Raw genomic sequence first — 72089 nt, forward strand, 5'->3', positions numbered from 1 at the left:
GTTGCAAAACTCGCACTCAGTCTCGCCAAATACAGCGCACCTTCGAATTTCTGATGCGTCTTCGTCCTGATTTTGAAGCTGTTCGCAGCCAACTGCTCAATCGAGATCCTCTTCCATCCTTTGACGATGTCATTCGCAGTGTTATTGCTGAAGAAACTCGTCTCAGCACATTATCTCCACGGCTTTTTTCCTCCGAGACACGCTCTTGCTTTGTGACCTCTCCATCGCTCCACTCGAGCACACTCCGCTCCTTCCGGGTCACCGACTTCGCTTCATCGAACTCTTCTCGGTCTTCGCTATCCGTCATTATTGCAGCGTCCCCGGTCATATGAAGAATCAATGTTTGAAGCTTTCGAAAGAACGACAACAACAACGATCATCACAACCTCGTCCGTGCCTCGATCTCCCGCTTCCTCCCTCTTTCGCTGCCATCTCGGGCTCTCGGATTCTCCCGCTCTGTTGATCTTCTTTCTCGGGTTGCTCACTTTCATCGAAACGAGTTCATGCCATGCGGCAGCCTCTGCCTCCAGTGTTTCCTCTGCTATGTCTCATTGCCTCGGTATGTTTTTCCTCTTCCCGGATTTTTAGATTCGCGTGCCACTCATCATATGATCTGCCGATACTCTACCCTAGTCTCAATTACTAAACCTCCTACCTTTTTCCGATTGTTCGTGACTGGCGATGGGAGTCTTCATCCTGTCACTCAGTGTGGTCGTCTTCAGTCCACTTCCTTTAACATTCCTAACGTTCATTATGTCCACGGCCTAGCTCTTAACCTTCTTTTACATTAGTCGACTCACCGATCATGGTCTCCACAGATTACCTTTTTCTTCCTCTACTTGTACCAGTGCAGGGACCATCTTACGAGCCGGAGGATTGGGATCGAGCGTAGAGTTGGCGGCCTCTATCACTTAGATTCTCTTCATCTTCCCACTCCTCCATCTTCGGATATTGTCGCCTCTGTATGTTCTCTTGATCGTTGGCATAGTCGCCTTGGTCATTTGTCTAGTTCTCGCCTGAAACTCCTGGCCAGTTCAGGTAATCTTGGTTCTGTTTCCTTTCTTCCCTCACATCCATGTCTGGGTTGTAAACTTGCTAAACCTACTGCTCTTCCTTTCTCTTTACGAGAATCTATCTCTGAATCTACCTTTGATTTAGTTCATTCTGATGTTTGGGGTCCTGCACCATTCTCCTCTCTTGGTGGTTTCTTCTATTACATATCTTTTATTGATGATTTCTCGCGTTATACTTGGCTTTATTTAATGCGTTCCCGATCTGAGGTTTTTGCCATTTACTCTCAATTTACGCAAATGGTATATACTCAATTTGGTAAACGCATTAAGATTTTTCGCTCTGATGGGGCACGCGAGTATCTCTCTACAGCCTTTCGCACATTACTTTCCACTCATGGCACTCTTCCGCAGCAATCCTGTCCTTATACACCTGCTCAAAATGGTGTCGCTGAGCGCAAACATCGTCATATCTTAGACACTACACGTGCACTTCTTTTTGCCTCTTCTGTCCCTCAATCTTTCTGGGCTGAAGCCATTCTTACATCCGTCTATCTAATCAATCGCACTCCCACTTCCGCTCTATCTGGTATCACACCTTATGAGCGTTTGTACTCCATTCCTCCTTCCTATGGTCATCTTCGCACGTTCGGTTGCACTTGTTTTGTTCTTTTACCCGCTGTCGAGAGACACAAACTCTCTCCCCGTTCTACCATGTGCATTTTTCTTGGATATAGCTCTGAACATAAGGGCTATCGTTGTTATGATCCCCATTCTCACCGTCTTCGTATTTCCCGTAATGTCACTTTTCTTGAAGATACTCCTTACTTCTCTTCATCCTTTCCAAATCTTTCCTTTCTTGATCTTCTCCCTCACTGACCCTCTCTTCTCCCCTCCATAGTTTTTCCCGAGTTCCACCACCTACGCTAATTCATGCCTTTTTCCAGACGTCTCCATAGATACTTCCTATGTTCCTCTTTCTTCTTCTTCTGGGTGCATTGATCATTCTAGTGATTTGTCTCCTCTCTCCGCCGACCCATCCTCTCCTGAAGATGCTCCTGTTGTCCTTCGTCGTTATCCAGACCGTCCTCGCCGCCCTCCTGCTCGGTACGCCCTTTCTCTCTCATCTACCTACTCCCCTGATTTCCAAGCCTTTCTTGCTACTATTCACTCGCATTCCGAGCCACAGTCTTATCGTGAAGCGGTAAAACATCCCAAGTGGCAACAGGCTATGTCAGAGGAACTTGATTCTCTTCAGCGCATGCATACATGGGATCTTGTTCCTCTTCCATCTGGTGTTACTCCTATCAGTTGTCGGTGGGTCTATCGGGTCAAGACCAGGGCCAATGGTAGTATTGAGCGCCATAAAAGCACGCCTTGTTGCTCGTGGTTTTACTCGGGAGTATGGCGTTGATTATGAGGAGACCTTTTGCTCCTCGTGGCCAAGTTGACTCACTCGTTCGTCTTCTTTTCGCTATTTCGCTTGCTGCCACTCGGCCACTTCATCGCTTAGATGTGACCAATGCCTTCTTACATGGAAATCTTTCTGAGGATGTTTATATGACTCCTCCTGCTGGTTTCTCTCATCCTTCTCAGCATGTCTGTCATCTTCGCCGAGCTATCTATGGGCTCAAACAGGCTCCTCGTGCCTGGTTTGAGCGATTTCGCAATGTGGTTCTCACTCTTGGTTTCACAGAGAGCTCTCATGATTATGCCCTCTTCACTCGGCAGACTACTCGTGGCATCACTATTCTTCTTCTTTATGTTGACGATATGGTTATCACTGGTGATGATGTTGATACTGTTCTTTCATTGAAACAACAGTTACACACCGAGTTTCAGATGAAAGATCTTGGCCCTCTTCGTTATTTTTTAGGTCTTGAGGTTGCTTATTCTCGTCGAGGTTACTTGGTGTCTCAACAGAAGTACATATCCGATATTATTCGACGAGCTGATATCACGGATTTCCGAACAGCCTCTACTCCTATTGAAAGTGCGATCACCGACTTTCTTCTTCGGATGGTGAGCCTGCACCGATCCTACTCGCCATCGTGCACTTGTTGGTGCTCTTGTCTATCCGACCATTACTCGGCCCTCGATATTGCATATCGTCATTCGTGTTCTTAGTCGGGCTTTGTAAGTGCTCCTCGCCTCCACTCATTCACCGCCCTCTTCACGAGTTCTTCGTTATCTTCGTGGTACTATATCTCGCTCCTTACTTTTCTCCCGCCACATCTTCTCTTGAGTTGCGCGCCTATTGTGATCTCGATAGGGCGTGTGATGCCTCCGATCGACGTTCTACTCACGGTTTTCGCATTTTTCTTGGAGATTCCCTTATCTCTTGGAAAAGCAAGAAACAATCTACTGTTGCTCTTGCTATTGCTGAGGCTGAGTATGGTGCTATGTCCTCTCATCGCCAAGGAGGTTCTTTGGTTGCGACAGATTTTGATGGACTTTGGTGTTTCTATTTCTGCTCCTACTCCTATACACTGTGATAACCAGAGTGCTATTAAAATCGCTGCCAACCCTGTATTTCATGAACGTACAAAGCATCTTGAGGTCGCTCTTCACTTTGTTCGTCATCATTATCTTGCTGGCAGTATTCTTCTTCCTTATGTTGCCTCTACGCGAGCACTGGCGATCTTTTTACTAAGGCACATCATCTGCTCTCGGTTTCGGTTTTCTAGTTGACAAACTCTCGGTTTATGACCCACCGTGAGTTTGAGGGGTGTGTTAGAGTAATAGTATTACTTTATATTTATACTCTGTATACTTATACGTACATACTATTAAGTATACATGCTCCTGTATACATCATTCTTGTATTTATATGGGTTAGTTTCAGTCTAATGAACACACAATTCATTCCTTCTCTTATATTTTGTCTATCAAACATAAATGTGTTAGTTTAGTTTTGAATTAGATATGCCATTGAGTCATTGACATTGTAATGAGCTTGGTTCATTGAATCCCTTCGAAGGTTGGTCATTGATATTGTTAGTTTAGTTCATTGAATTCAATCAATTAATTAGGCTTAAATTGAATAATGCACAACCCTTGTTTGGAGGGAGAAGTATATAAAAAAACTATATATATATAAACAATTTAAAACATGATGATAAAAAGCATAATGGGATAAATTGTTTTTTTTTATAAGAATTAAAAAATATATATATGTTCAACTACTAGCCAGAGTTCTTGCAAAATATAATGAATGCACGTTGGTTTAGAATTCATAGTACAGTAAGATAGATGGTGAGGAGTTAGTGAAAGATTTTGGTGAGAAAGACACCGGAGAGAGTGATGGAGATCTTGTACTTGTGATTCATATTAAATTAAGTTTCTATAGTACAAAGAAAAAGAGAGTTGGCTTGTGAACTGTTTGTGGTTGCACTTCCACTCTGCATGTATGGAGAGAAATGGTATCAGAAAACATGCTTAAGTGGGGGTTGGTGGTCCACTGCTCTTACAACTCATAAAGTCCTCTGCATTATTTTTATTTTTATTTTTTTGTTGTTGTCAAAGTCCTCACTGATATATATACATATATATGTATTTTGTGATATGGTGATATGGTGATAAATAAGGATGAGAGTCAAAGGTTCCTTTCATTACTCACTGAGATATTGTTATAGGATATGCAGGGCTGTGAAGTGTACACATCCATGCTCTCATGACTCAATTAATATTTTCTTATTGGATGTGTTACGGCATGGAATGTGCATATTCTTATAAACAAGTGCTTTACCAATTCATATGTGCTTCATGTTCAATGTTTCTTTGTACATTGAGAAGTTCACTAGTTGATATATATATATATATATATTATAATACAACAAAAGCAGTTAAAGAAGAATTAATTCAACATCATTTTGAGTTTTTTTTAAACTCTTTCAATTACTTAGTCAAATTGCATCGTACTTGCTTGCTATATATAGAATGGATTAGTGCGATTGTCTCCTCAAAGTTTTGATTATTGAAGAATTTCAAATTTTGTGATTTAGTAGTACTCAAAAAGATATCCACTAAGTTGATATATTAGCAATTTAATTTCTATGATGCATGAATTCGAATATTTAAAACTTATAAAAATAAAATAACTTGATGAAAAAAAGTTTTGTTTTCATTGAAAAACAAATAAATATCCAAATCGGAACCAAAAACCTTCTTTTATCATTGTCTTTTGTAATTTTCTACTTTACCATTATCTATGACCTTTTTGTGACCAAATGAACAAACTATATTTAGAGCATACATATGCGTGGAGTTAATGTCTTATACATCTGTATCATCATTTTATGTAAACTAAAAAAAATTCAAGTCTATCTCCTTGGCAAGAGAGGAACATTTTATACAGGGACCAATACCAATAAACAACAAGGCCATTGGCCCATTATCTCCTATCACTTCCATCTAACTAATACAATAAATTAACTGTTATATGTACATATAAATAAATATAGAAAAAAAAAACTTTAGTAGCTAGGGTTTAGGGGACTTCTTAGAGACAAAAAGGAGAAACCCCAGAAAAGAGAAGAAGGCAAAATGGGGGCCACTAATGTGTGGACTAGACAATGGCCACATCATACTGACCCACCAGGATTCCTCACTTGGGTGGTCACTACTTGGTTATGTCTCCTATACAAGACAAGCCTTAAAGACCCCTCTCACAACTCACAACTCACAACTCACCAAAGTGATGCTTTGAAACCCAAATTTATTACAAGACATCAAAGCGGCCTTGTTCTTAGGGTTTAGGTCACCCACTCGTGTGCACGATCTATCTTCACTCCATTCCCACTTCTTTTTGTGTGTGTTTTTGTGACCATGTGGCTCTTCACACGTGTTGTTAGACTTTTGAGCATGGGGAATGGTCTTAAAGATATCAACTAATGGTTTCAACTTTAGATAATATTAAGTCTAGAAAGTTTCAGAGATTCTTTGGTTTGGAGGCAGAGTCATGGACATTAAGTAAAACAAAGGTATGTGAAAATCAGTGCCCTGAAAGTCTGAATGGATGCTGGCTTTCTATGGTGTGCAAAAGGCCTTCTTTAAAGCTCATTGCAACAAAGAACCACATGTAATGCATTTCAATATGTCTGGCTTATTAGATTACTCAAGTTTGGAAACTCTTAAGACTCACTTTCATTGTGATCCCATCTATGATTTGTTATGGGTAATTCCTAGAGAGAAATTGGTTCAAAATTTCATCTACACAAACACTAAAAGTTGGATAATTCAGTCAATCCATAAAAAAAATGGTGTAAAAGAACAGAGAAAATGGTTGTGATGAAATGAAAGAATAAGGCACCTTTTTGGCTTGTTCTCAATTGCATGTACTTGTGTACTCATCTCTCATTATCTTCATTGAGGATTTCCGGAGAAAAGCCAAGGCAATGAAATCTTGAGAGCTGGGAGCAACCATGATTTTCAAATTTTACATCATCATCCTCATCATCCTGCAAAGTGTTCAGTTTAGATGTCAACCTCTTTCCACTCTCAATTGTTTGTGAGACATGGCTATCTTTTGATGGAATATTGTTGCTCATGCTCTCTTTGGTCAATTTCTAGTACATTCCAACAGTAACTGTGCTCTATTCCTTTGTTCATTCAGAATGTGAAACCTCATTAATGGATCTTGTGTTTCAATTGAAGGAAAAATGAAGGATAAGTTAAATAAATAAATCAATCAAATCACACCTTGATTTAATCACAAATGACTTCCATGTTTTGTAAAGTAATAACAACAATCAAATGAAGTGAGATTGAAGAGGTTTCACCTTTTGTAAAGCATGCTTGGAAGCAGGCTTAAAAAGGTTAAAGTTGAGGAGGAGAAGGGGATGTTCAGGTGGCGTAATCCAGACTCTGGCATTGCACACAAATGGAGTTTGGGTGGTGGACCAGAAGGAGTCACGGAAACATCAACTGAAAACATCTAATGAAGTTCCTTTAACAAGTGGGAAGGGCAGAGTCAATATCTTTCATGATAGGCACCATCATTTGAAACATTCAGAGCACCACACCATACATTAAAATCATTAGTGCTCATCTATTTCAACATTTAATGTTTGTAGCATCCTGTCACTGCTAGGAATGATGCCATAGTCCTCAAAAGTGGTGTTCATGTGAGAAAAGTAATTTCTATTTCTAGTCCCTGTGGAATAATATTGGTATTTGGTGTTTCTAATTGAAAACTAGACCATAGTAACTGAGCCCTTTCAACTAGAATTGCTTGACAGTGGGCTTATTGCTATGAAAAAATAATAAGTCTAAACAAACAATAAACAGAGCTTTTCAATAGTAACAAACCAAGCAGATAAAAGGACCAAAAAAAAGTCATGCTCAAAGGTAGTAAACAAGCTAGAGCAAACAGAGTGGTGATAAGACTGTAAAATTTGATCCATTAATAGTAAAAATTATGGCAAGAAATAATTCAATGCATAATTTTCTCCATAAAATCAACAAAGATCACAAGGCTGAAAGCATGTGATTACAAAAATTTCTTATCTAGACCTGAAGAAATGCCACAAAATTTTACCCCTATAATACGGCTAATATGATTCTTTCTTGGATTACTGCAGACTCTGACTCCCACATTTTGAATGACTCGGAGGGTACTCGAAGATCGCTTCCCTAAAACTTCCCCGAGTCCCAGATCCTCTGCCTCTGCACGGTGATCCGGCGCCCGATCGAGTCGGGGAGTAGTCAGCTATCCTTCTCCTCTCGAAAGTGACATCGTGTCTCCATATAGTTGACTTCACGGCTTTCATATTGCTCCTCTTTTATCTTCCTTTTGCTTTCCTGTTCTCTGTTATTCTCATCTCGGTGAGGATAGCGAGTCTCACTTTCTTCAGGTGTTTGTTGTATTTTTCATTTGTACTTTGTTGCTTCCGATTCTTTCATTTTTAATAAATTTATGATTTATCCATTTTATTCACTTCACGCAATCTGGAGCACAAATTAAGTTGCATGTTCATAAGAACCATAGGGATCTCCAACCTTAGTAGCAAGAGAGAACAAATTTTAACACAGAACAACTCATTTTCAATAGCATGTACTTTTCTTTCTTCCTTTTCGTTTGTTTTTAATAAAGTGGATAAAACACTACTTTGTTAAGGAAAGAAAGAGACTCCATAGCATGTACTTACAAATAGAATAGAGAACTTCGTTAGTGGATTGTGAGATGTCAATGCAATTTAAAACAGTTATGACATCAAAACATCAAAATCTATACAAGTAAATTCCAGTCGTCTACATCCTGCCATTAGCATCTAGATTTCCAGGAGCAACAGATCATCTGAGCCATCATCTAAGAGCAAGTAACAAATCAAAAACATCACCAGGAAATGCATAAATAAATATTCCTGACATTAGCTCACCAAACATACTTCACGATTCACAAATTGCTAATTTGCCATATTAATCAACCAATGATATTTATTTCAATTGATACCAAAGAGTGTCATATATATGGATGTACATGTAGAACCAACGCATTTATTGTCATAAAAAGAAATGTGAATCGGTGTAACAGCAGTGCAGTCAAATGTAACAGTGAAATCAGTCAATAGTTCTGCTTTCAAATGCATCATCAGCTGCCATTATTAGTTCAAAGCTTTTATATTCTAATTGCATAGCTAGAAACTGAAGATGAACATTTGGTACCAATACTAATCGGCTAAAGTATAATGAATTTTCATTGAATAAATATATATATATATATTTATTGAGAGAATTGGCAAACGGTATATCAGTTGTATCAAAATATAAATTTTGTCCACAAATTTCAGTCATTATTAATGCACATTTTATATGCAAACATAGGATTATCACACAACCCTGTCACTCCAGAAACTCAAAAATCCTAAATTCCCTTCTGCCATTTTTTTTTTGGGATAATTTTATACATGATACATACCAATATAGATAAAATCCTTCAAACTTTATGCACTCATGCCAAGATTCACAAAGAATTAGAAAAACTCCACATTTGCTTTCATTTTCAATCCATTTTATCTACATCACTCAATCAAATACAAAAAAGAGAAAAAAAATTCCTTGGCTCCATACAGTATCTCCGCAAAAATTCTTCTACAAAATTTAATTATGAGAGAGCATTGAACCAAAATGATCCGGAATGGATCATGAGCAATTCATGAGGGAAAAATTCCAAAAAAAAAAAGGGGGATTTATCAGCCACAAACAATGAAAAATCCAAAAAGAAACTCAAATAAGAGAGGAACAAGCATTGAATCATCCTTCAAATTGAAATGAAGAAGCTAGGGTTTACCTGGAATCATCGACACAAATGGTGGAAGGATCGCTTTTGTCCTGTTGCAATGGTGGTTCAACTGGTTCGCTCGCGGTTTCTCTATTGAAGAAAGTTGATCATCCCAAGACAACACACTGATGATCAAACGGTTAACAATTTAAATTTTTTTTTTTGGTACACAGGTACACTTTGAAAATATTCCCATGTGCCACTAAACTCAACCAATATGTTCTTGTACTCTTCATCAAATAACGTGATTATCTTAAAATAAAGCTATTAAAATTAACAGATATTCCACCTACAAAGGCCGTGCGGAAAATAAAGTTATAAATAATTAATTTTCTTTTTAAATTATCAAATGTAATAAGTATATTAATTTTAAATTAGTTAAACATTATTAGTACATGTGTCTCTTTTAGTTAATGCTTGAAATCTGATTGTTGATGCCATAATACTCTTATATTTAAAGAGTCTTGTTAGTTGTCTGTATTTAAAATTTGTCTTTACATTCAATAAAGAATCTCATTCTTGTAATTCTTTAAAAATAAGTTTTTTTTTTTTTGGGAGATTTTGTAAATATACATACAATTATAATCTTTCGGAAGTCAAATAAAAATAAAAACACTAACTTAGGGGCTGTTTGGTTGTCTGTAAATAAAATTACATGTAAGTGAAATTACAGTGTAAGTGAAAATGCTGCATTTCTATTTACATCACTGCTGTTTGGTTTGCTGTAACCGAAAATGCTGCATTACTTTTAATTTGCTTGGTTTGATGTAAATTAGAAGATATGGTCACCATGTATGTAGAGGGGGTGAGATTACCCCAATATACTGTATTATTATTAATTATTTAATGTATTTTAAAAAAATAATTTAAACTAAAATAATTAATTTAATTTAATTTAATTTTTAAATTAATTAAATGATTTAATAAAGTATTTATTACATTTAAAAATAATAATCAGAAACTCAAATAACTAAGCCAAATAATAATAAGAAACTTAAATAATTAAACACTAACTCTAAATAATTAATTTAACTCTCCCCCATCTACTCTTAACACTAATGTAAATTAATTAATTAATTAACTTAATAATAATTTTTATTAAATTAAAAAAATATAAAATTCTTTTAATTTTTATATAAAAATATTGTTTTTAATTAAAAATTAAATACAAATTGGTTTATTTTAAATAAAAATAAATAAATTTAATAAAATATAAATAAGTATAAGTTTGATTATATTAACAATCGATTCATACGTAAGTTTTTCATTTTCTTTTTAATACATAATTTTGGAGAGTGAAGAATGGTGATTTTTAAATTAATGTTTGTCTTGCGATTTCAACTTACGATGAAAAATTTCATCTGTAAGTTTGAAATCGCAAAGCAAAAGATGTAAAACTCGAAAACTGCTTATACGTAAAAACCGATTTAATCAAAGAAAACCAAATGACTTTTACATGTAAAACCAGTTACATTACAGCTACTTACAGCTAGTTGCAGGTAACCAAACATCCCCTTAATGTCTCACCCCATGCTTTGCATTCTAGAGTAGTTTACGTATATGCTTTGCCAGGCATAATTGTATGGCAATGTTTATACACTGTTCACCTGAGATTTCTATACTATTATCATACTGTACATACATTGTACATCCGGGTTTCAAAGATCTGTTTAAGTCATTATATTCATATAAAAAGGCACTGTATGCCTATTATTCAAAAACCTTCCACAGATTTAATTTGGTCAAGTTGGACTTAAGAGTAACAATGAATAAGAAATTTATTTGCACTCAAAGGTCTACAAAGTTTTGGAAAATACGAGAAATTAGAGACTTGTATATTTGTAATAATAAAAAGAAGACCATTTAGTTTGAAAACTAACTTCTTTTGAAAAATAAAAAAGATAAATTATAGATACAAGCTTCCACAAATCCAAACCAAATCATGATTGTCAGTCTCACTCCAAATTTCCAAAATAAGGCCATAACGGAGAAAGAAAGGGCAAGAAAGCAGTATAAATACAAATCCAGGTCTGTACATCACCAAGAGCAAATGGCACCAACAGGTTCATTATGCTTGATCAATGTAAATTAATCCTGCAATACAAAGAAAGGATAAAATATTTAAAATAGAATAATAGGATAATCTTTATCAAAAATAAGAAAAACATGATGTAGACATCATAGGAGAAGCGTATCATACAAAAAAGCTGGTGTAATGTCCAAATCATACTTTTTAAATCTTTTAACCAAAAATTTATATATATAAAAAAAAGTTCAAATCATACAACAAATGTATCAATTATCTTCAGGCACAAAACATAGTATAAAGGTGAGGCCCTTGAAAGATTGCAAGTCTGCCTCAGTGTAGAGCCTACCAAATAAATACCAACAGCTGACCAAACTGAAATAATAATATATTGATATGGTGTACAATTTTAATGTGGACTACAGAGAATGAAACGTCCGGCAAAGCTTAAACTAAAACTTTTTAAATCTTCATTGTAACACCTATTGGATTAGGATAAGCACCATTTCAGAAGCAATTGGTCATCATAATAAAAGAACTTTATGTTAGTAATACTTGAGTTTGATAACCATTTCCAAATCATGTTGCAAAGCTATGTTCATTTGACAATTTAAATTTTGTTGGGGCCATAATGAGTTAAAGATTAAGAGCAATTCAGGTTGAACACAAGGCATCTATGATGACAAATCTTCTTTCTCATTGGTATGCTTACTATTAGGATTCCGGTGCTGGGCATTAGCTATTAAAATATTGGTGAATCTTGATAGCATGTCCTCATAAGTCCTTGACAAATAAGTATTGCATTAAAGCAAGTCAAATATAAATATATAATCATCAGAGGAAGAGGGAAATGAAAAATAAATACACAATCAGCCAAAGTAATAATCATACAAGGGAAAATGATGCTCATGGCTGCCAACAAAAAGCTCTAGTTTGATATTCTTAACAAATTGTCAAGTTTATGGTACCCACATAAATAAACTTAGAATCATCAATTTAAAGTTGTCCTATCATCGGATTTACTGATCTTGCAATCTAAACAAAATAAATATTTTCAGATTGCTAATCTTATTCCTTTTAAGTGCGACATTGACATATCCCAAGACCACTGACAAGCTTAGACAGCAACTGCTCAACATTTTTCACTACTCTTTGCCATCTGTGGTCTTAAAAAAATTTCAATCTAAATATGCCATGAACAACTCATTTTATAGGTTCTCAGAAGTTTGTCATCTGTGATTATTGAGTTTATATAATTGTCACTGTTTCAAACATAAGACAATTTCCCTCATCATAATTCTTGACAGTGTGCTCCAGACATCAACCAAGTATTCATGAGATTGTATATCATACCAAACTTCATCTCTTCTCTACATTAGTATTCACAAACTGGCCCAAATAAAAAATTCTGATTCAATATAACCCCAAAATAAAGAAGAATGAAGGTTCTTACTCATCAATTTTGATTACCATCACCATTTCATTTCTGTTCTGCCTATTAAGATTAAAATACCAGCCAACTTCATACAACCAAAAAGGACTTGGTTTATCACATTATTCTACTAGTCTATTCTCAAGAAAATCTGTCAATTCTATAGCTTTCATTTGGTTGCACAATGGAATTTGGGTCATCAATTAACACTTATTTTCTTCTGGAAGACTCTTAAATTTAAAACTAAACACAATTTTGAAATACTCTGTACCAGTTATAAGAGGCTAAGCTAAATACATGTTTGGCTATTATTGGACAAAAAATGAAAAGAATCAAACTAATAGACTAATATTGACGGTTCTAATTCAATCAAAAATCAATTTCAACACTCATATTCCCTTATAATATTTTAAAAACTCTAATAAAATTGGTTCACAAAGAAATGCCAGCAACCACCACAGTGCAGACAGACATAGAAAGTCACACTGATAATAACCAAATAAAAAAATTTACTTCAACCACCGAAATGGAAAGCAATATCACAGTGCCTGTCATATCTTCATCGAGAGAAGCATAATTTATAATTTTAAATAAAAAAATAAAACGAAAAAATAAAAAAATAAAAATAAAAAAGCAAGCTTTTTACCATCTGAGCAAATTAATGTGACAATGAGGCAGCACGGAATCGGTTGCACTTCCCCGCGCCGCCTGCTTCAAACTCACCGCTCCGCACTCGACCCGGATCGGCACACGCCCGGTGCTCTTACCGCCAACACTAACCCCTACCTTCGTCTTCAGCTCCACTCCAAATCTCAGCTCCTTGCTCGCATACATCGCAGCCATCCTCTTCCCCACCGCCTCATCCACCCCAAGCCTCTTGGCCACCACCGCGAACTTCACCGCCGTGGAGTTCTTCTTCCCCTGCGCAAATCCCAACGCCACCGCTGTCCCCATATCAACATCACCGTCGTCGTCGTCGGCGGCGATCGAAACATCCGCCTCGAGATCGGAATACGTGAGCCCCATCTTGCCATTAGGGTTCGCCGCCTGGATCGTCATCGCCATGGAGGCGTCCAAGAAGAAAGGACCACCATCGGATCCGGAGACATTGAATCTCGAGACCCGGAGGGATTGGATCCGGAACAAGGGAAGCCGGGGTTGGAACCAGAGATAGGCGAGAGCACCAGTAACGGCGACAAGGAAAGCGATGGCGATGAGGATGAGGGAGAGCCAACAGCAGAGTCGGCAGCAGCACGCGCGAGCACGGCGTCGCCGAGCGGGGGGTTTGCCTGGGTACCGGAGAGTTCGGGGAAGCTGCGGTGGCTTGCGCGGTGGTCCTGGTGGACGTGGTGCAGCGGAGGACGGGCGGCGCCGATGGTTCTCGAAACCCCGGCGGTTTCTGAAGCATCGGCATCCCCGGCGCTGAGTTCTCCGGCATTTCTCAAGCTGTCTAAGGTGTGGCTTCTCTCCTTTGCTTTTTTTCTCTTTTTTTTTTTCGGATTAAATAATCCCAAAATTTATTGAAAAATTTTGCAAAAATGGCAATAATTCAAGAGAAAAGTTCTCAATTATAGTGGAAATTCTGGCGTATAAATTAAGAAGATTGGATTAAAAATTACACCAAAATTATCTAGAAATCAATAGGAAGGTTGAGAATTGATAGAATACGAGCAAGGATCCATAGCGGGAGGAAGACGAAGAAGAAGACTAGTGTCTGGTGTCTCGCGGGATTAGGATAATAATAGTGATAGATCTGGTAATCACGGAGAGGTTTTAAAGATCGGACGGACGAGGGCGAGGGAGTGGATCAGGAGATAGGCCGTGAAGTTGCTCCGGCGGAGCAGAGGACTTTTAGTAATATATAGAGTGGCAGATGAGTGATGGGGTTGGCGAAGGTGAAGGAGGGGGTTGCTTAAATGGCGCGGTTCACGCGCGCGGATGTTGGGATGGGACACGTGGTGATTACTCATTCGGTGGAGAGAAACAGGGGATGGCCTGGTATTTTTGTCGGTGTTGTTGGATCAAAGTATATGGGGATATTATGCCATTTATACGGTCTTTTTAATTACTTGAATTTTTGGTTTTTATTAAAAAAAATTAAAAATACAAACGTCACTGAGTCTCATAAAAAATTAAAATTAAAAAAAATTTTTTAAAAAATAAGATTTATCTTCAGCCGTTGATGTATCTTTCGAGATGTATGTATGTATGTACATATGTATGTATATACATAGATTGAAGAGGAGGACTATGTGGTGATGCAACATGCAAGTGGACATCTTTAGTGAAACTAGTGAATCCATCTAATGGCGTTGAAATTTTATACTCCAATTAAATCCAAGATGTGAAACGTTTAATTAATCAGAAAGTTTGTATGCTTTTTTGACTTCCTAGTATGCTGCCGACTAGTTTGATGAATGTGGGATCAGTGATTATATAATAAATAATAAAATTTTAATAGAAGTTGAAAAAAAAACTATTTTGCGGTAATTGTTTTCATATTCATATGTTATATAATATGTTGTTTTATAAATAGTTGTATTAAATTGATTTTAACATGAATAAGATTTTAATATGGGATGAAAAATGTCAAAGTGTGACCCGTGAGGGTTACTTGGTTGAAAGTAACTTTGGTTTTATGTTTGAATTGTTATTTTTTATTTAAAAAAAAATTTAGTGAGGACGGCTGTATTTATATGTGCAAATATATATTATATTGTTATTGGCTTATTACCAAAATTTTTGAAAATGAAGCCAAAAGAGATTTTTATTTGATAATTTTTTTATTTCATATATATAAGCAAATACAACAAAACGTTTTTTCTTTTGTATTTGTCTAATTTCCTAAATCCAAAAAAAATTATATTTGGAGTTAGGGAAAAGAGAAGAAAAATAAAAATAATAGGAAAAATGATAGAAAGAAAATTTATCAATATTTACTTTCATTTTCCTAACCCTTATTACTGTCCTCCTCCATCCAACCAAATATAAGAAAGCAATTCTCATTTTCATTTGTTAACCAGAATCTTTAGTTGAAGACAAACGCATCCATTGTAATTTTCTTTTTAATTTTAGTAAATCTATTGTAATTTATCCTTAGTGACAAAACACAATGCTGCTTTAGGCCATCTCCAACCCAAAACTCTATATTTGGCGTTTCAGTACACAAAAATACATCTGCTACAGTAAAAATTTCTCCAACCATCATCTCTATTTTTAACTCTAAAATAGAATATTCTAAGAATATTCTTCTCACTTCACACTTTTATATTCATACTAGTAATAAATTTAATCATCTTTAATTTTTTCACTTTTAACCATTGAATTTAAATATTATATTATTTTAAAATATAAATTTTATTTTTATATTTTTTTATAAATATTTATTAAATATAAAATTTGATTGATAAACTACAAATATAAATACAAACATTACATTACATTAATTATTTAATAAAAACATAACATACAAAACCAGAGACCATCGATTGAAAAACAACACATTTTGATCGCGAGACTTGAATTTATAGTCGATCCAAATATTCGTGCTTGTATACAAGCACAACAACAAGAAATTTTACAGAAAAAATGATATTTTCAACCACCACCCCTTCCCGGATCTAACATGTTTAGTGATATCTTTGTCAATATCGGTGGAAGTGGCGATAACATACCTGGGATTATTAGATCCATCTACTTCGAACTTTTCATTAATTAGTATTTTGTGTGTTGTGATTTTTTTCTTATCACATCGATGATAATCTCATGTTATGACTATTTTCTATGCTTTTTATTTTATTGTTCGTGTAATTTTCGTTAATTTTAATGAAGTTATATTTCCTGTATTATTTTCGTTAATTTTTTATTTTTTATTAATTGAAAAATACAATCTTAAATTATAAATTATTTAATTTAATTAAAATATAAATTATAAATATAAATTTTATAAGAAAGAAAAAAAATAAATAAAAGATAAAAAAATAAGCTGAAAATTAAAACTAAAAAACCAAAAAAATATAAATTATAAACTGAAAAAATAACAAAAATAAACTGAAAATTAAAACTAAAAAATCAAAAAGGATAAAAAAAGATAAATAATAATCTAAAAAAATAAAAAATAATTAACGAAAAATTAAAACTGAAAACCCGAAAAAGATAAAAATAAATAAATAATAAACTGAAAAAATAAAAAAAATAAACTGAAAAATAAAACTGAAAAAATAAAAAAAAACAAAAAATAAAACTGTTAAAAAGAAAAAATCAAAAATGAAAACCGAAAAATAAAAAAAGAAATAGCTGGCTATACTCTGGTGCGCTACATGTCTACGCACCACCCGTAGAGATCGCACAAACTCGCATGCAGGATTTGGCACTGGATTAGACCAAATCCCGCCCTGCTATTGCAGAAAACTCTACATTTAAATCGTTGGAGAAAGTTCTTAGAAGTTCAATGTTTTTCTCATGGTTTTTGCGCCAATCATGTCTATTTATTCATTCAAGGCCAACTTTTTCGGTTCAACAAACATTCCATACAAGTAGATTTAGGATCAGTATGATTAATTACTTAATTTTAAGTATATATATATATATTAGTATTATTTACTAAGAACAATCTTAATAAAATTCAATTATCTCATCACGCAGAGAGATGGTTGAATTGTATGTAAATATCTTGTCCATATGGACAAGTGCATCCAGCTAACATGATGTGGATTCGAATTAGCCAGGTTGGGAGGTCCATGTCTTATTGGCCTGTTCGGCAGGTTCTATTCATTATTTTTTTCCTCCCTCTGAAACAAATTTAAAATTATTTATTATCCTAGGAACAGTGAAATGAAATTTAAATTATTTCAGGTATCTATAAAGAAATTTCCCTCGGGAAACACAGCACGTTGTGCCCACGTGAGTGGTTGTTTGTTTCTATTCCCAGCCTATCATGTGAAATCCTAGCCGTCAGATTAGTGGGTCCCTCCTCCACTGGACGGATGGGATCTCGCTGTTAACTGATGGCAGGTTCCTTTTCTTCAAACGGGATGTGTTACCTTTTCCGCCGCTTTGGCCCCATTTTGATTCTTTTTTCTTTTTCTTTTTCTTTTTTTTTTTATTACTGTTTTTCTATATATACATATATATATTTATTTATTTCTATTTATGCTTCCTGTTAATTAAATTCATGAATTGGTTGTCATGTTATGGAAGCACGAGGCTTTGTTAATGAATGGTAGGAATGATTGTTGTGTTTTCTTCTGCATGGAAATGCAAACATTCACTGGACTTGTCTTGGTCTGCATTCTGGATGCACTTATCTAGATTTGGTTTCTTTCTTAAAGTGTGCTTTTTTTAAAAAAAATATATGTTAATGGTACCAATGATTAAACAAAAGATAGATTCAACATATTTGATTCCAAAGTCTATATTGGTTCATCTCTCACCAACTTTGCGTTGAGAGATTGATTAGAAATGTTAAATGTTGCAAAATTAAGCAAATGTTATGATGCGGATTCACTACTTGTAGAAATTGATTACTTTATAGACCTTTATGATTCTTAACTATTTATATATATATATTTAGAATTTGCAGTTTGGTGTTGTGTGTGCTTGAGGAGTAAGTGATCTTAAGTTGCTTGAGGAATCTGACAAGTGAGAGGTAACCAGTCTTTTCCAATCCATTCAAAATTCAGTATTTGAGATTACTAGTTCTTTTTTTTTTAATGCTGATAATGCATGCATCCAAATGGACTGAACTGACCGAAAGTAGAGTTCTGATAAATGTTTATAATTAGTATACTGTTTTCATTTCACAAAAGTACAGGTCTGGTTGCTTTGCTTTGCTTTGTTGCTGCAGCCTGCAGTCAAGTGAAGAAAATGAAAATTCAGTTGGTGCATTGCAAAGTTGAGGAAAAGCATTCAATTTCCTACATAGCATTTATGTATGTAGGTACTGTCCTTGACAGGCAAATGAAGAAGATATAAGAGTGGTGGTTGAATGTCGTCTTAATCAATGACATGCTGGCTTCCAAATCCATTGATGAATTGATTTCCCCCGTTTTTTTTATCTGAACCTCATTGCACAGAAAGGAAGAAGATGGGCCACCATTGATTGGTATGACTATTCTCTGATTTGGTTGGGGAGGTATCATTTTGATGAATGAGTGAATAACATTATTGAAAGAGAACACAGCTTGAATGACAAATGGATCAATCATTGTATATAAAACAAGATTTATGACATTTGATTCTGGCCGAAATAAAGTTTTTGGCAAAAATTGCTTACATAACCACCAGCAAGAGGCTTTTAGATGATTAATGGAATTTTTATAGAATGACATGTGGTGTTATGCTTCATTTGATTCCCTTGCTTTCCAACCTGAAGTAATAACCCAACAGGCTAACTTCTATTCAACATTTAGTTGCTACACAAAAACGGAAACAAATCACAAGCACTAAACTTCTTAAGTTGATGATTCAGACGGCATAAAAATGTGCGTCAAGCACATGATATGAGTTCCCTAAATCAAACAGACTCTTTAAGACAAGAACAATGAATAGGGCAATAGAAGTCGGACTACTGGTTCTTAAGGATTAAGTTAATCCTACAGAAAGGGACCATCTTTGAGGAGATCAAAGAATGTGAGCCAAAAAGGATAGAAGAAAATTGATGCACAAAAAATAAAATAAAAATAAAAAAACCCTGCACATCCATCCCTCCACTTGACAATTTAACAAGTAACAGGGCGATAAATGAAGAATAACCCTTAGTTTTGTGGTGATGGGCCTCCTGTGCTGGGTATTTGTGACGGTGTTGCAACATCTGATTTTATCTCCAATGAAGGTCGGTTTGCAGTATCTGCCCTTCTTACATCTTCGAGCATTCTCACAACATCGGCCATCCTGGGCCTCTGCTCTGGCATCCTCGCAACACAAGCCATTCCAATCTGAAGCATCTCTACCATCTCTTCCTCTATGTTTGGATATCTCATTAGCTCCAGATCAAAAACCTCAGCAGTCCATTCTTCTCTAACCACAGATTGCACCCACCGCACTAAGTGCACCATTTCCTCACCAGCGCCGGCCACATGGATGGGTGATTTCCCGGTAAGGAGTTCAAGTAAAAGCACACCAAAACTGTAGACATCCGATGCTTGGGTTGTTCGTCTTGTGTCAATCACTTCGGGTGCACGGTATCCAGCATTTCGAGACACAGGAGGCACAGTAGTGGCCATAAGCGATGTGAGACCAAAGTCAGAAACACAGCCATATTGCTGATTATTTAGGAAGACATTGGAAGACTTTATGTTCCCATGGATGAATTTCCCATTATTCTCCATGTGAATGCGGGCAATTCCTCTTGCTGCTCCAAGTGCTATTCTCAGCCTGGTTTCCCAGTCAAGTGGTGTCCTGTCCTCACCTCTCTTTGCTGAAATAAACAAATAAATAAATCAAATAGAACAGCACTGAGCAGCAAACCATGAGATTATTATAATAGATTTTTTTTTTTAATGTGCTATTACCTTCTTGTTGCAAAACTCAAAGAAATACACCTCTAGATAAGCCAGCTAAGAAAATGATGGATAGTGAGGTTGTGGCCAATAGAAATTATATAAATTGCCGGTAGAGTACAAATTATAAATATCAACAAACAAAAACAAATGATATGTAAAGTAACATGACACATAAGGTGCTTCAGATCTTAGAAGATACTTATTCAATTGAGATTGTAGAAGTTTGCTGGTGTTGATAAAATATCTGGCAGGTTGTATGGAAACACAACAGATTAAAAGGAAATTGGTATACAAATTTGTAACCATTCTATTGTTTTTCATCCATAACAAGTTTTGCTAATGGGTTCTGGATATTACCTATATGCTACAGTTTGTAGTGCATCAGACATAATATGTAAAATGACAAAAGAAATATATTCACAAGAGGCATAACCTCCTAAGAAAAATTGAACCTAATCTGAAGAAATTGATTTAAAGAAAAAAGAAAAAAAAAAAAAAATCATGCCTCCACATTACTAACATAAAATTGTGTAGCGGTTATTTTGGTGTCAAATGATGCAATTCACAATACATGAATAAGCTAGGAGACAATTTAGTAAACTTGTTAATCACAATAAATGACATACATACATTTACATGTATGACAGTTATTTTTATGCAGCTTGGTGACTCACCCACCCATGGACTTTTTATAGGGGAGGTGGGTGTTATATGGTTGGAATAGTACCATGTGTATGCACTGGAAATAAGCTCATCTAAAGAGGGCATAAGCTAAGTCTTTAGAAAGTTTAAAAAAACTGAGAAAAGTCTTACGCAATTTAGCCTACTATTGCCTATAAATTATTGTACTTGCTCCAGTTGGAGAGTTTTGAGTCCCTGCCCCTCAGCAACTTGCCTCATGAGACTTCAATCATTTATCTTTTTTAATATCACTATCTCAAAAGTCAACGAAGTTCCCAACCACATTTCAGTAGCACTTGCTATGTTGCTTCCATGACCAGATAAGCTTTTCTATTGAATGTCATTTCATTACCCTTTCAAAATATGACCACTGGGTCAAAATTTGAGACAATAGTCACATAGCCCATCACAACCCGAGAGAGGAAGACTTTTACATCTCCATGCATGGCTATGAATTATGTAGGAGAATTCCAACATAGCTGCAAGTGTCTGCAAGTGCCATAATCACAATTGCCTTTGCACTAGCCTAACCTGTCTGTGACAATCTTTTACTTTGAATAACCATTGTAGGAGGGAAGTCTTGATGTGGCCAAACTAAGATTGCGGACACAATGCCACACATGCATATTGAAAAGGATTGTAATAAATACCAAATTTCTTGCTAATCTGTGTAGAGATTATCTCACATATAATCATACATAGTAATCATTAAAAAACCATATGCATGATTACTTAACAATTGAAATGAGTCCTTCGTATGCATCATATATCTAGATCAACAGCATTTAAATCTCCCTATGTAAGCATTTAAATGTTAGAACTTGATCAACTAAATCCTCCATCTATGCATTCAACTATGTTAATAACAGAGAACTTGGACTGAAATTTCAAGAAAAATAACAAAAAAAAATTGATAGAAAGAAACACAAACAAGCATGAAAGTTTATGAGAACAATATTTTTCCAGTACTAATATATTCCCCCACCACCACTCCCCCACCGCCACTCCCACAACCACAAAAATAGGAGATTTCTATTCTATAACCCCACAAATCACTATTATTTTGTTTGTATAACCCCACAAATAATTAGTTTTTGCTTCTATGCCCCAAGCAGTCAACTGAAGGAAAAAAACAAGAGAGAAAAAGAAATACTCCTCGCTCTCTTCTCATCATCGATCTTATAAAGGTCAAGGATAAATATGTCTACTCATAGGATTTTTACATTTTAACACAAGAGTGTATACATAAATAAATAATAATGCTTTGTGAGGGTACGTAACTGAATGTGATTTTTTTTTTTGAAGAAGAAGAAGAAGAATGTGAATTTCAGAAGAGCATAGCCCGCAATTGGTAAGAGTTCATCAAGATTACACAGTGAATCCACAAAATTCCTATCTGATGTTGAATGAAAAAGTACAGTACCTTACACCTAATGCCACGGAATTTGACCATATGCCAATCTTGGTTCCTTGGCGTCCTACCCCACCAATTATGTCCTACAAATACGTTGCCCTTGTTGCAACCCTTTATTTATAACCATCTCTTATATATCCCAATTGTAGCTGATTCCGATCCAAAGAAAACAAGCTAATTTCACATTATTTTGAATTTTACAAGTGGACTAGATATGCTAGGAAGGAAAACAACTCAAAATCAACAAATTTAGTAAATTTCCACATTTCTATGTCAGTTATGTTCCACACCCCAAACCTTATAAAATGACATTCTTCCCAAATACATAAACTAGCTAAGACAGATAAGCATGAAAAATGAAAAACTTTTTTATCATTTGGAACCAAAATTTCAGTCCTATGTTTGCCCAGATAAACAAACTTGCAAACTTCACACCAAGAATCAAATCTGGAAAGCATGGCACAAGTCACAACAACAATCTAAACATTCAATAGAATTATCTAAAGCAAGTAGAAGGGAAGCATAGCAGCATACCATGAAGCAAGGAAGAGACGTTCCCCTGGTTATAGAAATCATATACAATGAGCTTCTCATCCTTGGAATAGTAATAGGCCCTGAGCTCGACCACGTTCTCATGGCGTATCCTCCCAATCATCTCCATCTGCTGCTCGAAATCCCTCTTCCCAACTCCCACATCCTTCACCCTCTTCACCACCACTGTCGTCGCGTCCTCCAGTATGGCTTTGTACGTCGTCCCGCACATCCCCTTCCCCAATATCTCCGCCGATGCCGTCAATAGATCCTCAAGATCAAACTCGAAAGTACACCCCGGGAAAAACACCATCCTGTTCCTCTCCTCCTGCCTCCCACTCACCACCTTCTCCGGCGACCTCTCGCCTTTCGACCCCTTCCCGATCACCACATTATCCCCGCCTTTCCCGCAACAGAGCACAAGGACCACCGCCAGCACCGCGAACACCAAGACACAGCCACCAACCGCAATCCCGAGAATCACCCCTTCGCTAAGCTTATGGTGGTGTTTCCGGCTCGGCGGTGGAAACGGCGCCGGGGTTGGCACCGGATTGACAGGGACCACCGGCACAAGATCGTTGCCGGAGAAGGACGAAGCCGGGAATCCCCGGAGAGACGCCGGGATACTGCCATTGAGATGATTATAGGAAAGGTTAAGGGATTTGAGACTCGGGAACTCAAGATCGGGGAGCTCGCCGGAGAAGGAGTTGTTGGAGAGGTTAAGAGAGACAAGCTCGGCGAGGTTGGAAATGGCGAAAGGTATAGAACCATTAAACAAGTTGTGCGAGAGATCGAGAAGCGTTAGATTAGAGAGGAGACCAATATCGGACGGCAGAGAACCAACGAAGGAGTTGAACTGGAGATGAAGACCAGTGAGGGCGGTGAGGTTGAAGAAGTCAGCAGGGAAAGGACCAGAGAGGCCGTTGGATCGGAGGCTGAGGATCTCGAGGGCGGATAAACGGCTGAGAGTGTTGGGAGGGATCTGGCCATTGAGGCCGAACCCAGGTAATCGGACGGCTGTGACACGAGACCGGTTCGAGTCGCAGGTGATTCCGGTCCAGTCGGAGCAGACCGAGGTGTCTGACCGCCAGTTGAGGTTTCGACTGGGAGGAACGCGAGAGATGAAGTCCAGCAACGCGAGTTTATCGTCGGCGAGATGGTTCGCGAGACATCGGGAAAAACTCGCCGAGATGAAGATGAGAAGAATCGCCACGGCGGCGATTCTGGTTGCTGCCATTCTCGCCGATTTCCTTTGACTTTTTTTTTAAAAATTTTTTGACGGAGCTTAATAAATAGAGAAAATTCTGGGAGTTTAATGAGAACGAGAAACGGAAAACTGGAAAACGGAAAACGGGAAAACGTCACGGAAACGCATCCAGAATCCAGGAGAAGTAGAGGAGAAGTATGATTGAAAAGAGAGAGAGGGAATGGGAAGTGGGAGAGGAGAAGAGAGAAGGTTGGTATTAAAGAAGCAATGGTTGTTGGAGTGCTGCAAAGACTTCGGAGATGATGAGATAAGCCATGTGCGTGAGAATTAGATAAGAGAGAAAGAGAGAAGAAATATAGTGGAAAAGAAATGGGTTTTTTTTTATTTTTAATCTTGAAACATATGGATATTTTTTTTTATCTGTATATTTTAAAATGGTAAAAAATCAAGATAAAAAGAGTGTTCGGATAAAAAATAAATATTAAAGTGGGAGAGGTGTAGGTGTAGCTCAGAGTTTACTTTTTCGCACGCTGGTTGGCGTTTTGGATTTGAAACTATGGTTTTGAAAATAACCGCGCTGCGTGTTTGACTGGGAAAAGTGTGTTCATTCCATTGGAAGTCTAAAACTTTGTCACGTAAATTTAAGTGTTTGTTAATCACCATAATATATATATATATATATAATATAAAGATCATTGGCACTTTTTTTAATGAAAAGTTTATTGTTTGGCTGGCTATTGAATGGGAGTCATCTTACTTCTAATCATGATTTTATAATGAGTTTATTTTTTTTATTTATGTGGGTTTGGTAAACGAGTTTATTTAATATTATCAGTGTGATTGTCAAACAAAAAAAATAAATAAACTCAAGAGCAATCAATAGCTACAATCTTTAACTTTTAATATGCTCTCCTACTTCTTTTCATATCAAAAATTCCTCTTTACCCATATTTCAAACAAATAAATTAACAGCAAAACAAAACTAACAAAAGAAACTTTATAAAACAACAAAATAGTGAAGACAAAGAGATGATGACAGCACTGAAAAAGGACACTTTTGCATCTAAAATTGCAAAAGAGAAAGAGAGAAAGAGTAGCCTCTTAAGTTGGCAGCATTGTTTTGTCAGAGCTCTGGTTTCAGGGGAACATCTCAATACTCTCTCCATGTGAGATTAGTTACACCTTCACCACCTTTTTCCTCTTCTTCTTCACTTCTCTCTATGTCTTTCTCTATAATGGAAAACATAAAAAGTAAGAGTGGCCATGTCTCCTCATCTCATTAGAAAACACAGCTTGGTTCTTATCTCCATTGAGAGTTGAAGTGCAGATAGGGCCCAGAGTTCAACAACCAATGGGAAAGGAAAGCATGCAAAGAAAGCAAAGTGAAATCATGGTTGTGTATTGCTTGTCTTGTTTTAGCTTTTCATTTTCCAACTAGGAATAGCAAGGGCTTCAAAGGGAGCACTGTTTTCATTTTCATCATGAGGGATTAGACCAAACACTATGAATAAAGTGTGGGACCTTCTTCAATTCCCCTGTTCTTGTTCTTGCTGTGTGTTTGATTGTGTATAATGTTTTACTATGTATATATATATATATATATATGTAGGGTTGTGACTTTTGTTTGACTGATTGATGTGACTTTTCTTTTGTGTTTATTTCCACACATTTTGTTTTGATTTGTTTGTATCTGTTTCTTTTTAGGTTTTTAAATTAATAAATAATGTTAGTATTATTTAATTAAAAGATGAAAAGTTTAAATTTTTTTATATCCTGTAATATATATATATATATGGGAAAATATCATCTAGGGACGTCCTAGATTTCAAAATCTAGGGATGTTTTTAAATCTAGCAGTTCGGATCATCATCCGACTGGTTGATTAATTATATAAACATCGATATTTTTTTATCGTTTCAGCGATCATCTGACTATACTGTAGAACGCGGTTTCTACTTGTTCATAATGATAAGATGCGTCGATTTTCATCGATAATTTACTTATGGGACATCCCTAGATTTGAAATCTAGAGACGTCCCTAGATGATGGGTTATATATATATCTATAAAACACTGTTTGCTACTTAGGTATGTTCAGTTGGTTGTTCAACCACGTCAAAAACATCTAATGATACCACTTCTGTTTCAGTTGACTTGAAAACTTGAAATAAGTTGAATTTTGCCGCTTTTTTTTGCAATTTAAATTTATTTTACCATTTTTACATTAATTAAAAGAACTATCAAAGTCACTTGATTAACGCATAAAAAAATAAAAATTAAAAATCAAAAGAAAATTTTAAAATTTAATTGTGTCTTTTATTATAATTATTTATTAATTAAAAATAAATATTTTAATTGATAAATTAATTAAGCTTTTCCATAATAATAATAACAATTAAAATTTTATTTTAAGCTATTTCTGAATTGACTGTGAGTGGAATGCTCATGACTGTACAGTAAAAAAAGAAATTGGCTTTTGGTTTTGATTCTTTTGAACATTATACAGAACTTGTGAAGATGTTGACAATAATCAATTTGTTTGTTTGTTACATATTCACAAGGACTAAATCGACACTATTGACTCTAAATTTTCATTATTACTTTAATTATTTTAAATAACAATATATCTATTTTATTCTTTAAATAACACTATATTAATTTATATATCTCAACTGTTATATTAATATTTATTGTGATTGAATATGTAGCACTATTATGTATATTTACATTGAATCGAGCAGTGGAGATATATGTATATATATTTTAAGTTAAAACAAACATTTTTTTTCCCCCAAAATTTTAATTTTTTAAGCATGGTAAGTAATAAATAATTGAAAGAGGAAGACAATCATTCCTGTAAATGTAGTTAGTATTTTATTTTCTTTCCAACTCAAAAATTAAAGGTTCAAATATTACTCATAATTTATTTATTTTTTAAATTATTTTTATACAATCATTAAAAAACGGTGAGGAAGAGAGCCTAATTAATTAGTAACGGAATATGTTGGTATTATGTCACGGCTAATTAATTAATAACGGAATATGTTTGTATTTTGTGTTTTCTAATCTTAGTTATCATTGTGAGTAATGAGAGAGTGATGTTTAATATTTTATGCTGAGACTTTTGGAGGTCCTACGACTTTAACAAATTAATGACAACACCAATGACTTTTCTTTAGATGACCAAACTTGGAATGATGAGATGAATTATAAACCCAATCATCATCAACTTGATGCTGATAATTAAGGAGCTTTCAACTTTCATTCCTAAATTTAATAAACATCACATCTCTAATATAAATTTCTTAATATAAAAATCTAAAATGACCATGTTGTTAAATTATGATACAATCACAATGGAGGAAGCCAGTGCCACAAATATAAATAAATAAATAAATAATTGCAAATCCTCATGATATTAATTTAATTTAATTTAAATGAAAGCTAATTCTGCTAAGGAACATTATATTTATATCACAAACAAACATATCAATTGCCATCAAAGCATTCTATACAAATCCAATGTCATTGGTTTCATGGGAGAAAAAGATGCCACACTCTTGGCAGCTGGAAATCTCAGATAGCTTGCGGACAAAGTACAAGCACAATTAGGTGACTGTTTGTCAACGATAATCGGTAAACACTCTAAGACACACATAATAATACTCAAAAACTTATTTCAGGAATACATTAGTTCTCACTTTCTCAGATAAAATACCATGGGTTCTAAAATTTTGGAATTCCACCAAGCAGGAAGTTAAACAATAAGGTAAATCATTATTTATTTCGAGTCTCTGCGCTGAGCTCTCGAGGCTTTTGCGCCATTGCGAAGGTAATATTGTTGAGTTATAATTAGCCTGTTCTGATGCTTGGTTAAATCAATGACTGCTGCAAGGTTAGCGTCAAGGTAGTTCTGGACATAAATATGTGCCAAAACTACATGCCGATGAGTGCCGATTTTGACAGGATCAGCCTGCGGCCACGGCGTCTGTTGTTCTGGGGCTTGAGTCCAAGAGCTGGTAGAGCTTGCCACTAGAGTTTTCATGACCTTCGTTCTCCCACTGATCACTGTTAGTATTTGAGCCTGAGTTATTCATTCTTGACAACAAGTTCTCGGTGCCAATAGACTTGGTTCCATGAGAATCCCCAGTTTCGCAAGCCACCTCTTCTGTCAGATTTATATTTGCCTTCTTCAACTTGTCCTGCAAATGAAATAAAATAGGTGAGGAGAGATAGTTGCTTTGTGAGGTAAATATGAAGATAAATTTTGCACGGACCCTGAAATAAATTATCCGAAACAGAAAGCATTTCACCAGCATATAGGAGCTTGATTAATGATTTATAAGCATGCTCTTGCATGAAAGTGGACCTTTCAAAATACTAGTTGTATAAATATAATACAGCATGCAAACACATCGCAGAGGGAAGGGTACAAGAAATACCATCAAAGCAGTATTTTCTAGTCTCAGATTCTCTGACTTCTCCCTCAGTCGATTAATTTCAGATCTCAGACTTAAATTCTCATTCGTCAAGGCATCAACTTTCATTGCAAGTTCCTCAGTTTCAGCCTGGAAAATCATTTTTTAAAAAAAAAAAATCATGCATACATAAAGAGGTCCAAAAAACCAGAAAGATGATGTGATTGCAAGTATACTGCTAAAAGATTTGCATCCTGCAAAGTGAAAACATAAACTCCAATTATCAATACCTGCTTCCGCAACCTTGATCTTCTAGCAGATTCTCGGTTTGATTGCTTCCTCCTCTCCCGTTTCAGGGCCCTATCATCCTACACAGAAGAAGTTGCAAAAGTTGAGAAAAGCATGACTTTTTATCAAAAAGGAAACATCTTGATGCTAAGTAAAATTTAAGCAATATTCCATTAACATATAGACAAACTGATCTATTCCTCTGATGACACTTATTATCTAAAACTACAGTAAAGATAAGGAACTGTTTAGAGTGAAACATAGATTTTAGGCAACAGACAAGCAGAATCCAACCAGAACTTGCAAAGCAAGTATAGAGTGTAGGCATGAAAAAAGGGTATGATATTCAGAGATAAGAAAACAAGTAATGAGTTGGAGAAAAATCAAAGTGATAAACTGCTGATTGAATCAGAAAATGCAATTGGATCCGTGAAGAGACAATAAGGCCATTTCATCAAAGCTACTAAGTTGTACATGCCTGAATCCAATGTTCATTTAGCGCTCCATCACTGCCTGTCAACATGGCACTGGTTACTGGTGAAACAGGATTTGCTTTTACAATAGTAGAAACCTTGAGCCCCAACCCTGCTGTTGCATTAGAGGGAGCAATGGTGCTTGCAGTCTTTTCTACAATGTCTGCAGGTACTGGGATAAGTGCTAAAGAAGGATGAGCTGATCCATTAGTCGCTACAGTAGGAACAGGGCTGACCAGTGTCTTCACTTTCCCATCATTACCTGAAAAGGATTGTAGTAATTTCATGTAACACCTCATCCAGATCCATAGATTCATTCAAACAGACTTTGGGACAAAATAATTTGGCTGCTAAAGGCCCATCCTGCATAAAACAAAAGTGTTTACAATACCAGAGTTATATGTATCTTCAGAGCTTCTCTTCCTGCGTATTTTCTTCCCCTAAAACAGCAACACAGGAAAAAGTTAACTTCAAGGAAGACATCATCACTCAAGGCTATGATAAAATTATGATATAACCAATAAGATATGGTAGCCAACGATTATTACTCTAGATTCCATGCATCCATCACTTCCCTCGGTTGAAACTTCTGTATCATTTTCCCGACTGAAATATTATATTGAATGCAGGACCATCACCAAACGGAAAATATTTTAATTCAGGCTGGGATGCAAGGAAAAAGGAAGCATGAGATTTATATAAGGAGAATAAACAAACCTCTGTGTCAGCTTTTGTGCATGATCTCCGGCTGAATTCTTAGCACTGCCATTGGCAATTGAAACAAGCCCATCAATTCCTTTGAATTTTTTTACAGGGCTCTTTTCCTTGTCACTTGATGACTTTGTAGGTGCTTCAATTGCCAGAGGAGCTAACATCTGTAACAAGAAAGGAACAAAAAAATCAACAAAGAAAAGGGACAAATAAATAACAGCAAATCATCCTATACTTGCATATCACCAATCATTTTCTAACAATGTGGCATACCACGATAGCTTCATTTCCAGAGGACGATGGTGCAATGGTTGGTGCATGTGATCCCTGCACATATTATCAATTTGGATGAATTATTTAGTGACTATCCATTGCATTTAAAATGTTTCACATTTCCTAAAGAACCTCAATGCCCAGTAACCAGTCTAGGTGATAAGACCCATGTAACTAGAGCACCTTTTTTTTTAGATGATAGTAGATAAAAAAAAGGATAAAAAAGCTATAACAAAGTATTATCCTTGACCACTTACACGAGGCATTGAGGGATGAGGGTATAATCCAGGTGGATAGATTGCAGTATACGGAGCCCCAAAAGGTGTCATCAAAGGCTGTGAAACAAAAGATGTAAAAAGATTAACATTGGCAAACAAAAATAACAGCTTCAATCAGATCCCACAATGTGAAGCAAATCTGTCGATTGAAAGAAGTGTTTTACTTTAAAATAAGTCCTTAGTCTACATTCTAGGTTTGTAATCATTAGTAATCTTATCGAGCGGTCATGGTCATACATCACATTTTACAGATAAGAAAGTTAAATAATTCACAATAAACAAGAAATCTATCCAAATTATTTCTTCCTTTGAACAACTCAACACTGTCAATTTCATGGTGTTCATATATGGAGGTGGTACATGGACAGTGTTAATTTTTTTGCCAAAAACTTTACAAGGATTAAAAACATGTTTTGAATTTCTACAGATTGAGGATATCAATAATTCATTCTTAAATTGAGGTTTCCTCAGAGCAATTTAGCTCCAATATTGGCCTATAACTAATTTGTGGGTGAGATGGAGGTGAGAAATAGTTAAAAGATAGATATGGAAGAAGTGGGAAATCATTGAGTTGTTATGTGATGCATGTGGAAAGAATGTCACCTGGGATTTCTTTAAGGTTGTGTACAGGTTGGGAATAGTTGGGATAAACCCAATTTATCCCAAACACTCCAACCAACCAATGCCTCCAGAATAATTTTTAAGAGGAATCACACTTTTGACAAAACAATATTCAATAAATAAATCAACAATTGATAAAAAAAAAGTTAATATAAATGTTAATAATTAATTAGAAGGCTATAATTTTATTTACAAAGAAACCATGTTAATAAATATCAATCAAGTCAAATATAAATCAATTTAAGGATAAACACTAACCTCAAAATCACATTCAAACTTCAAAACCACTGACCCAACTTATTTCAAGTAATTCCAATTCCAATTAAACACACTCAAAGGTTAAAAGTTAGCGACTGACAGATATGAGTTTTATAAGAGATCAAGCTTATGTTAATATCTAAGACAGATATGGGGCGCCCAGCTCCAAATAGCAATTTGACAGGCCAGCAGCAGTATACCATGAGAACTTACTAGACTGATTTTCAAAGAGATCAAGCTACATCATGATTATGTTCATCAATAATCCATTGGTAAGTGAGATCACATAATCAGAACCTATATGCAAAATCAAAATGCCCTCAATTCTCAAAAACCACTTTTGTCACAAACCTTTATCCTCTTGTAATATGAATTGATTAAAGTAGTAAAAATTTTTCTAAACAATTCAGTAACCTGCGGGCTCCATACAAATGGATGAGGGGGATGGCCAGGCACAACTGTGGTGCTGAAATAAGGTGGCATCGCGACTCCAGGGCCATAATATGCCTGATCATGGAGAAAATGCAGTTTGGTAATTTACGATCTAGTTTAAAAAAAAATAACCATTACATTGTAGCTTGTAAATGAAAAAACAAAAAACCTGAAAACAACTAACCTGCATAGCTGCCCAATCTGGATAACCTTGTGGGGTTGGATGCTCCTGCACACGGACAAATTGTTTAACACCAAATATTTTAGAATTGAGGAACAACAATTAATAAGCCAGCCCTTATACATATTTGGGCATAAATTTCAAGACTTGATATTGTACAAAACCAAAGTGAAGATAGGTATCTGTTGGCTTGTCATAGTGGTTCCTGTCATTCATTTAAAAAATTGTTTACATTGCCTGGTAGCTGAAATTTTGATTTCCTATTTAAAAAGAAATCATTCTCAAACCAAGTGGCTAAAATCACATAGCATGCATTGAGTGAAAGTTAAGCAATTTTTCACTGGAAGAGACAGAACATCCATCGGATGAAATTTAATCAACCAAAGGTTCAAACATCATACTTAGATGTATTCATAGGCTAAATTTCTAACCTGCGCAGAAGAAGGGGCCTTATCGGATTTGGAAGATGTTGCAGCTTCACTACTTTTTCCCATTTGACAAGGCTAAAGGGCATTTAACTACTGTGCATCATAGTAGCCTTCAACCTGTAGCACTTACCATTAAGTTATGTAAAAAAGAAAAGAAAAATGACCATGAAATAACAAGAATAAAAATGAGCATCACACATACAAGAAATTAAAGCTCAGAATATATACATTCCTAATCCCCATGCATAGACTAATATGCTAGAACTAAATTTGGAAGCCTCATAGATATCTTCAGTGATATAAGCCTAGAAAACAAATGCCACATCTAAAATCATGAGAACAAAACCTTAATCATTAATCACAGAAGAAAACAAGTCACTAATCGTTCTAATCTACAATGGGCTACCTCAACATTGTTCTCTCAACAGCCAAGGACTGAACTGAACAAATGTCTGCTAATATGGGTTCTCCCAGACCTACTTGGGGCAAGACTTTCAATTATCTTGATGTACGAAATATAAGATAGAATGCAAATTTGGTGATCAAAATATAGATAAATTATTACACCAGTATTACTGATGCAACTCATCAGTTCCAATGGCCGGGATGATGCCTTTTATGATTGATTTTCATTTTTTACTTGTTAGCTGGGGTTACATAAATTGTTTATTGCATTGGTGCCACAAGTATAGATAATTTTCATGTAAAAGAAGCTGATAGAGTAAACAAAACTCTAAAAGAAAGGATCGTATAAGATTTCTTCTTCTTCTTTCCTTTTTTTTTGGTTTTTTTTATCTTTTTTCTTTCTTTTTTTTGATGACTAGATTAAACAAGACTTGTCTAAGAAAGTAATTGCTAGTTTGCTACCTGTACCACAAATTGTACTCAAATATCATAATTAGAAAACAAAAGAACAGCTTAGATTAGGAACTAGGTATGCTAAGCACTACCCAAATACTAATTTCGACCCCCCTGTATAAGTTGTTGTGGTGAAGCTCCAATCCCAAGATCAGCTCGTACACCTCACAATTACGCATGATGATAGGAGAAGTCAACTTGGTGCTCTTTCAATGCCTAAAGTGGAGAAGAACAAAGAAGAAAAAGAAGCGATAAAGGTAAAGTTACAATAGCATGAGTCTTATGCATCTGATATAAGATCAACAGTAATAATTATTTGGGCATCGTGAAAGGCTAGTTGAACTGGCCAAATTAACAACCAATCACTACCCGTTGCAGTTTGGACACAACCCGAATATAATCAGACCAATGGGCTAAGATAAAAGATCTAATTAATAAAAGAAGGATAGAGCACTGGTACACACAAAACTAAATAAATAATAAAATAAAAGAGCCAAATGCACCTATCAGTTAAGCACAATTATAGCATCAGTTAAAAGCAGTCATATAATTGTACTTCAGATAACAGGGAAATCCTGCTCAATATATAATAAAAGCAGTTATATTTATCCCATGCAGGTGAATTATCAAATCAATAGCTTTCTACAGTAATCGTTGGCAGTATTCCATGTGACTTCTCTGACCTCTAGATGTGTATATCTATATAATTATCTATCATCCATAAGTTTGAACACGCAAGCTATGCTTAAATGCTTACATTTGAATTATGAACTTTGTACTAGCTGGGTTAATTGTACAGGGCAAATCCTACTCCTCACTATCTTTTTCTAGATAGTGTTTGAAAGCAGTGAACATAGCAGTTCGCTGTTGACGCACGAAAGTCCAAAAAGATGGCGGCGTTACATAGATCACTTCTGCTTCAGCATTGTCTTCTTTCAAAAATAAGAGCCTTGTCGTGGACCACTTACTCCATATCTTTTTTCATTTATTATACAGCTTACAAATTAGCAATATAAGTGAACAATCAGCATGCAATCAAAATAGATCACAGGACCCCCACCAAATTCCTCTATGATCCACAATATCCCAGAATTGAAGGGAAAAAAAGGAACAATTTGATCAACTCTGCCATAGCTTCACCAGCTCAATTATAAACCCAGGAGGAGGCTCACAGTCCTACGGTCCCAAACGACAAAGTCTTTACGAGTAATTTTACCGAGAAATGGGGACAGATATGTCTTTTTAGAGGCTCACAACCAACAGCTTCACAGTTATTGGAGAGATCTTGTAGATCCACTAGATCCCCATAAGCAAAAACATACTCACCAAAGGACAAACACACCCGCTAACATCAACATAGAAAAACTATTAACTTTCCGCTCCAAAGCGCGTTTTTCCCGCAATCTTCTTATCACTCCCCCTATTCTGTCAGCTCTTCTTCAAATTCAATCAGAAAGGGCTGAAGTATTGATCTCTACTACGAGAACTCCCAAATTTAAGACCTAGAACTTAGAATTAAGATCAGATCCAAGACTACGCACAACTCTGAACAATTGTTCACATAATTCATGAGAGCAAATCAACAATAAAGCAAGATAAAGTTTCTCAAAACAATCCAAATAATCCAAATTCCGACTATTCCCAAAGATCTAAATCCAAAGTTTTCGCCACAAACCGAAACCAAGCAATCTCAAACAAAACCAAACAAATTAATCGCAAATCCAACCTACCTCAGACGAAGAATCGAACGGAGACCCCCAAACAAGCAGTGAAATCTCGCCTTTTCGCCTCCAAACCTCAAACCAAGGGCTGTAAACGAGCAAAAAACATCGCAAAAGAAAGCAGGAAACGCGGACCAAGCCCTCTCGCTCCCAAAGAACTCCTCCGTATATCGAAAGCGGAAACAAGGAACAGAGAACTCGTTCAGCGAGAGCAAGAGAAAAAGAGAGAGAGAGAGAGAGAGAGAGAGAGGTTGGGGGAGAAGGAGAGAGAGGGAGAGAGGGAGCAGGGGAGGAGAAGAAGCGGGACGCCAAGGCGGCTGCCACGTCACAAACCACGTGTCCCTTCGACGAAGCCATAGACGCAACCTTTTTTCGTAACCCAAAAGTCGGACCTCCTCTGTTTGACCACCGACGTGGCGATTTTGTAATGGATGAAAGGTATGGGTAGGTGGGGACTAGACAGGATGGGGTTGAAAAGGGCTGTGAGGTGGCCGTGGGTTTGGGGAGTTGAATTATTTTACGGTGACGGGAGACGTACACGTGTCGGGTGGAAGAGGGATGTGCGGTCCCCGGGGCCCACATGGCCTGGCAGGGCCAGCTAAGAACCGAGTCATGGTGTTGGGGAGAGGGGGAGGTTGTGGATGACGTGGCCTTGGATGGACGGGATTGAACCGGATTGGAGTCTCACGTCACGCCCGCCCAACTGTGACCCAGATCCTCCTGTTTTTGATTTTGTGACTAAGAAATTGCAAGTGGCGTTGTCTCTTATTTTTACATTTTTGCCCCTGCTCTTTCTTGGATATCACTATAATTTTCAGTTTCATTGAGTTGGTTTGGGTTCATAGTTGGGAGTCTTGACTCTTGAGGTGTGGACTTGAATCTTGGCTTGGTTTTTTATTTTTCTTTAATATTTATATAAAGTATATTAATTTGAAAAAATATATCCATATGATATGAATATTTTTTAATTAAAAACAAATATCCAAAATGAATGATCACTCTTGTTGATTATTTTTCTAGTTATTATTTTTTTTCGAAGTTATTTTGTTTTATTTTATTAGTTGCTTTGGCTGATTTTGGTGTTATATTTCACTTTGTTGGATTGTGTTATTTATTAAAATAATTTTTTTTAGTTGTCGTTATTTTTTTTATTGCAGAGATTTTGTTTAATCATATTTATGCTTTTAAGTTGATTCTAATGTTTTTGTTTCACTTTGTTGTATTGTGTTATGTTGTATTATAATAAATTTTTTAATTATCGTTATTTTTTTAGATTTTATCTTATTTTGTTAATTCGTAAATTGATTCCAGTGTTTTATTTCATTTTTGAGATTTTGTAAGGTTTTGTCAATTCGTTGAGTTGTTGTGGTTTTATTTCACTTTGTTATATTATGTTATGTCTATTATAAAAAAAATTTTAGTGATTGTTTTTTTTAGAGATTTTGTCTGATCTAATTAGTTTTTTAAGTTGATTCTAGTGTTTTATTTCACTTTGTTACATTATGTTATGTAGTATTATAATAATTTTTTTAGTTGTCATTAATTTTTTTATTGTTGTGTGATTTTATTAGCTTGTTAAATTAATTTCAGTGTTTTGTTTGACTTTTGTTGCATTGCGTGTTACGTACTTATGTGGTATTATAATATTTAAAAAAATAGTTTTTTTATTTAATAAATTTGGAGTTTATCCGGTTTAATAAAAAAAAATATTGAAAAAAATAACAAATATTAATTTTGTTCAAAGAACAGTTTTGGGGGGTGGGGGTGGGAAGATCCTTTGGTAGTATATTTACTGTATTTATAATAATTTGCTTTTGTTTCCATTAGTGATTAGTCAATCATATTTAATGAAAAACAATATGGTTGAGTTTGTTTTGATTGATAAGCTAATCAAAACTGACCCTACTTTTGCAGCTCAAATGCATGCTTAGTAGGCATTGATTGTTGAGTTGACATGATCTTTGATTTAGATAGATACTGAATATATATATATATATATATTCAAATAATTAAAATAATTACAATTAATAAAGACAATGTCCATTAAAAAAGGGGCTTTTCTTCACCGAGAACCTGATTGGGAGTTTTTATTCATCGACAATTATATTGTCCAGTTTATATTATTGTATTAAATGCATTATTCAGATTGTACTATAATTTATACCTTTTAAAAAAAATTGAATAAATTATGATTATTAAAATGAGGTATAAACTGAGAAAATAACCGAATAAAAATATAACCAAAGAGAAAGAAACGCAACAAATCCATTAAAAATGAATTAAAATAATATGAATATGTTTGATTCATTTATGAAAATAGCACAATAGTACAAATTATTAAAGTACAATGTAAATGCTTGTATTATAATATTATTCAATGTTTGAAGTTTATTGAATAATATAAAAATTTGTGTGTTTTTTAGAGTTGATTTGCATAACTACAGAAAAAAAAATAGCAAAATTTTAAAAATATTTTTTACTATTAAATATTTGTCCTATAATAAAAAAATCACAATAATAAATAGTTAAATACATAGATAAATAAATAAATTAAATCAACACACTTTTCACCTAATAATATAATTTTAAATAAGAATAATTTAGTTTTTAAGTTATCTTGCATTTTGATAGAATTTTTGTATGCTTTTAACGGTATAAAAGATTTAATAAATTATGCTATACTCGTACAGTGGTTTGTGTTGTAATCAAACATATAAATAAAAATTATCTTGTGTTGTCGGTTGAAATCCTGAGTATTAAACGATTCATATAAAAAGGAAGAGATAAAATTGAAAAGCTAGAAACACTCCATGAAGAAAAAAGATTTCTCCAGAGTGGCAAAAGCCACCTTGCCGGCGTCACTTGCTGAAAGTTATGAATGCTAGACTATTTGCATAAAGTTCATTTTAATCTACATTGTTTGCACAGTGCTCACTTGGTACATTGGTCATATATTTCATATTTTAAACATTATTTAATATTAATGTGAATATATTTTAATTACGTGGCAGTTTATGTGTTTGTGACATGTTGCAAATCATATCATTTTTTTTAAGTGGTAGATAAATCACAATCAAGTAGAGCTGAAAAAACAACACAACCCAAAGGAGGGCAAAACTAGAAGAACAGACTGAAAAAACAAAAAAAATCAAAACAGAACTACCAGGGTGGTCCCAGATAAAAAAATAGACCATAAAATCCCTACAGAAGGAGATCCTCTAAAGATGGACAAACTATCAACAACTAGATCTCGTCGGGGGTGGACTCAAAAGAAACACTCGGCCCTGAGTCACTAGAGAAGAGAAACTCAAGGCTACACTTGACTTTCACCGTTGGCTCCTCTAATCTTGCCTTCTTCGATTCAGAGATTGCAATTAACCACAGAAGAAACATATGATCGATTTTTAAAATTATAAAAATAGTCGGAGGACAATTATAAGTTAATATACGGGCTTTTCATAAAATGGCCTTTCGCACACACCACGGTCACTTCTAGTGGCTGGTGATGCCCTTTGGCTTATCCAACGCGCCGGCAACATTCCAAGCGCTAATGAACTCGATTTTTCAGTTCGCACTTCACCGTTTCATCCTCATTTTTTTGACAACATACTCGTCTACAGTACATCGTGGGATCAACATTTAAAGGATGTCGAAGTAGTGCTCAGCACCTTACACTAGCACCAACTATTTGCCAAACTATCTAAATGTACATTTGGGCTAACAAAAGTTGAATACTTGGGACACGTAGTGTCCAGTCAAGGGGTGCAAATGGATAAAACCAAAGTGGAAGCGATCCTACAGTGGCCGGTGCCGACCAATGCCAAACAAGTGAGGGGATTCCTGGGGTTAAGTGGACATTATCGCAGGTTCATCAAGCATTATGCACAGATAGCCAGACCTTTAACAGACCTAATCAAGAAAGATAGCTTTTGCTGGCATGCCCAAGCCGAAGAAGCCTTCCAGACACTCAAAGCGGCAGTCACAACAGCCCCGGTTCTCCGTTTACCAGATTTCTCACAACCCTTTGTTCTTGAAACTAATGCTTCCGGGTGTGGGGTTGGTGCCATACTGAGTCAGCAAAACCACCCTATTGCTTATCACTCCAAGAAGACGCCACCGGTAATGCAAAAGCAGTTCGCGTATGTGCGGGAACTGTATGCTCTCACTAATGCCATTCATAAGTTCCGACACTATCTCGTCGGCCATCAGTTCATTGTCCGCTCGGACCAGCAAGCATTACGCCACCTTACCACACAAGCCATTCAGACCGAGGAACAACAAAAGTGGCTTCACAAGCTCCTTGGATTTGATTTCCGTATCGAATACAAGCCGGGCAAGGATAATGTGGGCGCCAACGCTTTATCACGATGCTTTGCCTTATCCACATCAAGCCTACAATGCTCACTTCTGGATCAAATCAGATCACTGCAGCAAGTTGATGAATTCACCGGGCCGTTACTTGCACAAATGCACTCAAATGCAATGGTGGACCCCAAATATACATACAAAGATGGCTTACTATGGTGCCATGGCAAAATAATTATCCCTGATGAGGAAAGCTTGTGTTACCAGATACTACAGGAGTATCACTCTTCCTACTTGGGTGGCCACGCAGGCACGATTCGCACATACAGCAGATTGGCCCAACAATTCTATTGGCCTAATATGAGGAAGGTCGTCAATGATTTCGTGCGCTGCTGTCCCACATGTCAACAAGCTAAAGAGTCGCACACACTTCCGGGCGGCTTGCTACAACCATTGAAGATTCCACACCAAGTCTGGGAAGAAATATCTTTGGATTTCATTATCAGTTTACCCAAATCCAAAGGGTACTCTGTCATTTTCGTAGTGGTTGACCGCCTATCCAAATATGCACATTTTTTACCCCTGAGGGAAGATTTCTCCAGTACTACCGTCGCGGATGCCTTTATCCTTCATGTAGCCAAGCTCCATGCAATTCCTAAATCGATCGTCAGCAATTGTGATAAGATATGTACAAGTCGATTCTGGCAGCACCTCTTTCGTCGCATGGGCACTACACTCTCCCGCTCTTCAGCATATCACCCACAGTCGGACGGGCAGACGGAAGCAATGAACAAATATCTGGAACAGTATTTACGATGTTTTTCCCCATAGAATCCTAAACTATGGGCAGAGCTATTGCTATGGGCCAAGTTCTCATATAATACAACAACCTACACGAGTACATGCTTCACACCCTTCAAGGTGCTCTATGGTCGTGACCCTCCACAGTTGCTTTCATACTCACCCAATGATCGCGACCCACCAGCAGTAGCATCCTTGCTGCAGCAAAGAGACCAAGTTCTCAGCCAGCTGAAGTCCAACCTATTGAAAGCCCAGACCAAGATGAAGCGTTTAGCTGACACCAAGAGATCCGACGTTACCTATGACGTGGGGGATTGGGTTCTCGTCAAGCTCCAGCCATGCAAACAACACTCACTCGCCCTCCGACGAAGCCACAAGCTTGCCATGCTCTACTTTGGACCGTTCCAATTGGTCTAGAGATTGGGCTCGGTTGCCTACTAGTTACTCTTACCCCCGGAGGCAAAGATCCACCCCGTCTTCCATTGCTCTTTGCTCAAGCGATGGCATGGAGACCACTCAAAATCTCACATCCCATCCCCCCTCCTCACAAATGAAACATGACCAGTCCTACAACCAAGCCAGCTACTACAATTCCGTCAAATCAAGCGGGGCACCGCATGGATTCCGCAAGTCTTGGTTAAATGGGAGTCATTAGCAGACATAGACAATTCGTGGGAGGACCTTTTTCCATTGCAACAACATTACCCCTGCTTAGACCTTGGGGACAAGGTCACTCTCGATGGGTGGGGAAATGTTACATTCCCATGTAAGGTGGCAAGAAAAATAGTGGACCAGTCAACAAACACACCATTATGGAAGATGAGAGGGGCAACAAATGAAGGACAGGTGGCAACAGATGTCATTGAAAACAACAATCACGAGGAAGCATTTGAGGGGAGGCAAGTGTGTACTAGGCGCAGGAAGGTCAATGGTGCATATGTGGACTTCATTATGGGGTAGGGCTGGACAGGTACAAAAGGGAAGGGGAAGGAGAGGTGGGGGCATGCTTGTTTTGGTGGAACTTGGGCCTGGCACTGAGCTGGGAGCTGAGCAGTTCTCTTCTCACTTCCTTGTTCTCTAGTCGCGGAGGAAGGCACTGGCTTCCTTGGTACGACGACTACCTTAGCACTCGACGATGGTCGGGTTAGTATCTATATTGTGTTGCAGACTAATATAAGGGGTCTCTGTAGTTGTTTTGGGTGAAGAGGAAGGTCTCAGAGGGATGTCCTGAGCCTAATACTTCATTTTGTAACTTCCTACTGCTAATGAAATGTTGAGCCACTGCTAGGGCTATTGTCTGGTGCCTTGTCTTGTGTTCTATTGTGCAGGGATTCCTCTAGCTGGTCGTACGTTCGGGTGGTCTATCACAGGGTATTTATAAATCATCTCAGGGTATGTCTATACTATCTTTAACACTACTAATGTTGGTCTCAAATTAAATAAAAAAAAAAAAGGTCATTGTCTTAGACGACTAGTAGCCACTAGTAGAATGTTTTTTTTTAAGAACTAAAAAATAAATTAATAATTTTCAATAAATCATTGTTTACGAAACAATATTATTATTTATTCCAAATATATGTTTGGCTTTATAAGTTGGAATAAAATAATGCACCTAGAGGTGTGACACCTCGAGATGACAATAATACCCATACCCGACCCAACCCGACCCTACCCGACCCGACTCTACCCGACCCGATTTTTTTGACGGGTGAAAACCCGATGTGACCGGGTTTTTAGTCGAGTCTGCAGTAAAACCCGACTTATCATGAAAATGGGCTAATGTAGATGCATGTATGAGAAACTCTCTAGACGTCCCCGATCTCAAATGCAGTCTGCATCTGCAGTCTCGAATTCAGAATTAAAAATTACTTAAAAATATTTATATAATATATATATATACACACATATATATACTAATACGTTTCTACTAAACTTAACATGATTTAGAATTTTTTATATTTTTTCCTCCTCTGTTTGGTCTTGTATTTTTTTATAATTATTTTTATTTTTATTTTTATTTTTATAAACAAAATTATAATTACTTTTTAAGTTATTTTTTTATAAAAAAATAATATATTTTTTTATTAATTTTTAATATTAGGGTAGGGGAGTGCAGTACTACGTCGTCAGTGCGGGTGTAGGTTTGGGTTTTTAAAACCCGTTAGGTTCGGGTTCAGGTTCGGGTTCGGATATACTAGTGGGGTATCGAGATGCAGATGCGAGTATGATAATATCCGATTTCGATCCGATCTGTTGCCATCCTTAGTGACACCAGGGGAGGTAAAAGCATGAATTACAACGAGTCCGCATCCATTGGCCGCAAAATGCACTAAATATTTTCATATATTTTCCCAAAATCAGCTCTAGCTGCAATTTTTATTGCTATCCCTAATCTATTTTTATTTTTGTTAATATATATTTGTATATATTTATATATATTAAAGTAAATAGAGAAATCTTATTTATATGAAAAAATAATAATTTGTATGGAAGTAAAATTTTTATCCTTTTTAACTTATTTAATAAGTTTATGTATGCTTCAAATAAGACAATAGAAGTTGTTGAAAATAACTTTTTTGTCATGTCATACATGGCTTAATAGCATAACAAGATATTGATTAAACTAAATTTTAAGATAAATATTTGGTAACTCAAGCTTGTTCATTTTACTAGTTTCAGTTTAATTAATTAATCTGGTTGGATGAAAAGCTTAATTCCTCAAATTTGATATTTGATTTTTTATCATTTTAACTTCAAAGTTTCCCAAATTTGCAGTATCTCCAATTTTAATAAGATAAGAATTGAGATCAATTTCTGGGAAATCACTCGATAGAGCAGTGGTTTCTCACTTTGACGGTGAGTGGGTAGACATGAGTTCAAAACTCTATAAAAAGTATTATTCACGTATTGTTTACTTGGACCAGATATTATACATCGGATGCCATTATGGCTCATTTGAGAGGAGTTTTAATCTCCACTCTTCTAAAGTTGCATGATATAAGAGATTAGCATCATCCCTAATATATCATCTTGGTCTCACGTGATTGACTTTCGTTACCTGGTAAGTTAATTTGGCTCATATTATAAATCCCTTGGGGTCGTAAGCCTGTAACTCATGCACCTTTGTATCTACTTGTTCTTTTTGGGACACCCGTAAATTGGGGTGCTTGCCACATATTTGATTAAAAAAAAAATAAAAAATGGATTAAATAATGATTTAAGAGGATTATAACAAGCACAATGTAATCTAATGTCAAGGTAGTCCTACGTCCTTGACCATAGCATGAATCATGCTCATAACTATTGAATACAAGACTCTATTTTCCATAGGTGAACCATAGAATAAACAAGGCAATTTCAATGAGTCTACATTAGCTCTAGAAAATTTACAAATTGAATTATAAATTTCTCGTTTGTTGGAATGAAAAGGCCTCAAAAGGGCTAGTAAAATTATCTCATGTTTACATTTAGCGATGAGTGGCTTTTATATTTTAATATGAATTTTAGTTGAATGCCATGAATAGTCTCATAAATATATAAAATAATAAAACTTCGCCATGTTCATAAATATAAAATAAAATTGAATCATTAAAATTTCAAATTTACGGGTCAGTATAAACATTTGATCAGATAATTTATTTTGTTTTTATGCTACAAGACTTAGTTTACGTCTGTATTGTTAAGTCCAAAGAATATTTATTTCATGTATTATTGGATAATTCGAAAAAATCTCTTGATTTATAAAAAATAAAAATAAAAAATGGTGTAGCATTATGTTTTTTAATTCAAGCCACGTAGCCTATACCAAAGAAGGCAGTGAGATGTCACAATTTTGTTTTGATGATATGAATGTTTAACTTATTTTAAAAACATTTCATAAATTATTATTATTATAATATGAAATAAATCATCATCACCACCACTCACACACTCACTAAATACTCTCTTCATTTCTTTTTATATGTCATGGTTAACCGAATCTCATATAACAAAAAACTTAGTCACTCTCTCCGTTTTATTTTATCATGAATAACAGAATCTCACATACCAAAAAAGTTAGTTATTTCACATAATTTAATAAAAAATTAGTACATTGATTAAAAAAAATTGGTTAAAATTAATTGATTATCTATATTTTATAAAAAAAATCCATTATTTTTCAAAATTACCCCTATTTAAAACTCAACTAGTGGAGAATATAATTTAAAGCTTAGTTGATTTTTGTTTTTATCGAAAAATCAGCATAGTATATTAAATTAAAAGGGCTAGAATTTGAAAAAAATTATTTAATCTCTGCAAAGTTTTAATGCTGACAAGAAAAAAAAATAGAATAGAGCTCCAAAACGTGATAAGTAATAAAAACGAAGGAAATATTTCACAAAGTTTTATAAAAAAAAAAATATTTTTTCCATGTTTCATATAAAAAATAAATTCATTATTATATGACTATTGCTCATGTGGTTTCTTTAATCTTTTCTTTCCTAAATTCTCATGAGCGACCTAAAACATTATTACCTTGTTGGTTTTTGAAAAATTCAAAAATTAATTTAATTATTTATATATATGTATATATATATATATAAAGGGTTTTGTCGAAACGCGAATTCCACCGAACTCTAGAACCAGCAATCCATATCCGAGTACCATTCCCACCCAATCATCCTAAAACACGTGCTACACCTTCAATCTCAATCAACAAACACGTTGACAATCTCAATGCAAAAATCCAACGGCAAAACTGAACCCCTCATCATGCGGTCCATTAGCTTAAAATTTCCAAAACCCTACGCTTTTGAGGTTTTACGCATGTGTCGGTGGGGGTTGGGTCCCACTAGGATCGAGATGTCGGATTTGTGGGACCCGCAAGGGATCTCTATACTAGAAAAGCCACCGACGAAGCCCAATCCACCGTCCACGTGTGTTTGCCACTCGCTTTTGGCTGCTGAGTGGGCACTTTCTTCTTCCTTGGCTGGTGGTGCGGAGTGACGTCCTGATTATGGGTTATCCACGTCAGCATCCTCTCATCTACTTTGGATTTAGCTCTGTCCGTCACATTTGACAATATGGAACTTATCAAATTCTAATTTTTTTTTGAAAATATATTTTTTTTTACAAACTTAACAGGGGCCGCATGTCGAATAGCAGATAAAGACGGTAGTACATCAATTATAATAATTTAATAATTTTTTAAAAATTTATTAGCTCGGTCAAATATTATATCGGGTAATCAAAGTCTTACACTATTATACACACGATCTAACCGAGTTAATAAATTTTCTTATTATGTAATCCTATAAAGAAAGAAAATAGCATTATTTCAAAAGGAATTCGTACACAGTGAATAAACATTATTCTATAATACTAATGTAAATTTTGCTGTATATGCATATTATACTATAATACGGTCGATCTTGAAATTCGACTATGGTTATATATATTCACCATTTTCATAACATCCACTGTAACTGAGTAGCGATTTTTTTTTTTGCAATTATTTAAAAAATATATATATTATTTAAGTTATTTTTTTCTAAGAAAAGAAAAGTTATGTTGAATTCACCTGTAAATTCATTTGAAGTATTTTTTTGGTTCTATAATTAAGTTATTCAATGGTTCTCTCCTATCTCAGTTTAACACCTATTTCCATATGTGTTATTTTTTTGTGTTGTGATTAGGGGACATGTGCCATGTTGTGATATGAGATAATCAGAGAATAAACCTGCTTCTAAAACTAGGTGAGATGATTTTGTAAATTTCTTCTCACGTGAGAAAAACAGATAATTAATATTAAAAAAAATAACTATATTATTTATATTTTTTATGTATTTAATTTTGAAAAATATATTAATAATAAATGAAGTTTTTTTTGTTTTAATTATAAATTGCATCATTCCTTCTTGAGCTAATATTCATCGATTATTAGGTAAGTTTACCTTCACTTTAGACTGTCCAGTTAAAGCTAAAATACATCCCTGTTATTCAGTGGCTTATTATATTTCTTCTTTACTTGCTGTAGGTTAAAACCCTAACATCTTAACCATCAAGTTAATCAATAGATTTTTTTTTTCTTTGAATAAAATGGATAAACCACGTATTTAATGAAGTAAGAAAACAAACAAGTACAAAGCACAAGCAACATAAACAAGATAAAGAGAAAGGTAACCAAGTTTGGGGGCCATCACCAGGGGTGATGCACCACCAAAAACAAACAAGCTGAAAACAAGGCAAACAGACGAAACAAATAAGTATGAGGAACGCAGCTAAGAAGACAAAGACCACCAGGAGGCGTCAAAGGTCTTCATCAACTAATAAGGAGGGGACATAGGTGAATCACTCATGAATCGAGGGTTCCGCGAGAATGTTGATCTCAGCCGATCGTGTGCTCAGAAAAACAAATGAGCACTTTAGCTTCAGGACTGAGTCTGGAGGTATTTTTTGGGGATGTGGGTCCCTAGCTGCAGAAATCCACTCAAGAAGCATATGAATGATTTTGGCAATAATAGATAAAGCATCTTGAAAATGATTATTAAAAATACTTATTTCTTTCAAGCCAAATATTCTAACAATTTGTTTTAGAAATCAAGCTCCACAATTCTTGCTATTGGACATCTAAGGACGTGATCCAAGATGTCCAGATCTTTGAAAGAGGAAAAGCCAAGAAAATAAATCTAAAGTCTTCCAAAGAACACCCAAATTCTTTTAGATTACAAATTTTTAAATATTTGAACTTAAATTTTTTATATTTTTAAATCTAGATTACAAATTTATCTAGAGCCATCTTGTTAGACCCATTAGCTTATATTTCTTTCTTACCAATTCATATATATAACATACTCATCTCTTACCAGCTTAGCATGGTTAGAGCTACTAGCTGTTTAGCTATCTTTTGAAAAAAAAAATTCTCATATTTCTTACTTGCATATTCATATCCTTTTATTACATAATCAGTTAGAGCCATTAGCTATGCAGTCTAATCCACACTTATTAATTAGACCCAGCAGCTTATATTTCTTACTTAGATGTTCAATTCGTTACTTTAGTTGGAGCCAATTTGAAACCTTAACATCTGAACTGCCATGCTATTTAGTGTAATTTATTTTAAAATTTCCTTTTTACATATTGAACGAATATTTTTCACAGTTTTAAGTTTTAAAGAGTTACTCATACTTCTTCTTACCTGTTCATACTCTTTCATTACTTTGGCTAATACTTAAAGGGACAAGTTGTTCAATTTATTCCATCATTTTAAGCCTAGTCCCTCTTAATTATGTGTTAGTTGTTGATATTCCTTTATAACTTGATCGCTTGGAGCTACTTACTTTTCTATTTAATTTATCATTATCAGACCCATAGATCAATCCATATTTATTTCTTAAATGTTTATATTCTTTCGTCACCCAGTCATTGAAGCCACATGATTTTTTAATTCATTATTATTAACTTGGTAGACTTATTAATTATTATCATGTTTTTTATGTGTTCTTCATTCCAATCATTTGACTCGTGGCAAAACAATAAACATTGTTAATAGAGAGAAAAAAATTTTGATTTAATGTCCGCAATGGCCGGATAATTAAGTATTATAAATAAAAATTTTGTACTTGTTGATCATTGCAAATACCAAAGGAACAATTAAATCAATTTATAAATATCCAAATGGCTTCTAGATTGTTTACTTGAATAATAGGCAATCAGCGTCCTTTTTTTATGAATATAAACAGATCTAAAGCAGATGATTGAAAACCCTGGGATGTATAGTATATATGACGAGTATAAGAATAGTATAGCAGGGTGAGCAAGATATATGAAACGATGACAGGGAATGTTTACTCCCTTTTTCTAAAGTTTTTTTTTCAATTAATTATATTATTTTATACTTTTATAATATAATATTTATATTAAACTAACCTGTTTTTACAGTTATGTGATTTATGATGATATTTTATTTTATATATTATGTCACCCTCGTGATATTGATATAAAATATTAAAATTAGATCACTTAAGAATAATAATTGTAATTGAAATATTAAAAAATTTTGTTTATAAACAAATCATATGATTAGGGGCGTGTATAAAAATAGAGGTAATTCTTTTACATATAGCGATATGATTATGTCCTTACTCTACATATGCTACTCAAAAAATTTCGGGCCAATAGACCCAAATGCCATTGGCTTAAAATTCTTTATCTTCTATAAAAATACAAGTGTAGAATAAAATCCAAAAATTGGAAAGGTTGAATATATTGTTCATCTCCAAGCTAATTTTTTTTATGTAAACATAAAAACTATTAAAACAACCCAAGATATACATTGAAAATCATTAGACTTGGTTATTTATGAACACCATTATTTTGATGTTCATAAAATTTCTGATATTTTAATGACCTCAAAGTTAATAACTCTTTTCTACTTAATATATATAATTACTTGTGGCGTGTCCATTATTTTTTTAAAATATAGATATAAATATACATATATCATTGTTTGATGAGGACCAAATACAAAGTTTGGTAGAATATCTCTCCCAATAAATAGATAAAACTTCAAATGTAAAATGGGCTTAAACACCAAAAGCACGCTATTTGGGCTGATTAGACCTACTAAAAGTTCTTCGCATCCAACAAAAGTGCATTGGTACTTTACCCACTTGGAGGGGGGACTGATTCCAAATTTTAAACAATTAAATACAGATTAACAATTAAGAATTAAATTACTACTTTTTTTTAAACAATTACACAGATTATCAATAATCACATTTGACTTAAATGCTTCAATCCAACCACATGTTCGCAGTTGGATATATTAAAAAGAAAAGGGATATGTCATAATTTTTTAACATAGAAAAATAGAAGATATGAAAACCCCATCTTTATCATCTTTATCTTTGCCCTTAAAATTGGATCTCTTTGCACAAACTTGAAAACTTGGATTTGGTCAAGAAACAACGATGCCTGACTGTTCTTGAGTTTAAACAAGAAGAGGATCTTCTCTTAAAATTATACGACATCCGTAAACAGGAGGAGATTTACTAGAAGCAGCAGTCCAGGCTTCTTTCGTTAAAGGAAGGAGATGAGAACACGAGTTTCTTTCACATTGTGGCTAATGGGCGCAAGAACAGGAACTTCATCCTCAGTATTAGCCTCAATGGAGCTACCTTCACTAATTCTAAGGATATTGGGAAGGTTTTCTCTAGTAGGTTTCAACAACAGTTTAGGTGTAAGCGTAATCTCTGTTTCCGGATCGATTTTCGTAAGCTCATGGCTAACAGAATTGAGGTTGATTTGTCTCAGCTGGAAAGGCCTTTCTCGTTGGATGAGCTCAAAGCAGCGGTCTTTGACCTTGGGAAGGATAAGGCTCCGGGTCCTGATGGCTTCCCTTTGCAATTCTTCAGAAAATTCTGGGATACTATTAAGATTGATCTCTTTAAGCTTTGTGAGGACTTCTTCATGGGGAATGCAAATTTGGAAAGAATCAATTGGGCTAGTATTGCTTTAATCCCTAAGGTTGAGGCACCAGAGAACCCGGGTGACTACCATCCCATTAGTCTTATCAACTCCTCCCTAAAAATCCTCTCAAAAATCGTTGCAACTTGGTTGAGTAGGATCATTAACTCCCATGTGGGTATGGACCAATCGGCGTTCCTAAAAGGTAGATGTATCTTGGATAACATCGCCAGGGCGGAGGAAATTATCTTTAGCCTTCACAAACGCAGAATTCCGGGGTTCATCCTCAAACTGGATTTCGCTAAGGCCTTCGATACGGTGGATTGGGATTTCCTTCTCGATCTCCTATCTGCTAGGGGCTTTGGAGATAGATGGGTCGGGTGGATTAGGAGCATACTTCACTCCTCTAAGGCTTCCATTCTTGTTGATGGATCACTGAATGGATATATCCGTCATCAACGTGGATTGAGGCAAGGTGATCCGTTGTCCCCTTTGTTGTTTGTTCTGGTTACGGATGCCTTAAGTGCGATGTTCTCTCATGCCCTGGGTTCCAAAATACTGGTTGGGGTTCCTTTGGGGGAGTTCGGTAGATGTTGCAATCTCCACTACGCGGATGACCTTTTAATTTTCACTTCAGGGGGGCTCGAGGACCTCAGGATTATCAAACTTATATTATTCTTATTTGATGGAATGTCGGGGTTAGCTACAAATTTCTCTAAGACTTGTCTTTACTCTAGTCGCTGGGGTGAGTTTTCGGATTCCGGTGCGGCAGATACATTACTTTGTGAGATGGGTATGCTGCCGGTCACTTATCTGGGCTTGCCAATTTCGGGTAGGCGACCGCGTAGACAAGAATGGGAGGGCCTTGTCCTCAAGGTTCGCAGAAGGCTTGCCTCATGGAAAGTGAAACATCTTTCTTTGGGAGGTCGATTGACGCTGGTGAATTCAGTCCTTACCGCGATCCTAACTTATTGGATATCCATTTTTCAGTTGCCTTGCTGGGTCATCAAAAAGATTGATAGTCTCAGAAGAGATTTCCTCTGGTCTGGACCAGATTTAGACCGCCCTGGCTGCCGACTGGTTAGTTGGAAAAGTCTTTGTCGGCTAAGGGACCATGGGGAATGGGGCATTTTGGACCTCCCAGCATTTAATCAGGCTCTTTTGGGTAAATGGTGGTGGAAGTACACTACAGATCTCTCTTGGAGTGGAGCGAAAGTGCTTCACTTCAACTACGACGGGCCGTGGGGTTGTGTTGGTCATAACACGACTGGGAGAATTTCCTACTTTTGGAAAGGGGTCTTAAGTTGCCTACCGGCGTTGGGAGGTTGCATCTGGATGGATGTTAAGGATGGTAAGGATACCCGATTTTGGAAAGACCGTTGGCTTGATGAGAGAGCCCCCATGTACCTGTGGCCTGAGATGTTTAGTGCTTGTCATCAACCTAATGGGACTATTAGGGATCTTCTTCATTTGTTGGATGCTCCGCCCCTCTCAGGGATGAGGAAGGTCTTTCCAATCCGTGACCGCCTGGTTGTCTCCGCCGGAACGACTAAGGATATCAAGAAGTGGAGTCTTATGGATAGTGGGATGTTCTCGGTCAAGTCCTTCTACAACTTCCTCATCAATGGAGGATTAAGATGCCAAGTGGCTAAGTTTTTTTGGCGTAGCTGGTGTCCAAAGAAAATTACTCTCTTCAACTGGCTTGCTTGGCAAAACAGAATTCTTACGTTGGAAACCCTTTCGCGCAGGAGGTGCAACAGGATGCCGATGGATACCTGTGTGCTTTGTCATGCGGGGTCGAAGTATGTTGATCATATTTTTCTCCAATACCCTTTCGCCGCCCAGGTGTGGGATTACTTTGGCAGGTTGCTGCAGTTCCCGCAGCCCCCTAACTCCTTGCGGGACTTGTGGGGGCCTTGGCGTCTAAGTTTGCTTCCCGCCCGGAGGGTTTTTGGAGATCTTGTTTATAAAGCAATTGTTTGGAATATTTGGCTGGCTAGGAATGATTGTATCTATAATGCCAATTCTATTCATGTGCACTGTATTTTATTCAAAATTGATCGAATGATTTTGTCTTGGTTATCTTCAGTCGAGGACAGAGTCCGTGATAATTTCGATGATGACATCACCTCTGTTCGAAGGAGCTTGGAGTTCTTGGGGCCCAGCGATGAGGTTCGGGGTGCGACCCTGCCTGCTGAGGAGGTTAACGACGCGGTCGTAGGATAGGTGTTTAGTTGCTGATGGCCTTGAGGAGGGTTGTTGTTCCTCTTTCTGTTTTGTTTTGTTGTTGATCTCTTGTTGTTTTTTTTGGTCTGGTACCTTGTATCTTTACCACATCTAGTGGTTGGTTGTTACTTTTATTAATATAGTGGTTTATCCACCTTTTTAAAAAAATAAAAATAAATAAATAAATAAAAAGGGCGTGATGCATAAATTATCTAAATGAGGTCATGATATACGTTAGAATAAAAGAAAATTCATGGCATTTCTAAAAAAAATTGAGAAGAAAAATGAGAGAGAAAATTTTGTCTATAAAATAATTAAAAATATCATAATATAATTATATAATTTGTTTAGGTCTAAATATGTAGTCTTTCGTATTTATGTTTTCAAATAGCAGTGAATATATTTAAAATATATAACATATTATAAATATGAATTATTATTAAATAAATTAAAATTTCAAGGTTTGTATCTCCTTTTTGGAAAAAGAAACAAAATACTTTAACCGTTCCAAATAAAACAAAATGTACCCACAGTTCTATTGTAACTGTTCATCTTAACTATAACTATTTCACCAAAAAAAAAAAAATTGAAATTAAAGATTTCATAAACATTTAACTTATATTATATTGTTCAATTTTCTCTTCATCCACTAAAGTTATGCACTTAAGATGATAATGGTTAAAAACAATGCATTTAGATTTAAGACATTAAAAACTTATAAAGCTAAAAATAAAATGAGAATATAAAAAGGTAGTGAGTCAAGAAAGAAGCAATTAATAGGTATCATTATAGATGTGATATGTATAGAGTGAAAAAAATGCTTGCGAGACCAAACGAAAGTGGATTTATTCTATCTACTTGTATTTAATCTTAAAGAATTGAATTATTTTCTATCCCCACACACTGGAGCTAGACTACTGCTTCTGTTGTTGAGCCAAATGCTCCTACTTTTGATGGCGCTCCTGTTTTTTGACTCTCCTCACTGTTGATGGTAACTATCCTATTGCCGACCTCTTTTTCAGCGAATTTTGTTTTATCTAAGTTGTAAGTAAGATACCTTATCACTGGTGATCTGTCTCTCTCTGTCTTTTCTTTTGTTTTGTTGTCTACTGTCTTTTATTTCTTTTGCAATGCATATTAATTGCGGTACTTAATTAATTAATTTTTTTAAAATTGTTTATCACTTTTAAAATTTCGGTAAGTATCAATTAATTTTTTCTAATTTTATTCTTGTTCTCATTTAGGGAAGGGTGTATGTTCAAAAGAAAATAAAGAATTCTAACAAAAGTAAAAATATTAGGTTATATTTAGATTTTATGAGTTTTAATAAATTTTTTTAATATTTATGTAAAACTATAATAGGATAATTAAAATATATATATATATATATAATGAATAGATTAATTATTTTCAACTTTTGTTGGAACTAAATTTTTGGTCAATTTATCATCATTTATCTGTAAAAAATATTATAATTCGAGTCAAGCCTAATAACTATCGCGTTTCAACTTAAAAAAGCGGACACATTGTTGGAAAAAGGTATTAGTTGATGTAATATTTAAGTTATTTATTATTATTATTTTTAAAAGACATTCTTAATTTTTTTATCCATTTTTATAAAAAAAAATTATTTATTTATCAGAGTTCCGAAATAAAAGTTGAAACATTTGTCAATTTAGTGGATATTAACAAGAGGGAATTCTACGTGAAAGTACCACACGTGTGATGGACACAACATGAATAGATTGGTTCGGTTTGTTCTTGTTATTAAAAGCAATAAATTTTTGTCGCTTTTATAATATAACAATTTATTTATTTAGTTATTGGTGGGATGGAAACCATCTGACATAATAATTAAAATAAATATAAAAATAATTATATTTGAATAAGTATTTATGAATACAAGAGATAATTAATATACATTTATATTGTTCAACTAATTTTTTTTAGAAAATCCTAATTTAATGAAAGTGGAACTAAAGGGGCGTTTGGATCACGGATTGAGGGCTTGGGAATGAGAATCTCATTCCCAAGCCCTTGTTTGGTAGAAAGGCATGAGTTACCTCCATGCATGAGAAAAGGATTACTCGTAGGAGAGGCATCTTATTCCACCCAAAAATAGGGAGAGAAGTATGCTTTAGTTATAAAATTACTAATATACCCCTAGCATATATAATCACATATTTATATATTTTAGCTTTATTTATTAAAATAATTTAATTAAATTATTTTGGGAAATTAAAATTAAAATAAATAAAATTTAATTAATTTAATTAAACGTATGTAATGATATTAACTAATTTAATAAATATATAATTGTTAAATAAATTATTAATATTAATTATATAATTATAATATACTGAAATATATATTTATATTATAAAAATAATTAATAATAAATAATGTTAAATATTTTCATTAAACATAATCTATTATTTTATATAATATCATATTATTTATATACAAGGGTATTGATGTAATTTTACTACATCCTACCTTTTCACTTTTTTTATTCTCAATCCTTATTCCCTTAAACCAAACGCATTATTCTCATTCCCCTTATTCCCATTCACATTCCTCTTCTTTTTTTATTCCCCCTATTCCCATTCCTATTCCGCAATCCAAACGGGCCCTTAGGAGAGTGCAAAATGCCTGACTAAGCAAAACATTACCTGGCTTGTGATGAGTTCTGTATTATGTCTCACTGAGGTTAGCCTCTCTCTTACAAAAAGAAGCCTTTTTTGTGAGGGACCAGCCCACCTCAGTGAGACCCAGAATATAACTCATCATAAGCCAGATATTGTTTTGCTTAGTCAGGCATTTTGCACTCTTTTAAAACATGAAACAAAACTTTGTCTTAAATAGATTTTGTGTGACCCCTGCTCCCGCCCGTGAAGGATCAACCAACTCACCAAGTGATATTTCTATAATCAATCTTTGATATTGTCTTTATGTTTTTTTTCTTTTGTTATCAATTTTTCATTTGTGTTTTGTTACCTGCCCATGGTAGCGTTTTGCTTATTTGTATCTGTGCCATTTTTGTCTTTTTTTGTATTCTTTTTTTTGTTTTCAATGAAGGGTGGTTTATTCACATTCATAAAAAAAAACACTATTGTTTTTAATTATATTTTTTTAAAAAATAATTAATTATGTAGTTAAGTAATAAAAAATAATATAGAAATTAAATTGCCCTCTTCTCTTAAGGGCTTGTGAAAATAGACTTCATTTCATATAGTTGTGTGTCAACTAATTATATATATATATATATATATGTTTGACTGCGAAGGCATTTTTTTTAATGTTTTCATTGTTATGAACGAGTTTAATAGTATTTGGCATACAATCCAAAACACATAATATTTATTTTTTCATTAACATAAAAATATAAGATCAATATAGATTTTTATATTGCTAGCCTAAATATGTAACTTCAATTAGTTTTTCCAGTATCCAATAAATAGTAAAAAGATTTAAAAATAATTTATGAGATATATTAGTATATATTTTATAAATATAAAATGAAAATAAATATGACACACAAAAGCACATGGCCTAAAATTTATTTTCTTATTATCCGTGAAATGGAAATATATATAATGTAGATTATTACAAAGCTGTAACTTTGTGGCACCGTATAAAAAAATGGACATTTGGGATATTTTAGGAAGTAAAACTCAATATAGGAAAAAAAACTTTAACAACAACTAGAAGGTGTAGTAGAATGTTATAAAAATAATAAATATGCAGATCCATGATCGAATATCTGGATTAATAGTATTATTACTGTATTGTGTATATATTGTAAAATACTATATAGTACTATAGGGTTGTCTTGCAGGGGAGATAAATTAATTCAGTTTGATTCTTGAAAAATTTTCTGGGTGTGTACATAGTAGAATTTTAATCACCTCATACGACATTTGGTCGTGTTAATAAATCTCTAAAAGATCGTTAAATTACTATAACTAATGTACTATCATACTAATTTATTTTTTAATGGCCCCTTATACATAGAGTTTGTAGCAAAATAGCCTTCACTTATCGTCATCTATCTCTTCCTCAAGTGTTGTGTGCATCTTCTTCTCTTAGTTAAGCAAACCCAAAGTAAGTCCTTATTTTATTTTATTTTTGTTTTATTTTTGTTTCATTAAATTGTTTCTTTTATTTTAAAAGGTTTGCTTGATGTTAACAAGGAAGAAGAGGTGATTAATCTGTTGATTTTATATGGTTAGAGTCACGAAATTTTGTGGGGAAAAAAATTTGCTAATGAAAGATGAGGGTGAAGGATAACAATAAATCAATGTTTTGAAACCCGATCCGGAGTATGATCAGGGAAGGTTTTTGGGTCATGGGTCAATGGTCGGGGTCGAACTAAATATAATATATATTTTTATAAATTTAATTATATATAAATAAAAAAATATTAAAAATTACTAAAAATTTTAAAAAAACAATAATAAAAAATACTAACAAATAAATAGTTTTTATTATAATTTATAAATATTAATTTAATACCCTAAATATATGAATTCAAACAAAATATAACATAATAATAAATAAAAAGTAATGCAATACAAGTTTTTAAGTTTCACAATACAATCTAATAAATAATAAAACTTAGGAATCAGACATTCAGTTTTGATTTTGAAGCAAATTTTATACATAATTCCCGTATACTTACATATTTATTATTTAAAATTTTAATTTTAAACATATAATAATATAATTGGGATGACCCAGTTCGACCGGGTCGAGTAGGCTGGTTCACCGGGTACTTGGTTGGGTCAACTGGGTCAACACTGTCCCCCCTACCCCGGTTTCATGGCCGAGTCCGGTTCAACTAGGTTGAACTAGACCGGGTAACCCAGGTTTCAAAACATGGCAATAAATAAGATTTTAAAGGTATTATTTTTCACATATTTGTTTGATTGATTTATTATTTATTTATTATTTTAATAGAAGTTCTGATTGATATATATATATATATATACATGAAGTCTTAGATTTGTAAACTAGTTTTTTTTTTTAAAACAAAACAGTAGTAGCACGTTTAATTTTTATTTTATTTTTTTGAAAGAATTAGTGTTTTTTCTGTGAGCATTAAAAAACGCACTTGATAGAAGGGTCCTTTTGAAAAGACATGAATTAAGTTTAATCCAAAATTTTTTAAATTCATTATTTTAAATTTATTTTTTTAATGAAATTATCACATAAATCACATTTTATCCACTCTAATTATATTCGATCCAATGAGCAGTTTATGAATGACTTCAGGTGCATATACAGTACAATAGTCTAATTTCACTACGAGCGAAAACGAGCTGAGTTCCCAATGCATGAGCTCAACCACTAAAAAAATTGAAATAAAAAAAATTAAGTGAAATAGTATACATTTTTTAAAAAATATAAATAAACTATACAAGAGATATGCACAAATTTAAAATTTATTTTTTTACATACATGGGTTCTCATTGTGAATTGAGATACAAATCCATTTTTTTAAGTAGAACACAAACATTATAATTTTTTTAATATCTTAAAAAATAGACAAACTTGCCTATTTTTAATATATATATATCTTATTTTTTTCTTTTTGAGACGGTCTACTTTGTGGTTTTGCTCTCTATTGTTTTTTTATTATATTTTTTTTTTTACTTTTCAAATCTAGTAAAATGTTTGTGTTTAAACTTGGTTTTTTTTTCTCTAATGAATATATATATATATTTTAAAAAAAATAGATAAATCACATTTATTGAATATAAAAAAACAACAAAAACAGTCCACGGGGTGAAACTGGCAAAAATATAATGCCAAAAAAACAGAAAAAGAAAAAAATACAGACAGAAGAGACCCAAAGCCCAAGGGCCCTGGAGCACTCTCAGGGCCTCACAACCTACAAAATACAATGCCAATGTTTATCTTTTTAATATTTATATATATTAGCGCATCTCTCACTCTAATCATCTCTAGCATCATCATCATCATCATCATCATCGGCAACAACAACAACATGAGACGTCCACACGCACTTCTCCTGCCATTTCCAGCACAAGGTCATGTCTGTTGGAGAAGATGAAGTAAACCTGTATCAAAAAGGGTACTTACCCTGGTTCTCAGGTTGATAGTAAGCCTAGATAGAGAGGAGGACAAAACAGAGACAAAAGAACAAGAGATTTCTCTTGATTAACAGCTGACCAACCAGCTTTCACTACCATCCATTCATATATATATTAAAACAAAAAGTAACACCACTAACTTGAGCAACCTTGCTCTCATTGGCCGACAATAACTCACACACAAGCAAACCATCGGCCAACACACACACCCATAGATATGGTCTCCACTCACATTAAAATACTATTGTAAAATACTGGGAAGAGATACTGAAAAGTCAAAAGGTTACGACTTCTTCATGGAACCCGAATCCAAAGAACCATGCTTCACCTCCACTCTTCTATCCTTCTCGAATGCGACCCAACGACGGCCCGGCTCTCACCCCCATCATCAATCGACGATCAACACCCCCTTGATTGAGATGATCTCATCCCAAGCAATTTTTCCCGAACATAACAAACTTCTCAAGAATTAGCGGTTTGGTGAAGATGTCAGCGATCCGATGATTAGTGCCTGCAATGATGTAGAGAAATTTCTCTTCTCGATACTAATCCTCGAATGAAGTGAAACCTCACGCCTATGTGCTTCGCTCAGTCCATGGTGTGCGTGATTCTTGGCCACGACGAATGGCGGAGAGATTATCAACCCATAGTTTAGTAGATTCGTAGCATGGTTTCCCCACAGTCCCGTAACACTCTTCTCAACCAAACAACTTGACAAGTCCGTCGTGGATGCAATGTACTCGCCTTGGGTCAGGAGAGAGCCACAACATCCTCGCCGGGATCCCTGTGAGATAGGACACGAACCCAACTTGAAGAACAAACCAGCTTGTGCTCTTCCGATCGCCTTTTAGATCCTCCCGGCCACCGCCTGGAGAATGCCTCTAGTTCACCATCATCTCCCCGTGGATACCACGGACTCAAATTCTCGGTTCCCCGCAAGATACCTCACAACTCTCTTTGCAGCAGTGAACTGAATTTTGCTTGGTTGATTCATAAATCTTGACAGGAAGTTGACTGGAAAGACAATGTCGGGTCCGGTATGAGTAACATAGAGTAACTTCCCAATCAAACTTCCTAGAACACCGGGTCTCGAGAACTTATCACCGTCACCCTCTTCTAGCTTCTCATTTCATCGATAATGGTGTACTCACGGGTTTTGCGAGATTTCATGTTCATGTGAACTAACAAGTCATCAACATACTCGCGAGAAATGAAGACACCTTCGATGTTCCGCTTCACTTCTAAACCCGTAAAATAGCCTCATTAAGCCCAAGTCGAGTCATCTTGAATGTATTCATCATGTCATGCTTGAATTGAGCTAGCGGGAGACGATGAAGAACTTGTATAAATAATATCATCTACATAAAGACTAATCAGTAATAAATCACCATTCATTCCTTCCTTCCTGTATAAGGTGTGTTCATTCTCACTCTTCACAAAAACCCAGTTCCTTGAAAATGCCTATCAATTTCGGAATACCAGTGCTCGGGCGCTTTGCCTGCGACCATATAGAGCCTTCTTCAATCTATAAACTAGATGTTCTTCACCTTTCTTCTCATAACCCTCAGGTTGAGAGACATACACTTCCTCCCGTGATTTCTCCATTCAAGAAGGCCGATTTCACATCAAAGTGAAACACTTCCCACCCCCGCTCGAGTCGCAAGTGCAAGGATTAGTCTAACTGCTTTCAATTCGAGCCACTGGTGAGAATACCTCATCATAATCAATCCCTTGAGTTTGCGAGTACCCCTTGGCCACAATTCTGGCTTTATGCTTCTGCACCTCTCCCTTTTTCATTAAACTTAGTCTTAAAAAAATCCACTTAAGACCAACCGGACTCTTCTCAGGGAGGCGACTCACATGACTCCCATGTGTTGTTGCTTGTTATTGAATCCATCTCGAACTCATAGCTTCTTGCCATTCTTTACTCTTCATAGCTTCCCTCAGTATTCGATTGGATCAAGAACATGCATAGCAAATGTGCAAGAATTGTATACATCTGTGAGCAATTTAGTCTTTCTGGGAGGAGTTCCATCAGTTGGTGCTACACAGGACCCAGGAGCATCAGAAATCTCACTATGCTTGGACTGCATGCCAGTCTCCACTCCTCCACTTGATGTCCTGACAGGGATTGGAGAGGTTCGAGTATGATTTGTAAACTCCTCCTTATCATCTTCAAACTCTAATGCCTGCATATTAGACTTGGGAACACTCCAACTCCATCGAGACTCTTCATGAAACACAACATCTCTACTGATGATGATCTTGCCTGTCAAGGGATTGTACATCCTATATGCCTTGGATTCTGAGGCATACCCAATGAAAATACACCTTTCTGATCTCTCATCAAGCTTGTGTAACTTATGAGAGGGAATTAAAACAAAGGCAATGCAACCGAATATTTTTAAATGACTCACCATAGGTTTAACTCCATGCATAGCCTCATACGGTGTCTTTGTTTGCAAAGCTTGTGTAAGTGATCTATTTATCAAATACACTGCTGTTGAGACAGCTTCACCCCAGAACCTTGTTGGAAGATTCCCAGTCTTAAGTAAAGCCCGAGCCATCTCCACCACTGTCCGATTCTTGCGCTCCACTACACCATTCTGTTGAGGCGTGTAAGGAGCCGTGTATTCCCTTTTGATGCCATGACTATCGCAGTAGTTCTGGAATTCAGTTGAGGAGAATTCACCACCACGATCACTCCTCACCACCCTGAGTTTTCTTCCCAATTGCCTCTCCACCAAGGCATGAAAATTCTGGAACACCTTGAAAGCTTCTGACTTGTTCTTCAGAAAATACACCCAGCACCACCTGCTATAGTCATCTACAAGCAAATAAAAATATTTGTTAGCACCCAAGGAGTCTACACTCATAGGACCGCACAAGTCCATGTGCACCAGCTGCAACACTGAATTTGATCTTCGGGAGACTCCTGATGGAAAGCTTGCTCTCACTTGCTTTGTAACAGCACACTCCTCACATTGTCGGGATTGCTTCAATTCAGGTAGCCCGATCACCATTTTCTTGTGTGCCATGAACTGTAGACCTTTAAAGTTGAGATGCCCAAGCCTCAAATGCCATAATTCACTCAGGTTTTGCCCAGCAGCCATTACATTCACCCTTCCAATGCTTGCTATATCCAGAGGATACATATTGTTCCTTGTTTTCTGCACAGTTATCATAATTTTTTGATTCCGTTCATCCCTTATGATGCACATGTCCTCCTTGAATGCAACTGAGTAACCTCTTGATGTTAACTGACCAACACTCAAGAGATTGTGTGCAAGATCAGGTATATATTGAACCTTCTGCAATACCTTTCGCCCTCCATCTTGAGTGTGAAAACCCACAGTTCCCATACCATGAACTATCATTTCTTTATCATCTCCCAGCTTCACACTCTCCCTCAGTGATTCATCCAAAGAACAAAAAATTCTCTTATTCCCTGACATATGATTAGAGCAGCCGCTGTCAATTAGCCAGGTGGACGCTCCATCATCTTCTGGAGAACTGCTAGCCATAAACAAACAGCTAGTGTCTTGCTCCTCAAGAACCACATTCGCACTCTTCTCTTCTGTCGTTTCCCTCTTAACCAGCGAGTTAGCCTTCACATGTCCGAACTTTTTACGAGTGATAGCACTCGTACATTGCTCCCCGCTTTCATAACCTCTTCCTCTACCTCCTCTCTCACTTCTTCCTCTACCACGAGAAGGGTACCTACCTCGACCTCTTCCTTCACCCATAGAGTTACCTGAGCTAGAGCTTGCTCCTCTGTGATGCTGTGAGCTAGTGCCTTCTCCCTTCACATGTAAAAGCCTTCTCTCCCACGCTTTACTAAGACCCCGATTCACCCGAATCTCATGTACCGAAGAGATCCACACAACTCATCCAAAGAGAGGTTGTAATATCCTTCGATTCCTCGATAGCAACGGCTACAAAATCGAACTTCGGATGCAAACTCCTCAGCACCTTAGCCACAACATCTTCTTCACTGAGCTTATGCCTAAGCCCCCGAACTTGGTTCACAATGGACAAAACTCTTGAGCAGTAGTCTTGTATGGTTTCATTCTCATCCATCTCAAGAACCTCAAAGCTTTGTCTGAGAGATTGCTTCCTCACTGAAGCCACCTTTGTGATTCCCTGGTAATGCTTCTGGATCATAACCCAAGCTGCGTGTGCTGTCTCCGCCTCTGCGATTCGATCCAGAATCGGTTCATCCACAGCTTGTTGGATGATACTCAACGCCTTGGCATCCCGTTTTCTATTTTCCTTGTCTATGGCTTCGTCCTTGGTCTCAGCTAACCCCTTCTCAACGAGTTCCCACAAATCCTGTGAACGGAACACCGTCTTCATGCGGAGACTCCATCTACCGTAGTCTCGGCCCCTGAAGATCAACACTGAGGGTTGTGAGAGTACCACTGAACTGTCCGCCATGGCCTCAGCTTCAAGCTCTGATACCAGATTGTTGGAGAAGATGAAGTAAACCTGTATCAAAAAGGGTACTTACCCTGGTTCTCAGGTTGATAGTAAGCCTAGATAGAGAGGAGGACAAAACAGAGACAAAAGAACAAGAGATTTCTCTTGATTAACAGCTGACCAACCAGACTTTTCACTACCATCCATTCATATATATATTAAAACAAAAAGTAACACCACTAACTTGAGCAACCTTGCTCTCATTGGCAAGAATAACTCACACACAAGCAAACTCATCGGCCAACACACACACCCATAGATATGGTCTCCACTCACATTAAAATACTATTGTAAAATACTGGGAAGAGATACGAAAAGTCAAAAGGTTACGACTTCTTCATGGAACCCGAATCCGAAAGAACCATGCTTCACCTCCACTCTTCTATCCTTCTCGAATGCAGCCAACGCACGGCCCGCTCTCACCCCATCATCAATCAGCATCAACAATGTCCTCCCTCTCATGGAGCTCGCCTACCGCATGGCCTCTCAAGGCTTCACCATCACCTTCATCAACACCCACTTCAACCATGCACGTCTCCTCTCCTCCACCACGTACCACACCACCTTCAATCAACTTCATTTCAATCCCTGATGGCATGCAACCTGAAGATGACCGCAATGACATCGCCGAGCTATGCCATGCACTAATGACATTCACTTGTCTCCATCTCCTCCAACTCATTAACACTATGGATATCCAAGAATGCGATAAACCGATTGTGACATGTTTCATCACCGACGAAGTCATGGCTCGGGCTTTGGACATCGCCAAGAAAACCGGGTCTTCGCTCCGCCGTCTTCTCCATCGCCTCCGCCAACACCTTCATCAACATGAGGAGCGTTTATTGCCTAATTGAACTTGGCATCATCAATGAAGATGATGGTATATATATATACATTCATTTGTTTGATTAGTTTTAATTTAATATATATATATATATGGTGTTGTTAATTATCAGGGTCTGCAAAGAAATCTGGACAAGTTTTCATATTAAGTCCAGGGATACCACTACAAGAAAACATGGGCATTAGAGACTGGAATTTTCCCAACGGAATTTTTCCGTTCGTGAAAGTCAACTCATTCTATGAAGTTGAAAAGATTATATTTCAATGAATGTTGATAATCTTCATTGGAATCTATTAAGTCCAAGTACACCTCCAATGAATATTGACAATCTTCATTGGAATTGTTTCCTTGATTCTGAATCCAATAAGATTATATTTCAATTAATATACTGTTAACAACAACAAGGAGCTGAAGAATGCGGATCATGAATTCGTCATCTTCAACTCATTCTATGAAGCCGAAAAGGCGGTTTTCAACTATTTAAACTCTTGCAAGATGCTACCCCTTGGGCCACTCCTCTCTAAGCATAGTGTAGCAACAAACAAACATGCATCAACAATGCACACTATCAGCAGCTTCTCACAGAGGAACAACAAACTAATATATTGAAGGAGATACTCAGGAAGTAAAATAGATTCATTAGCAGCTATGCTTATGAAGACATATAACAAAAGAGCAAAACATAACATACTACGTCCAGTACATGCATTTTAATGCAAAGCAAAAAAGTTAACATCACACCCATCACATGTCAAGTACTATAGTGTGATAACATTAAGCTTATACATAAAGAGCAGATCTTCAACATATCCACCATATCCGGCATATCTCAAGAGAATGGGAAGACTCCTCCCATTTGTACCTGCTTATAATCATACCAGCATCTTCAATCACAATTCATCATCCCCCCTTGATTGAAGATCACACACTCCCAACTGCTCCTTAAACATGTGATGCTTCTGGGTCGGGTAATGACTTAGTAAATATATCCGCCACATTGATCATTAGTATTACAATGCTTCACAATTAAGTTCCCTTCAGTGATCAGCCCTCTAATGAAGTGATATTTGATGTCAATATGTTTGGTCCTACCATGCATTATAGGATTTTTCGATATTGCAATGCATGATTTGTTATCACACCAAATTATTGTTGTTGATCTTGGTTCTTCATCAACGATGAAACCGCACTCCTTCATCATCTTTATTGAGCCAAATATTCCGACATGCAAATGAGCAAAGTGCAAGATATCTCGGCCTCCGTCGTTGATAGAGCAACAATGTCTTGCTTTTTAGACATCCAGATATCTGCTACGGTTCCCCGCCTTGAAGACAAAACCGGTGGTGCTCTTCCTATCCTCCATACAACCACCCCAATCACTGTCAGAGTATCCTTCAAGCTTTCCTTCTCCAGTTGTACTATACCACAATCCACATCCAATCGAGCTACTATATCCGAGCACCCTGCTTAGTCGTAGCTTTGGTGTTTGTTTGATGGACAATTCATGAACCGAGATAGAACCCCCACGGCAAAAGATATATCAGGCCGGGAGTGAGTCAAGTAAATTAGTCGACCAATCAAGCTCCCTGCACTCTTAGGATCTCATGACACCGACCCATCATCCCTGTTGTATCTTCTCACTTGAATTGAATGGTGTAGTGGGTTTACATTGTTGCATGTTATACTCTCTCAAAGAAATCCTCAGATATTTTTCTTTGAGCAATGTGAATTCCCTTCTCATTTTGGTTTACTTCTAAACCAAGAAAATAACTCAACACTCCCAAGTCAGTTATTTCAAAACACTTCTTCATGTTGACTTTGAATTCTGATATCATGGCTTCAGAGGATCCCATGCAAAGTATATCATCTACGTAGACACAAATTATTAAACCATCACAATTATCACTTGACTTCTTGTATAGTGTATGCTCACAGGGACACCGCTCAAACCCTTGCTCATGTAGATAGCTGTCTAATTTGCTATACCATGCCCTCGGTGCCTGTCGAAGGCCATACAAAGCCTTTTTCAACTTGCAGACGAATTGTTCTTTCCCTCGCACAATAAAGCCCCTCGGTTGCTCTACATACACCTCTTAATGTATTTCCCCGTTCAAGAACGCCGTCTTCACGTCTAGATGAAAAACGATCCAACCTTTGTGAGCTGCGAGTGCAAGAAGTAGCCTCACGGTTTCCATTCTGGTAACAGAAGAGAACGCATCATCAAAGTCAATCCCTTACTCTTGTACATACCCCTTGGCAACCACCCTTGCTTTGTACCTCTGCAGTTTTCCTTCTGGTGTATACTTTCTTTTGTATATCCATTTCAATCCCACAATTTTCTTCTCAGGTGGTGCAGGAACTAATTCCCATGTATCATTCTTCAATATAGATTCTATCTCCTAATTCATAGCCTCCCTCCATTCTGGATGCTTATATGCTTCTTCAAATGTAAAAGGATCAGCCACATTTAATGCAAAAGAGCACCTCTAATACACATCTTGCAATGTCCTTACCCTCCTGGGTGGTGTGTCATCAGTAGGTGCTATGGCATGCTCTCCTAGTTCACCCTCTGTTTCCACCACACCTGAGCCATGTATGACATCATTCCCATGTGTTGCATTCCCTGCTGCTTCAGTCACACCTTGTTCAATGTTCATCCCAGAAGAGTCTTCATTTCCATTGCTTCCCTCTATAGTAATTGAATGTGTAGACCTCCCACCGATGTCCCAATCCCACTGTGAGCCTTTTATTGAATGTTACATCTCTACTAGTGATCATTTTTATCGACCAATGGGTTGTATATCTTGTAGGCCTTTGACTCACTGCAATAGCCTACAAATATACCTTTCTGTGCCCTTGCGTCTAACTTCTGTCGAGAATTAGACAATACGTGATAATAAGCAATACTTCCAAATATTCTTAAATGACTCACGCTTGGCTTTTCTCCCAGTGCCATGCTCATACGGAGTTCGACCAAGCACACAGACGAGTGGGAGATATGTTGGAGAGATAGGTCGCTGTGCCACTGCCTCCCGCCGTAAGGAATTGGGTAGCATCTTGGCCTTCAACATGCTCCCGAGCTCGCTCCACCAACGTTCTGTTTCTCCTCTCCACGACACCGTTTTGTTGTGGTGAGTGTGGAGTTGTGTACTGTCTTCGTATGCCCTGACTCTCACAGTATGCCATGAACTCATTTGACATAAATTCTCCACCGCGATCGGTTCGAAGTGTCTTGAGCTTGACTCCTGCTTGCCTTTCAACCAAAGACTGAAAAACTTTAAAATATTTGAATGCATCTGACTTACACTTGAGAAAATACACCCAATTCATTCAGGTGTGATCGTCAATAAAGAGTAGAAAATATCTACTCCCACCCCTTTGACTCAGTCTGGATAGGCCCGCAAAGATCCGCATGGACCAACTGCAGCTTGCCATTCGCCCTCCAAGCTTTTTCTGCTGGAAAAGTGGCTCTTGTTTGTTTTCCAAGAACACAGGCTTCACACTGTTTGGTTGAAGACAAATCTGGAAGACCAATCACCATGCTCTCATGGTTCAAGATTTGCAATCCACGTTGACTCAAGTGGCCATACCTCTGGTGCCACATTGCATAATTTTCTTCATTCTTTGTCACAACATTGGCTTGCTCGGGACCAGATATCAACATGGGGAACATGTTGTTCTTCGTTCTTCGAATGGTCATCACCGGCACACCAGTCTTTCCATGTGAGATTACACATTCACCATTTTTAAACACAACATCATAGCCAGACAACATTAACTGGCCTACACTCAATAAGTTATGTGCAAGAGCTGGAACATACTGCACATTGTGAATGAGCTTGGTCTTCCCCTCATGTGAATGAAGTGCAACCGTGCCCATTCCAGCCACTTGAATCTCTTTGTTATTTCCCAGACGAACCGTGCGCTTCTCAGATGTGTCAAGTTTGCAAAATAGGGTCTTCATATCTGTCATATGATTGGAGCAGCCGCTGTCGACGAGCCACACCGATTGATCCATCAACTAAGTATCATTCTGTGCCAAAAACATGTTAGCTGTCGTCTCATTCTCTGCTTCTTCATTCTTTTCTACAACAACATTTGCACACTTCTCCGTCAATTTAGAGGTTTGCCAGCAGTTAGCCTTCACATGGCCATATTTTTTACAGTTGTAACACTGTATATTGCTTCTATGTATCTTTGTTCAGAGTTCGGCACCTTTTGATCTTCACTGGTGTATGCTCTTGAGCTGCTTCCTCTTCCTCTGCCTCTACTTCGCCCTCTTCCTCTGAAGGTGTCTCTTCCTCGTCCCCTGAAACCTCCTCTGCTAGAACTTGCACTAGATGAGTCACCCTTGACCATCAATGCCTTCTCACCACTCTTGGCTTGCATGCGATTAACCCGGACTTCATGAGCCATCAACGTTCCACTAAGATCATCGAGAGATAACTTCGATATCTCCTTGGATTCCTCGATGGGCACAGCTACAATATCAAATTTTGGAGCTAAGCTTCTTAGCACCTTTGAGACGACCTCAGACTCAGCTAACTTGTGACCAAGCGCACGAAGTTGGTTAGCAGCAGAGATAACCCGAGTGAGATAGTCCTGCATCCCCTCAGCGTCCTCTATCTGTAAGGTTTCAAAGTCTTGCAGGAGAGCTTGAATTCTCACGGCCCGAACTTTAGTTGTTCCTTGGCATTGTTTTCTCAGGGTCTCCCACGCCTCATGAGCCGACTTCGCCTCTGAGATCCGGTCCAGGATAGGGCCATCCACAGCCTGCTGGATCAAGCACAACGCTTTGGAATCACGTTTGCGATTCTCTCTCTCCTGCGCTTCATCCTTCGACTCGGCCACGCCCTTCTCCACAAGATCCCAAAGCTCCTGGGATTTGAATACGGTCTTCATTCGAAGACTCCACCTCCCATACTCCGCCCTCGAAAACACAGGAATGGACGGTTGGAACAAGGTCACCGGAGCACCGCTGGTTGCCATCACAGATGTTTAAGCTCTGATACCACTGTAGCAACAAACAAACATGCATCAACAATGCACACTATCAGCAGCTTCTCACAGAGGAACAACAGACTAATATATTGAAGGAGATACTCAGGAAGTAAAATAGATTCATTAGCAGCTATGCTTATGAAGACATATAACAAAAAGAGCAAAACATAACATACTACGTCCAGTACATGCATTTTAATGCAAAGCAAAAAAGTTAACATCACACCCATCACATGTCAAGTACTATAGTGTGATAACATTAAGCTCATACATAAAGAGCAGATCTTCAACATATCCACCATATCCGGCATATCTCAAGAGAATGGGAAGACTCCTCCCATTTGTACCTGCTTATAATCATACCAGCATCTTCAATCACAGTTCATCACATAGTTCTTCTATATCTTTTTCAAGATGCATGCTTTTGGGCTGAAGACAAGACTTGCAAGAGTTGGCTTGATGAACAATGTGATAATTCTGTTATTTATGTGGCTTTTGGTAGTTTGGCAAGTCTTAATGAAAGGCAATTTCAAGAACTTGCTTTAGGGTTAGAAGCTCACTCGACGAGCCATTTTTATGGGTAATTAGGCCGGATATAACAGGAAAGGCCACCACCAGCTTGCTAGAAAGGTTCAAAGATGTTATTGGTGACCGGGGAAAGGTTGTTGAATGGTCTCCTCAACAGGAGGTTCTTGCACACCCGCATTGGCTTGTTTCATTACTCACCGTGGATGGAACTCAACAATGGAATCTGTGAGCAATGGTGTGCCATTTCTCCGCTGGCCTTACTTTGTCGACCAACATTTGAATCAAAGTTATATTTTTTTGTGATTTTTGGAAGAGCGGGTTGAAGATGATGCCCGATGAGAATGGTTTGATCACAAAAGAGGAGATTAGAGGTAAGGTGGAAGAGTTGGTTGGAGATGAAGGAATGAAGAAGAGGGCTCTTGCTTTGAAGGAAATGACCATGAAGAGTGTTGACAAAGGAGGGTGTTCTTTTGAGAATTTTATGACTTTCATTAATGCCATGAAAGATGTGTTGGGTTTTGGCTCTCTTCCTATGATCCAAGCCCATTAAGGTTCACTTTATTAAGTGTTTTCCATCATATTAGGGTTAAGAAAGTGAAAAATCTGGAGAGATACAACATCCGCAAAGAGAAAAACTGCAGATTTTCTCAGGTTCGGATTTAACAGTGACAACAACTTCAAGCTAGTGTTTGGAGGGTCAAACGAAGTCCGATTAAGCTGAAATTTTGTGGGCACATTCAGGACTTGTAGAGCTTGATTTCCACTAGACGGTTTGTGATTTGGCTTCTCCTAGCTCAAGATATGAGGGTCAGAACAAAAGCTGCAAAATATTGGTTTTGCTTCCAATATACCTTGTTTTAGCTATTATTTTGGTCAAGTTGTATTTTTCTGATTTGTGCTCATTCTTGAGACTCTCTTGTACCATGAATTTGACCATAGTGGAGCTTGGCTTGGTCAAGATTGACCCGTGGTTTTTTGCCCTTGATTTAAGGGTTTTCCACATAAAAATTTGGTGTTTTGTGTGATTACAATTTTTGTTCTGTTTAAGTTGCTCTCCTTAATCTAGCAAGCTTGGGATTGTTTATTTGCTATTAATCTATTGAGATTATTGCTTAATTCCCATCAAGATGATGTTTAGTGGCTAGCTTGTTAATTGGTATTTATTAATTTTGTTCATGGATCATATCAACTGTTTATCATCATTATCTTCTTCATCTTGTTCTTCTTCTTCTTCTAAATTCTTAATGTAAGTGGGTGTTAAGAATATATACCCCTTTTGAATTTCAAATTTAGTTAAATAACACTATATATGATAGGCCATGGTTCTCACTTTCACCCGTGCTCTTTACTGTCGATGTATCTGTACACCCCTTTTAAATTGTAAATATTATTCAACCATAGTTAAATTAATGCCCTGAAAATAAGTTTGTTCAAACCGATTGTTTGGTTTATAAAAAAACGTTTTTTTTAATTGTTTTAAAATAAAATTTGCTTTTTCGCATGCCTTCATAAAAAATCTACAAAGGATAAGTTATACTAGCATCTAGTTCTCTATGTAAAGTGTTAATATTTTTAATGAGAAGGTGGTTTGAATTTTTTTTTTTAATGAAATTTGGAGATTGATCCTTTAACATGCGCGTTGTCAGCTAAAAATAAGTGTTATAAAATGTAGGACTGAATATAATAATAGTGTAGTAAAATAGATGAAAAAATAATAATGAAAGATAAATATGGCACAAAGATATTATGTGAAAAGCTTCTAAATAATTAGGGTAAAAATCACATGCAATGATAGAAAAATTTACCAAGTGGAAAATTTTCAGAAGTTATAAACCCTCTCTAATAATAAGAAGACCACCACTTTTTCTTATACTTGGAGAAATACAAACTCTCAAAAATATTTTTTTATTACTCTCACTCTTATATTTTTCTTTTCCGCTTTCACACTTCAGTTGTGAATAAGAAGACCACCACTTTTTCTTATACTTGGAGAAATACAAACTCTCAAAAATATTTTTTTATTACTCTCACTCTTATATTTTTCTTTTCCGCTTTCACACTTCAGTTGTGAATGATAAGCTTCAATTTATGGCCCTTTTATAGACCATTGATACACCAACTCAGCCACCATTTCATACCCTTTAATTACTTTCAATGGGCGGCAGTGATTATAGGTTGATGGTTTTGTGAGGAGTTAGTAAGCTATTGTTTTTGTTAATAATGGTGATTTAGGATATGAGCCGGTATCTATAATTTATGATCCATTATCACTGTTACTGTTATTAATTTTTGAATGTGAGTGTTTTACTCTTGATTTTTAAAATAGAATCAAATACTGTTATAAATTTTTATTAATTAATTAATTCAGAAAGATGAGTACGTAGGAGTTGGAAAAACAACAGTGAATTTCACTAGTCAAGTGAATGGGAAGATAGATTTCATTGAGCATGGCAACAACAATGAAGTGTAGGGTTTCTTCTTGACTATGCATGGATTTTTATCATTTTGGAGGCTGTTTCTAACCATTTTAGTATTTTCTAATATTTTTATCATTGTGTTAATATTTATGTTGTTGAACTTGAAGCTTATTAATTCAGTGGTGATGTTTGTCATAAGAACATTCATGTCTTTTAATGTCGCTATTTAAATGAAGTTAAAAGTTAGTGATTTTTTTTTCCTGTGATTCTGTGAAATGTGGGGGAAAAACTTTTTTTTAATAGATAAATCATATTTTTGGGATAAAAAAGATTTACGGATTCACTCAACGACAAAACAACACAATAAACCACATTCAAGATGGATTAGGGTTTATATTATGATACAAAGTAAAAAAAAACGTTAGACTTGGGGTTACATGCTATATATATATATATATTAGTGGATTTCTGGTGGTCGGGTCATTTTGTTTTTGGTTATTTTTTGTGACCATATCTAATAGGTCTATTTTGTTTGTTGTTAAACCTAACTGTTATTTTTTACCTTTGACTAATGAATGTGATTTATCCACTTTTTCAATATATATATATATATATATTTATGACAAAGAGAACCAAAGACGTCACATGAGTTATTATACAACAAAACAAAATGTATTATACAAGAAAGGATGAGATTTTTTTTATTTAAAATTGTCAAAAAATTGATTTAATTTTTTAGTGCAACTGCACTATTATTGGTATGATTTGACATCAAATCAAGATGACATAGCAATCTGTGTGATGTGGCATAATTGATGATGTGGCAAGACATGGTGACATGGCAAGGAGTCTTGGCTTGGAGGCAAATATCTTAGGAGATATTGGAGAAACTATTTTTG

The 72089-nt window shown here is 36.0% G+C and overlaps 4 protein-coding genes across 6 annotated transcripts; all 4 read right to left on the bottom strand.

The window, feature by feature from the left end:
* Positions 1-11174: 11174 nt before the first annotated feature.
* Positions 11175-14249, bottom strand: LOC120262023 (the record flags this gene model as incomplete). Its single annotated transcript, XM_039270058.1, has 2 exons — positions 11175-11385; positions 13396-14249. Coding segments are annotated over 2 exons (870 nt in total), but the record flags the coding sequence as incomplete, so codon positions are not given.
* A 4927-nt stretch (positions 14250-19176) lies between these two features.
* Positions 19177-24432, bottom strand: LOC120262022 (probable inactive receptor kinase At4g23740). Its single transcript, XM_039270057.1, has 2 exons — positions 22881-24432; positions 19177-20166 (listed from the first exon to the last, which is right to left on the bottom strand). Exons 1-2 carry the CDS (start codon positions 24112-24114, stop codon positions 19505-19507), a joined length of 1896 nt encoding a protein of 631 aa, XP_039125991.1. The 5' UTR covers positions 24115-24432; the 3' UTR covers positions 19177-19504.
* A 3119-nt stretch (positions 24433-27551) lies between these two features.
* On the bottom strand, positions 27552-35298 carry LOC120260812 (G-box-binding factor 3). 3 transcript variants are annotated; one of them, XM_039268378.1, is made up of 14 exons: positions 35033-35298; positions 33395-33518; positions 32448-32561; positions 32020-32064; positions 31833-31910; positions 30504-30581; positions 30247-30300; positions 29980-30137; positions 29811-29868; positions 29654-29702; positions 29268-29524; positions 28792-28869; positions 28526-28651; positions 27552-28285 (listed from the first exon to the last, which is right to left on the bottom strand). In XM_039268378.1, exons 3-14 carry the CDS (start codon positions 32508-32510, stop codon positions 28052-28054), a joined length of 1278 nt encoding a protein of 425 aa, XP_039124312.1. In that variant the 5' UTR covers positions 32511-32561; positions 33395-33518; positions 35033-35298; the 3' UTR covers positions 27552-28051. The 3 variants fall into 3 exon arrangements, with proteins under 3 accessions (XP_039124312.1, XP_039124310.1, XP_039124311.1); XM_039268376.1 differs by having other exon boundaries at positions 31818-31910; XM_039268377.1 differs by lacking the exon at positions 33395-33518 and having other exon boundaries at positions 31818-31910.
* A 32089-nt stretch (positions 35299-67387) lies between these two features.
* LOC120260127 lies at positions 67388-68233 on the bottom strand. Its single transcript, XM_039267566.1, has one exon. It carries the CDS (start codon positions 68231-68233, stop codon positions 67388-67390), a length of 846 nt encoding a protein of 281 aa, XP_039123500.1.
* Positions 68234-72089: the final 3856 nt, after the last annotated feature.

This window comes from Dioscorea cayenensis, chromosome 5 (genome assembly GCF_009730915.1).
Source record: "Dioscorea cayenensis subsp. rotundata cultivar TDr96_F1 chromosome 5, TDr96_F1_v2_PseudoChromosome.rev07_lg8_w22 25.fasta, whole genome shotgun sequence".
NCBI classification, from domain to species: Eukaryota; Viridiplantae; Streptophyta; class Magnoliopsida; order Dioscoreales; family Dioscoreaceae; genus Dioscorea; species Dioscorea cayenensis.

Bases quoted from the DNA above. Each gene is read 5' to 3' on its own strand.
- LOC120262022 (XM_039270057.1), bottom strand. From the start codon at position 24,114: ATGGCAGCAACCAGAATCGCCGCCGTGGCGATTCTTCTCATCTTCATC. The intron at 20,167-22,880 runs GTATGCTGCTAT...TGTTTATTTCAG, and splicing joins CGTCTCTTCCTTGCTTCATG to CAAAGAGAGGTGAGGACAGG.
- LOC120260812 (XM_039268377.1), bottom strand. From the start codon at position 32,510: ATGGGAAAAAGTAGTGAAGCTGCAACATCTTCCAAATCCGATAAGGCC. The intron at 29,703-29,810 runs GTAATAATCGTT...TTGCTGTTTTAG, and splicing joins ATGGATGCATGGAATCTAGA to GGGAAGAAAATACGCAGGAA. The intron at 29,525-29,653 runs GTATTGTAAACA...AATCCTTTTCAG, and splicing joins TGAAGATACATATAACTCTG to GTAATGATGGGAAAGTGAAG.
- LOC120260127 (XM_039267566.1), bottom strand. From the start codon at position 68,233: ATGGCAACCAGCGGTGCTCCGGTGACCTTGTTCCAACCGTCCATTCCT.